Source organism: Nicotiana tabacum, chromosome 7 (genome assembly GCF_000715075.1).
Source record: "Nicotiana tabacum cultivar K326 chromosome 7, ASM71507v2, whole genome shotgun sequence".
Taxonomy (NCBI): domain Eukaryota; kingdom Viridiplantae; phylum Streptophyta; class Magnoliopsida; order Solanales; family Solanaceae; genus Nicotiana; species Nicotiana tabacum.
Genome location: NC_134086.1, coordinates 126,104,914 through 126,165,861, shown reverse-complemented (window position 1 = coordinate 126,165,861; position 60,948 = coordinate 126,104,914). Strand labels below are relative to the sequence as shown.

At 38.0% G+C, this 60,948-nt stretch overlaps 4 protein-coding genes and 1 long non-coding RNA gene across 8 annotated transcripts; 2 read left to right on the top strand and 3 right to left on the bottom strand.

Annotated features, from left to right (window-relative positions):
• Nucleotides 1–18,977: 18,977 nt before the first annotated feature.
• LOC107778983 (pentatricopeptide repeat-containing protein At3g62890-like) lies at nucleotides 18,978–22,822 on the top strand. Of its 4 annotated transcripts, none has more exons than XM_075217593.1 (4): nucleotides 18,978–21,790; nucleotides 21,891–21,988; nucleotides 22,114–22,240; nucleotides 22,550–22,822. In XM_075217593.1, exon 1 carries the CDS (start codon nucleotides 19,193–19,195, stop codon nucleotides 21,578–21,580), a length of 2,388 nt encoding a protein of 795 aa, XP_075073694.1. In that variant the 5' UTR covers nucleotides 18,978–19,192; the 3' UTR covers nucleotides 21,581–21,790; nucleotides 21,891–21,988; nucleotides 22,114–22,240; nucleotides 22,550–22,822. The 4 variants fall into 4 exon arrangements, with proteins under 4 accessions (XP_075073694.1, XP_075073692.1, XP_075073696.1 ...); XM_075217591.1 differs by having other exon boundaries at nucleotides 22,097–22,240; XM_075217595.1 differs by lacking the exon at nucleotides 22,114–22,240.
• A 137-nt stretch (nucleotides 22,823–22,959) lies between these two features.
• Nucleotides 22,960–26,793, bottom strand: LOC107778981 (putative pentatricopeptide repeat-containing protein At1g56570). Its single transcript, XM_016599312.2, has 2 exons — nucleotides 25,864–26,793; nucleotides 22,960–25,477 (listed from the first exon to the last, which is right to left on the bottom strand). The coding sequence occupies exons 1-2, from the start codon at nucleotides 26,476–26,478 to the stop codon at nucleotides 24,266–24,268; spliced, it is 1,827 nt and encodes a 608-aa protein (XP_016454798.1). The 5' UTR covers nucleotides 26,479–26,793; the 3' UTR covers nucleotides 22,960–24,265.
• A 602-nt stretch (nucleotides 26,794–27,395) lies between these two features.
• LOC107778980 (alkaline/neutral invertase A, mitochondrial) lies at nucleotides 27,396–32,890 on the bottom strand. Its single transcript, XM_016599311.2, has 6 exons — nucleotides 31,849–32,890; nucleotides 30,895–31,054; nucleotides 30,088–30,299; nucleotides 29,050–29,543; nucleotides 28,892–28,940; nucleotides 27,396–28,108 (listed from the first exon to the last, which is right to left on the bottom strand). Exons 1-6 carry the CDS (start codon nucleotides 32,602–32,604, stop codon nucleotides 27,782–27,784), a joined length of 1,998 nt encoding a protein of 665 aa, XP_016454797.2. The 5' UTR covers nucleotides 32,605–32,890; the 3' UTR covers nucleotides 27,396–27,781.
• A 3,035-nt stretch (nucleotides 32,891–35,925) lies between these two features.
• LOC107778979 (AP-3 complex subunit mu) lies at nucleotides 35,926–43,465 on the bottom strand. The gene is made up of 8 exons (XM_016599310.2): nucleotides 43,251–43,465; nucleotides 43,008–43,107; nucleotides 41,886–41,996; nucleotides 40,890–40,979; nucleotides 39,626–39,873; nucleotides 37,754–37,963; nucleotides 36,739–36,946; nucleotides 35,926–36,445 (listed from the first exon to the last, which is right to left on the bottom strand). Exons 1-8 carry the CDS (start codon nucleotides 43,283–43,285, stop codon nucleotides 36,200–36,202), a joined length of 1,248 nt encoding a protein of 415 aa, XP_016454796.1. The 5' UTR covers nucleotides 43,286–43,465; the 3' UTR covers nucleotides 35,926–36,199.
• Nucleotides 37,970–39,770, top strand: LOC142161844 (uncharacterized). Its single transcript, XR_012693525.1, has 2 exons — nucleotides 37,970–38,996; nucleotides 39,691–39,770. It is a non-coding gene; the product is annotated as an uncharacterized LOC142161844 (long non-coding RNA).
• Nucleotides 43,466–60,948: the final 17,483 nt, after the last annotated feature.

The window sequence follows — 60,948 nt, the reverse complement described above, 5'->3', positions numbered from 1 at the left end:
GGCTTGCTTACTGGACTCAGCTAGGTGCTCTAGAGTGTAAACCCTACCTATTCTGGTCATACCCTGTGCAGCAATTGCTTCTCCCATCTTGGTCTTTCCTTTCCTCCTTCTTCAGCTGTGTAATCCCATGGTATGGCATTTGAGTGGAATGATGTTATATCTGACATTGCTAGAAGGATGGGTACCCTCGGTGGTAACACAACAACTTCAAAGAGTACAGGTGCCTTTGGAGTCCCAAACTCAACCTCAATTGGCCCGGCCACCTTCGAAGAAGAAGGTGCTTCAAATTCGAGAGGCATAGACATGTTTACTTCATCGCCCCTGGAGGGCTAGTTCTGCACAATAATCGGGTTACGTGTGACTGCTGGTTTCTTTGGCTCATCATCCTCAGCAATCAGTCCTATCGATCCCTCGGGGTCCCAGTCATCTTCGATCTCGATCATGTGAATGTCCCTACCTCTGTGATCAGGCAGAGGGTTGTTGCGGACATTAGGAGCAATCTCCTTTGCTACGATAACCTTATTGTCGATCAAAGTTTGAATCTTGTCTTTCAACGAGCGGCATTCGTCAATGGTGTGACCTTTCATGCCGGAGTGGTATGCACAGGTCTTATTAGGATTGACCTACTGGGAAGGATTTTCGGGAGTTATGGCAGGGATAGGGGAGACGTAACCATCAGCTTTAAGTTTCTCATACAGCTGATCAATTGGCTCAGCGATGGCTGTATATTATATTGGAGGTCTGCGGTCAAAATTTGGTCTGGGTCTAGGGAAATTTTGGCGAGTGGGAGGTGATTGGTAGTGAGGGGGTTGGGCATTATAAGCTTGGTAAACAGGTGCAGGTTGAGAGTATCTGGGTGAAGTGGGTTGATATGTGGGAGGTGGAAATGATTGGTAAACGGGTGGTGGATTTTGGTAAGAGGGTGTGAGTGCTTGGTAATTCGGGATAAGTTGATATGTAAGTGGAGGTGACGGGTAAGTGTGGTATTTTAGTGGTGATTTGGCAAGCTGTGCGACCATCACGACATTGATATTCTTCTTCTTGGACGTGCCACCAGACTGTAAAGCCTTGTTGGTGGCCTGCAATGCGTCAAGGTTAGTAACCATACCATTCTTAATGCCTTTCTCAATTCTTTCTCCCAGCTTGATGATATCGGAGAATTTCTGGCCCTCGATCAGCATCAACCTCCCATAATATTGTGGGTACTGAGCCCGGACGAAGAATCTGTTCATTTGTTCCTCTTCTAAGGCTGGCCTGACCGTAGCAGCCTCTGATCTCCAATGAGTAGCATACTCGCGGATTGTCTCGGTAGGCTTCTTCTTCAGATTCTGGATGTAGAATACATCCGGTGCATTCTCTGTATTGAATCGGAACCTATCCATGAAATCTGATGCCATACATACCCAGCTTGTCCATTTCTTGGGGTCCTGACTGATGTACCAGGTTAAAGCATCCCCCTTCAGGCTTCTCATGAAGAGTTTCATATGAATTTTCTCATTCCTTCCAACTCCGACCAGCTTATCACAATATGTCTTCAAATGGACTCTGGGATCTTCCGTGTCATCAAACATTTCGAACTTGGGAGGTTTGTATCCCTCTGGAAGTTCAACATCTGGATGAATGTAGAGGTCCTCATAATTCAGCCCCTCTATGTCTTTATTTCCTTCCATGCCCTGGACTCGGCTGGTCAATTTCTTGAGTTCTGCTGCCAAGTTTCTGATAAGAGAGTCCTTGTCATCAGACTCAGGTGCACTTGAGATTGGTTGAGTGTAGTGGGGTATGGTATCTACGTAGATGGGAGTGTTGTGGGGGTGGTCGTTTGTGGTGTTCAGTGGTTCAGGAATGAGTAGTGGAGTGTGGCATGTGTTGCAGTGTTGAGCATGAGTGGGTTGCATCTGTGGTTGTGGGGTGTTCTGTGGAGGTGCGGGATTTTGAGCATTTGAAAAGTTGACATCAGGAGCGGTGAGAGTGAATGATAAATTTGCCAAGTTCCGAACTTGATCCAGTTCTTCTTGGAACTTCAACAGTTTCTGCTCAAGTTGGGCAGCAGTTTCCTTAGCAACCGGGGTACCCTGAGGAATCTCAATTCTTTCAATTTCCTTTCTGGCGCTTGAATCTCCCATTCTACCTTTGTTCTTGTTTCGGGTAGGACTTAGAGAATGAGGAGGTGGAGGGCCCTTGGATCTCGTACTATATGATGATGGTGCCAGAATGCACGAACTAACCTTTGGGGAGAGGAATAAAAATAAAGAAAAACAACAAAAAAAGGTAACAAGTTAGTGCGGGTTATGAGAAGAAAATGTTGCAATATTTAAACACATAGTGCAAGAATATAAATCGTGTCCTAATTTGGGTGCCTCGTTGTGCCCGAGGTAGGCCTAGCGACAAGTAAATTTGGAGAACTTATAAAGCTAAATGCCTCATCTTATTGATAAAAATAAGACGAATTCACAACGATGCTAAGAAAATAAAATGTCACTAGTGGTCATTGGCCTTATTACATCATTAAAAGCAAAATAAAAGACTCCTAACTACTTGGTCCCAGAAGGACCTTCCTCAGATTTGGCATCTTTATCCTCCTCGAACAGCTTCACCAGCTCGCGCAGTCTTAGCAACAGATAAGCTTGTGCCAAATGTCCGTCTGCATTCCCTTCAGCGTTCCGACAATCTTCAATCCTCTTGAGGTACTTTCCTTCTAGCTCCACTAGACCCCGCTCCAAGTACCCTAGTCATTTGTTGGCGCTGACAGCCATATCCTTCCATTCCTCGATCAACTTTTGATGGGCTTCTTGTATTTCCCGATGCTCACTTTCACACTCTCGAATTCTCTTGCACAGTTGATTGTACTTAACCCGTGCTTCAGCTTTCTCGTCGATGATTCTGTGTCCGTGAATACACCCGGGATGACCCATACCATTGTGATTATCTTCCAACCAACCCGAATAATGCAGCACGCAACCAATGTGATACCTGTCTGGCTCAATAGATTCTTTCCCCAAAACGAGCTTGCAATGCCACATGTGTTGAGCTTGGCATTTGTGAGGGCTATCATCGTCCTGGAAATCAGCCCTAAAGTGACTCATTTTGTCGACCCTTGGTATAATTTGCTTCCTTCCAGCCTGTCTCATGGCTCGGATGGGAAAGTAGGGATAAGTTCCTCTTAGACCAATGAGTATGAGAAATGGTGCGTCTCGGGATCGAACAATGAATTCTTCCGTAGGGAACCATTCGACCATCCACTGTACCTAGTCTTCTTTTAGATTCTCAAATAGCTCCACCCATCTTCCAGCGTTTTCTGGCTGAGCGAACATGTTAGGCATATAATTCATACGCCTTGGCTGGTGGAAGGCAATGTGATCATCCTAGTCTCTGCGTAAGATCTCTTGTCGGTATTCTCCTATCTGGAGGTGCTCCATGAGCCAGAGCTGAAGTAATAAATTGCATCCCTCAAAATGACTGGCTTTTCGCTGACAGTTGTCCAGAGCCCGGTATATCTCAGCAACAATCATGGTCACTATACTGAAAGGTTGTCCGCCACTTCCTTCCATCAGAATCTTGGTTACCATGGCCAGTCTGGTGTGGATCCTAGCCTTATTCATAGGGAACACTATCATTCCCAAGAAACAAAACATGAATACAAAGACCCTTCTGTGAATATGCCCCAGTGAGGTGAGGGCAAATTCATTTGAGTAGGTGAGGTATGACTTGCTATGGTCGTACCTCTCGTACAGATAGTCGAATGGGATGTAGGAGTCTTTCAAACAGGTCAAGTCTGGGTTCTTTTTCAGTCCCATCATCTTAAGGAAACCCATACCCTTGCGATTTTCTGGCATAAGCAAACCCGGAGTCTCCCAAGGAATACCAACTAAGCCTTATATTTCTTCGAGCAAAGGAGTCATTTCAAGGTCCCCGAAGCGGAACACGGACCTGTCACTATCCCAGAACAGAGTTGCAGCCTCTATGATTTTGTTGTCAGGCTGGATTTCTAGAAGAGAATGTTGATTCCCTAAGTATTTGCGGACGAGTGTCTGATCACGGGAGTGGAGATCTTCCCACCAATTCAGCAGCTTTGGATGAATGTTGGTTACCATGCCAAATCTGGGGACTTCGTGCCTCATTTTCTGCAAAACAGAGTGTTAGACTCTTACCCCGCCAGACTCGACTATTTAAACCAATAATTAGCATAAAAGCATTTAGTTCTCCAAATAAATGCACAGAACATGTAGGTGTCCGTTTGGGTTTCAGGGAAACCCAATGGACTTTGGACAAGGCTATCTTAATGAGTCATTATGTGGACAACATAACTGACTCGGCTAGGTTTGACTATGATGCATGCACAGTTAGAGTAAGGTTTCTATTGGGGTATTAGACAGGTACCCTTGAGCGGACAACTCAAGAGGGAAAGGCACGGAACCGTCGACTGCACCGCTGATCGACTGGTTTTACCGCAAATACGTCTTTGCCAAATTTAAAGGGTGATAATATTGGAATAGCGCAACTACTCATTATAAGCGTTACTATGGTATTTGTTTAGCACGAGTGGAATATGATGTTGAAGATGCAGTTTACAAGAATGAAACAAATTGACATGTATTTCCATGTTCATAAGATAAATGATTACAATAATTCCAGTAATTACAACGGTATTGAAATAAAGCAGTAAAGGAAAGCAATTAAAAGAAAGAAAAGACATGAAGAGCCAAGTCAGTTTCGTAGTGAAGAATAAAAGACAGTAAATAAAGCAATTAATGAGATAGTAAAGTCACAAGAAACATGCAATGGTAAAAGCCTAAAGAATCTCCCCAGCAGAGTCGCCATGTTGTCAACGCCCCCTTTTTCTATGACCGTGGGGTCAGAAATCGGGTATACGACATTGGGAGGACAACTCTATTCCCTTTCGAGAATTGAGTTTAGAAGTTGAAGAGTCGCCCCTAATGATTATAGTGCATTAGGACACTTTTTAAAAGAGTTTGAGATGAAGAGACCAGAGATTAGGGTAAGGTCTAGAAATTATCCCGATGGGAAGGTGTTAGGAACCCCTCAGGATCCACAAGTGTGGTTCCCGGCCATGCTACAATTGTGACTTTACAAGTAAACAATCAAGGCTCAAATAAGGACTTGCATACAACATTGCAATTAGGTTGAAATTTATGAAAGTAAGTAGAAAGAGAGCAAGGATTTGAAAAGTTTAAACAACTCTAAAGGAAGCGAATAAAGAAAGGGGGTCCTAGGTTTGTGATTAATATGGATCACTTCAATGCAATATCCAGTAATCACTCCTCAGAAGAGGGGTCGCACGTGATATTAGCGCACCGGTCATCATATCCATATTCTACCCTTCCCACCCCGTTAAGGTATTAAAGCGCGAATGGTGTCGTTACTTATTGCATGCTAGTACCCGTCCCAGTCATATCAGTCCCGGAGGCATTTAAGACTACTAATCCTAAAGGGAAAGAGATTTGGGGCCTTTTGAGAGTTTCAATGGACAAAATACTAAGGCGTCAATCACAACACGTAATATAAGTGAAAGTGGAGGCAGATAAACAAGTAAGGCTCAAGCAAAACCTCCTTAAATCAGATAGGCCATAGAGTTTAGCATGTCTTGCATGTACTGGTTTGGTCTTAAAAATAAATTAAGGCGATAAGCGGACTGGTTCAACACAGACTTTTAGACAGGAAGTCCGCATTAGGTTCGCTCGAATGCAGTTGCCTAAGACTGATCCAATTGATTAATCAACCTTTTGTCTATGTGTTGAATAGAACTACTGATTTCGAAAATAAACTGCTAAAGAGTTGCCAAATTTTTTTTGGCAAAGTAAAATAAGGTTCAGAAAAAGGTGCAGATTTAATATAGAAAAACGTTTACCAACTTTGAAAAGGTTTATCAGATTTATCAGGAAAGAGATGGGTTTCAAAAATGCGGACTGATTACAGGAAAGGGTTTGCCAATTTTGTCAAGAAGAAGAGAGTTTTCAGAAAAGGTATGCAGAAGACTACCAGTTTTAGCAAACAAGACGCGTTTCAGAAAAAAGGTTTGTGAGTTTCAGAAATCTGATATGGCTTTAAACGAGTGAGACGGTTTATATCCAAGATTTCCTATAGGCATGCTTTCTACAAGTTTTTACTGATTTTAACACCTTTCAAATTTTAATAGGAGTCCTATGAACATGATATCTATGTAAAACTTTATTATTAAGCCTAACCGTTTGCCTAATGGCATTACATAGAAATATAAGAGTCTATAGGCATGATATCTACGTGTGGAGTTGCAGAAATCAGAAGTAACACCCCTATAGGCATGCTTTCTACCCTTGTGCATAAAAGTAAACCCCCCTTCCTTCTTTACTAAATCCCCATAAGTTAATACAAATTATTACAAACCAGTGAATCGGACTGAAATTAAAAGTACATCAGAAACTAACAGCTGCATCCGAGTAACCTAATTCAGACTTAATGTCTAACAATTGGGGATGAACCACTTTCGAGATCAAGGTTTCCAAAGCCTTCTCTTATCTAGGGTGTTTCAGAGATCCAAGGAATTTCAAAAATTCCAGGCAGTGCTTACACCCGAGATATTAATCAAAAAGAGTTATAGTGCAGTGTGGAAGAGCCAGCCCTCAGGTGTCCAAGTTCAGAGGGAGCTCATGGATCCCAAAGCAAGGCTCACAAGAGTGGGGTGGAACTTAATGTTCTAAGAATGAGTGCAAGTGCAATAGAGGGGTTAGGGAGTGCCAAGGCAGGCTGGTGGTCATACCTAGTCATAAGGTAGACTGGCACACCCCTGACCAAGCCTGTTTAGCCAACAAATATGAGTACAGACCTGTTGAAGGTCAGGCTATGGTCCAGACAATGATTAGGACATTGTTAGACCATAGTCTTAAACTCAGAATACATATAAAGGGGAAGGAGAATAGGAATTGGAAAGAATTTAGGACTCAAGGAGTCCAGCCCATACACATGAGCAACAATGTCAAGTGTTGTCATGCTTTCTGGACCATAACTCAAGATACAAAGGGAATTGGGGGTGGGAATTCATGTTAGCACAGAGAAAAGAAGTAAATAAACTTGCAGAAATTACAACATCGAAACAGTGAGATAAACAGAGGAAAGGCTGAAGGATAAACATGTAGTGGAGAGGCAGAAACTAAACAAAGATAGACATACCAGTGGCTGAAAAAGTAAGCAAAGAGAAAAGCAGGATTTCTTTCAGCCAAACCACAAGAAAGCTTCAAGCTTGTGAGATCAGAGAACTCGAATGTTTAAGAAACTCTAAGTATATTTGAGAGAAGTAGTGACTTGTTCTGTTAGAACTTGTTTTTGAAAGAGAAAAAGGTACATGTATTTATAGCTTTGAAAACGAGTAAAAAACAAGGCAACGAATAAGGTTTCAACACAAACATGGAAATAATCACAGTCAAAATCAATTAATACAGCTTTTTCCCTTTAATCAAGGGATTACTGCTCAACGGACACTAACAGGATTAATATAAGGAAAGAAGATCAATTTGTAATCAGAATGATTGTTACCATAAAAGGAGCAGTAAAACCATATAGTAAGGGATTAAGTCTAAATACAGGAGTGTACTTATTTCGGAAAGGATCTGGTAAGGCCAAACAAAGAGAGAGAACCAATTAACCCTTAACGGGCGAGTAAAAATCAGAATTTCACAAGGGAAAGTTTTAAAAAATCAATCACGAGTTTGAAAATCAATCGCAGAAGGGACTCAGTATATAAACGAAGTAACATAAGTAATAGACATGTGAGGCCAAGCTATGGCAAGAAGGAACATCATACAGTAATAACATGATAGTCACTTAGGTCAAACTTCATTAGCTTAGTAATAGAGAAAAGATCAGAAGCATGCAAAAGTTAGGTGAAAACCTTTCTGAAAACATAGTTGAGTTTGACAAATAGCAAGAGCTCAGAACAAAGAAATCACATAAAGAAGTCGAGATGCTGCAGTAAAGGAACCAGACGGAGCGATTTCAAACAGGCGAGTTGCACAAACAAACTCAAGAACTCGAACAGACCCCAAAGAACTAGGGTTTTCGAAATCAGTAGAGTTTAGAGGCGATAAGCAAGTGAAACAAATAAATAGTCTCAGAATCTCTAGTAAAACCCCAAAAATTGGGGTTCTTTAACACTAGTCTGGTGTAAACAAAGTAAATCAAACAGATAGACTCAGAAACACTAGTTTGAAATCAAAAGGTTTTGAAAAGGAAATTTGGGGAAAACGCTTTAAACTTACATATAGCACAGATCAAGCACAGATACAAATAAATAAACGAAAAAGAACCTCGAATAGGCTAGGGTTTCTGAGAACCCTAGAAACGAGAAAGGCTTGGAAGAAACAAGATCAGATCTGGAGTCGATAAGGTCAGAATCAGGCTCAGGAGGCCAAGACACGTTGGACCAAGGCCGGAGATAGTTGAGAACCTCGAATCAACGAAGGTCTGAGCGAAGACCCTTGAAGTCTGGCCTCAAACCTTCAGGTATCAAGCATGTGAGAGTAGTAGGGGTTGAGTATAGGTCGTCCATGGTTAGAACAACCATGGATTCCGGTGGATTTGGGGTTGGAGGTGGCAGAGAGCGATTAGGGTTTCGAGAGAGCTCAAGAGCGTTTGAGAGACGAGAGGTTTCAAAGGCGGCGGACCAAACGAAATGAAGGGATTAGGGTGTAGTTGGGGGATTAAAAAAGGTAAGGGACAATCCTGGCCGTTGATCCAATTGATCAACGGCCTGGATTGAAAGAAAGGTCGGGCGGGTTTTTCAATTGGGTCGGGGGGCGGGTTAAACGAAACTGGGTCAATTGAGGGCCAAAATTTAAATGTAAATAGGCTGTAATTGCAATGAAATGAGGCTAAATGTTAAATAACCAGTTTTTCCTTTTATTTTATAAAAACTAGTAAAAAATATTTTAAAAGCAAATTAAAAGTACTAAGCCAATTAATAATATATAAATATTAGTTTAAAAATGTTGGGCCTAAATTTACAATCAGAAAAGGCTGTTAATCGTAAAGTAGGCTAAAATTGCAATTTTATGCAATTTAGCTTTTAACATACCAAATAATTTTGTAAAAATATACAAAAAAAATTATCTTAACTATATTTTGATATAAATATAGGAATGAAATAGATTATTCACCAAAATTGATGATTTTGGAAATAATTATGGGTTTTGCACTGCTATAATAGACAATAATTGATTTTAAAAATCTTTAAAAATTAGGGGAAAATACCAAAACTCTTGGGCATACTTATGTATGCACATATATGCTATTTTGGAAGTATTTTGGGTACAAAAATACCTAGGAAAAAATTGGGTATCAACAACCTACTAGGATATAAATAAGCAGTATGGAAATGCAATAAGGATAAATGCTGGTGGCACCTCGGTGGCAGCTCACGCGGGTGCTCTAGCTACACCGCGTGCACATCCTCGGCCTCTACCCCAACCCCGACCTCTGACGGATCCAGTAGGGGGTGCGGGTGCCTGATCATCTCTGGTAGCACGTGTCCTCATAATTTGTGAGAGAATAGAAGACAGAAGTTTAGAATTGTGATATCAAAATCTCGCACAATAAGGAAATCAAATGAAGTGAAATTTTCCTAACAGTTACATAGCTTCTCGTAGATAAGTACAGACGTCTCCGTACCGATCCGCGAGACACTAATAAATCGGCTTGTGATTCATGACTCCTATGAAACTAGAGCTCTAATACCAACTTGTCACGACCCCAGTTTGCCCTCCGTGAACTATCGTGACGGTACCTAGTCTCTACGACTAGGTAAGCCTAACAAATGTGAAAAAGAACTATTGCGGAAAGAAAATAATTAAAAATCGAGATACCAAAATAAAATAGTGTTTAAGATGTCGCCTGGCATATAACAGTACAAGAATCTCAACCTAACACTCCCAAAATCCTGAACCCCATGAATCACAAGTTAAGAGATACATAAAAGCTCTAACTCCAGAAGTGCCTATCAAAAGGAAAATACAGAAGGGCTATACTAGAACAGAAAGATAGAAATGGACTCCTCGGTCTGCGAACGCGACAGATATATCTCGAAGTCTCTTCAAAAGCGTCTCGCCTCAAGGATGATACGACTGAGTGGAAGTACCTGGATCTGCATATGAAAAACATGCGCAGAAAGGGCATGAGTACACCACAACGGTACTCAGTAAGTGCCAAACCTAACTTCGGTTGGGTAGTGACGAGGAAGTTCAGGGCCCTACTGAGGCTAAATGAAATACAAGGTATAATAGTGTATAATAAGGCATTATAATAATTGCAACAGTAAGAAGTAACACAGGATGGTAAAAATAACAACAAATATAACAGAGACGAAATAATCACGGAAAGGAATATAGCTCAACACAGAGATAACAATCGGGGATCTCCTAGGATACCATCATGTAGTCCCAAATGTAAATATCCAGTGGATCTCTCGGGATACCGTCCCATAGTCCAACTCATAATGTGCGGGGATCTCCCGAAATACCGATCTGTAGTCCTCAATATAAATACTCAGTACTGAGGGAATCTATCGGGTGCAGTCCCGTAATTCCAATATAAATGTGCAAGGGGATCTCCTGGAATACCGTTCCATAGTCCCAAAGTAAACATACAGGGGGATCTCCTGAGATACCGTCCCATAGTCCCAAAGTAAACACACAACAACAACAACAACAACAACAACAACAACAAGAAGAAGAAGAAGAATACACAGTTCAATTCAAATTCTATACCAAAGTAAAACATGTATTTCTAGTCTAGTATGCTGCACATAATCCAAATAAGGCAGTTTGATCATGTAAGGCAATTAGGTCAATTAGACATGCTTTCCTAAGCTAACAACAGGCTTAAATTGCAAGTAGTATAAACATGAAAAGAAACACAATTATAATTACTTAATGAAAACCTGATTTTCAACAATTAGCACAAGTACGCACTAGTCACTATACGTATAAGGCATTTCAAATATTAATAATACCAAATCCTAAGGGGAGTTCCTCCACACAAGGTTAGACAAGCCACTTACCTCGAACCGGCTCAAAATCAATCCGAAACCACATTCTTGCCACGAGTACTCGATTCTAAATGACCCAAATCTATTCGGTTCAATTGCATAATATAAATAACACTTCAAGTAACTGATTCTACAAAATAAATTCTAAGCTAATACGCGAAATTAGGTAAAATGACCAAAACGCCCTCCGGGCCCACGTCTCGGAATCGGGTAAAATTTACATTTTCAGAAACCTCATACTCTCACGAGTCTAACCATTCCAAAATTATCCAAATCCAATGTTAAATTCCCAATCGAAACTCGAAATTTAGGTCTAAGTACTTTCTCCAATCCCCCCCCCCCAATTTTCATCCCAAATCCGAAATTGAATGACAAAACTAAGATTAGATTATAGGAATACAACTAGAAAGGGATTAGGAATTGTTACCCACTGATTTCCTTTTCAAAATCGCCATTTCCCGAGATCCAAATTAATTTTTTAACTTTTGAAGATAAACCCTCAAAATTCTTATTTTTTTGCCCAGCAAAATTCGCATATGCGATACAATTTCCACATCTGCGAGACCGCTTTTGCGGTCAAGGGAACCGCTTCTGCGGTTTTCACTTAAATCCCCTCTGTCGCACCTGCGACCCAAAATCCGCATTTGCGGTCCTACATGTGCGATACACCATCCGCTTCTACGGTTTTAGTTCCTCTTCCTTGGCCGCTTCTGCGGCTTGATTCCACATCTACAGGAGTCGCACATGCGGCCTCTCAACCGCATATGCTGTTATGACAGCAGCCATAAACTTCAATTGCAACTCCAAATTCCTAACTTTCCGTCAATCATCCAAAATCATCCCGAAGCCCCCGAGATCTCAACCAAAAGCACAAACATGTCATATACCACTATCCAACTTATACCAATCCTTAAACACCTAAAACAATTTCGAAACATCGAATTAACCATGAATTCAAGCCTAGAACTCCAAAAACTCTCAATTTACGCTTTCGATCAAAAAGTCTATCAAACCTCATCCGAATGACCTGAAATTTTGCACACACGTCACATTCAACACTACAGAGCTACTTCAACTTTCGAAATTCCATTCCGACCCCGACATCAAAATCCCACTATCGAACCGGAAACTTCAAAAATTCAACTTTCGGCATTTCAAACCTAAATTAGCTACGGACCTCCAAAACACAATCCGAACACGCCCCTAAGCCCGAAATCACCCAACAGAGCTAACGAAACCGTCAAAATTCCATTCTGAGGTCATCTTCACACTGCTCCGACTACGGTCCAAGTTCTAAAGCTTAAGCTCTCATTTAGGGACTAAGTATCCCAAAACTCTCCGAAACTCCAAATAAATCCTCCCGGTAACTCACAATAGCAGAAACAAACACGGGAAATACACTTAATAGGAGATCGGGACGTTAATTCTTAAAACGACCGACGAGTCGTTACAACTTTAAAAAGGAAAATTAACTTCCAACTGCATAGGTTTTCAACCAGTCACTTCAACTTGAGTAAAACAATTATTTTAAATAGGCAAAATACATAAAATGACATTTGAACTTGTACTCAAATCCCTGTTAAACACCTGTTGACCACAAAAATATTTTCAAACACTCGACATCTCAAAAGTGTATCTAGTAGACACATCTTTGCCTACATGGCACGACCGTCATTTACACACAAACAAGGCGAGTGAACTAAAAAGTTTTGCATCTGAAGCCTCATAAAAACGTCACATATCCAACTTTTTTCCTTTTTTTATTCATCTCCTTCATTTTTCTTCTTCCAATAATGCTCACAGAACCTCTTTCTATTTTATTTTTTTGGGTTACTTTCCAAACTTTTATTTCGTTTTTCAACTAGTAAACAAAGTATTTTCGGATTATCAAGAGATTGGTGTGAAATTGTTGGCTCGAAAAGTGCGATTTCAATTAGACCCAGAAATTTTCGATCCAAAAAGTGCAATTATTGGCCCGAAAAATCAAGAGAACAGTACTAAAATTGTTTATGTGAAATTATTTTTTTACTAAAATTGATATTTGAATATTGAATTAGTTGTTGATTGGAAGCTCCATTTCAAGTTGAAACTCATTTGGAGATGAATTGAGAGTTAGATCGAAACTTGTTGAAGAATGCCAAAGAACAATATTTTAAAGTTAAGTGTTAGATCTTAGACTTGAAGAAGTTTGAGCTTGATTTTAAAAACTTTGGTAGCTGAGATTAAGATGAAGGTGGGCACAACCATGGTGGTTGGTCTTCGGAAGAAGATGAGTTCCGTTTCTTTTTCTTTTTATTTTGCTTGGGTCCTTTTCTTTTTCTTTTTTAAAACTTTGCTGGAGACTTTTTTTTATCTTTTAACTTAATGACATATGTCACGACAATATTGATGCGTGACATACACCTATTTAAAAGGAGTTGTCAAATATCAAAGTGGTGTGTAATAGATACTTTTGAAAGATTGAGTATTTGAAAATATTCCAACAGGTGTATAACAGGGATTTGGGGTACAAGTTCAGATATCATTTTATGTATTCTACCTTTTAAATACTATGATTATTAGCTTATCTTACGTGGCATTGAATTTGACTGGGTCAGAAAAGTAGGTGAGATACTTATCAATAAAAAGAGTGAATATAATGACCTTAATTAAATAGTATAACTAAATACCTTTATGTCAATTGATATGTAACCAATCCCAAGAAATCAGAGTCAGCCTGTAGATGCTTTCTCTTATCTTGTTTAATCATTTTTATCCTCTTGGAAGCAAACCCAAAAATGTATCATGTGGAGAATAGGAGTATGAGCATATATAGGCTTCAATCCTTGGGTTAAGGGGTTTCAAAGAGCTTTTAGAACTCCTAAATCCTATTTATAGCAAATTTTAGGTTTGGACTTGCTTATAATGGTCTATGGGCCTAGAGGCCATTGACACTTACGAATACAATCACATACCTTGATAACAATTATTATTTGTAGATGCGTATTCAGGATTTGAAGAAGATGTGTGCACTGTTACGAAAATGTGGATTCAAAATTTACATTTGACGAGTTTAACTTTAAGTTCTCACCATGAACTTATTATGCATTTGAAATTGTAAGTTCTAACTTATTATTATTATTATTATTATTATTATTATTATTATTATTATTATTATTATTATTATTATTATTTTGCAATTAATTTTATATATATGTATCTATATTTCATATCGAAAATATCGGATCAGTTAAACCCACTAAATACATACATTCAATTTAATTATACAAAATTTAACAATGATGATAGCAAGAATAGATATTTTAGTTTGTCAGAGTTGGGGATTTTGAAAAAATAAAAGAAACAGAGAAAGAAGGATAAAAGAACAAAAATACGTAATTGAAACGCAAGAGGAAATACAAGACATGCCCATTCCCCGCGGTGGATCTAATCCTTAAAAAAAAGGAGAAAATAATAAAACAAACATGAGATTTGAACCTCGGGCTCAATTCTAGAAAAAATAACAGGATAGACGTAGAATTTAAAATTTCGACTTTATTGTAAATATGCACCCAATAATTATTGCACCATAGGTCTTTTTGAGCTTGAGTGCACATATATATATAGTCAAAAAAAGGAATATGACTAATAATAATAATAATAATAATAATAATAATAATAATAATAAATAATAATAATAATAATAATAATAATAATAATAATAATAATAATAATAATAATAATAATAATAACAACAATAATAATAATAATAATAATAACATGTAAGTAAGGCTCGGTACTATGAAAAGTGGAAGAACACTATGGATACAACAATAACCATGTCAACTTTTGTTTAGTTCCCCTTTAATTTTATATGGTCTTTAATATCCCATGAACTTAGAAATTTGATAGCTTCGACCCCCTAGATGTTGGTGTGGCAAAGAGCGTGAATGTACTCTCTTTTAGGCCTCTGGGAGTGAAAACATGAAAAAATCAACCTTTTAAGTGGGGTATTTTCAAGTATTTGCCACATAATCAAATATAATGATTTATTTGTTCGGGTTGTATTTGTTGTTGGTTTTTCTTAATATACATTGCATATTTTATTTCAATTGTATTTTTTTAAATACAATGAATATTTGTTTTAAGGCGTTTCCACTACATAAGAAAAAACTGAAAAAGACTGGAGTAGTAACTTCATTAGCCGGAAGGAATTAGTCTCCACTAGCGTCATTAACTCTATTTTTTTCCGGTACAAATCTACAAACGTTAGTTAAAACTCTATTTCTTTTAGCCAAATGAATAGAAGGTTTAGCCTAATTAATGAAGTTCAAATGGTGTATTTTCCACACAGAAAAAAAGTATTATTTTTTTTCATGCAATGACTATTTATTTAAGCTATGCATTATCCTTTTTCGGGTCAAATTTTTATAATATTTGATTGAAATTTTATTATTTATATCCAAAATATTATGTTAGCCAAAAATGAAGTTCCAACATTGTTTGTTTTTTCTTTAGATGCAATGAGTATATGTTCTAACTATGTATTTCTTCTTTTTTTCTGACTACATATATAAAAAATATTTAATTAAAATATCATTACCTTTATTCAAATAAAAAATTATAGCCAAATAATATTATTCCTTTTTTTTACAGATTTAGCACGAAAAAAATAATTTAAATAATTGTTGGACTTAAAAAGGTAAAATTATATATTGTAAAACAAATACCACATGGACAAAAAAATCTATGTGACAGCGTGTATCACACTCTCATGGGTTATCAACTTCCATGGAGTTGAGGCTATCAAAATGCAAGTTCAAAGGGGTACTAAAGACCACATGAAGTTTAAGGGGGACCAAATAAAAGTTGCAAAATTCAGGGGTACAGAACTATTCTACTAATTTTTATTTACATTTCACTTATCTATGATAACTTTTTACCAATAACATCAACTACTATGATTTAATGGTGCAATCTTTGTAACACTTTTACTTAAATAGTTATGTATTTATTTTTTATAATAATAAAATAGTAATCTATTAATTATATCTTACTAGCCACGTAATTCTAATAAATGTTGTAAGTGTCAATAAGGAAGTTGTACCGTTTGCAAGAATTTCGTTTTCAAATAATTTTAACATATGTGCCTTAGAGTTAAACCTTTATATGTATAACTATTTATAATTTTTTAATATTGTATTAGTTTTTTTAAAATAATTAATAAAATATGAATATCATTTCAAATATTAATTAATATTATAATAAACCCTGACAACAACAAATATTTCGTTCATCATGATCTCATTCAGGACAACTAGAAGATTAATTGTATAGTATAGAGAAAAGAAAAAAAAGGCAAGAGGAAAATTAAAAATACTAGTTTCTGTTTTTACTTATGGAAAATTACATTTTTAACCTTCTCAGAAAAAGTTCATGCTTTTACTTGAAAATACATATTTTCATCCTAAAAGCTTGGCCACCTCAAATTTTGAAATTTTTTTTTAAGTAGAAAAAAAAAATGTTGTCCTTGGAGAAGCTTGACCTTACCCGCCAACCACCTTTACCACTAGTCAGCATCTCCGACCGCCTCCACCTCTAGCCTTCACTACTTACCTTATTCATCACCACCAACCACCTGTAGCTAACTATGTCGTACAACCACCGCCTATACCACTATTAGCCAACAGAATGCATTCAGCTACTACCTTAAAACAACCACCACGGACCACCATTATGCTATCACTATCACCAACCTCCTCTTTACCACCACGATCACCAGCAACCACTACCTTCTAAAATCATCCCCGCTATTACCATGCCCAACAATATAGAGGCGGAGCCAAGATTTCAAGCTTATGAGTTTAGAATTCTAATTGTTTTAAGTTAATGGATTCTAAATTAATAATTTATACATATTTAATGAATTTTTAAGACAAATACAAGGTTCGAACTAAAACTACTCGGTTCGACCGAACCCGCTGGCTACACTCTAGCTCCGCCCTTGCAGCCATATTTGTTAGTAGGGGTGTCAAATGAGCAGGTTGGATCAATTTTAGGCGAGTGAGAATCAGACAGAGTCGATAAATGGGCGAATCATTGACACGCCCAAAGTTACTTGGACTGAGATGAGTTAGGTCAAGATGGACTAAAATTGGGGGAAGTGCACAGTTAGCCACTAATAACACATGTATTTACTTTTAAGCCACTATTTAAAATGTTTTTAGTTTTTAGTCACTACTTTAATAAACTTTAACTGTCCGGACGAAAATATCCTTCTGCTCATGTCCTTAACTTTTGAACTTAACTTCAGGACTACATGTCCTTAACTTTTGAGCTTGTAATTGTAAGTTCAAGACCAAGTGTCCTTAACTTTTGAGCTTGTTAGTCTAAGTTCAGGACCTATTATCCTTAACTTTTGGGTTTCTTAGCCGAAGTTTAAGACCTATTGTCCTTAACTTTTGAGCTTGTTAGTCTAAGTTCAGGACTTCAGGACCTATTGTCCTTAACTTTTGAATTTGTAACTATAAGTTCAGGACCTATTGTCCTTAAATTTTGAGCTTGTTAGTCTAAGTTCAGGACCAAGTGTCCTTAACTTTTGTACTTGTAATTCTAAAATCAGGACCAAGTATCCTTAACTTTTGAACTTGTAACTGTAAGTTAAGGATCCATAACGTAGCAGAAAACCAAACGTTATTTGTATTTTTTCACAAAAAAATAAAATAATAATTACAATTTACATATAAGATTAATATCAAATTACACAACAGAAAGCTAATAACAAAAAGAAACAATTAAAAAAAATAAAAGACTACAGAACCTAACCAACCAAAAGAAAAAGAAAAATAAATAAAACTCAGAAAGTTTATTTTCTAAAGTTTTTTGTTCTAGGATTGCAGAAAAGAACACAAAATGTTCATCTTTATCCAGTTTAGGAATAACAATCCACTTTTGTTGCTTATACCTCAGAATCTTGAATGCTTCTAAATAATCATTCAATTCTTCCTTCAAACAGAAAAAGCTACCAATCCATAAAAGCCCACCAGGCCTCAAAACTCTATCAAAATCATACAACACAAAATTCATCAACACAAAATCAATTCAGCCATCAAGAAACTTCATCGTATGAATCAAATCTAATGTGTTATTTAAATATGGTAGCCTCTGATTTATAGTTAAGTAAAGAGGAATTAGCCCTCGAAGAGCAATCATCTCGTTAAATGGTGCACCAAGAAACACTAAGAAGAAAATCCTTCCGGTACAGTTCTTTTCCCTAACATGAAGGAGATAGAAGAAAGAGTAACACAATCTTTTCATATTAATTTTAATAGACTAGTGACTATTGTTGCTAAGCATTAAAAATGCTAGATAAAAAGTAAATACCACTTTAAAAAGTGGCTACCCCACACAATTTTTACACTAAAATTTGGGTCAAAGCCCCGCCCAACTCTTACCGACTTAAATTAATATGTGTTATTTTTTTTATGAATTGTATAATTACTAAATAAGACTTTTTTTCTTTTGTTATGGTTATATATAACAAATCAAACAAAAAGTATTATTGCAAGGATATTTTAGCAAAGTTATTTATGAATCAATTTAGGCTAAAAGTCAACCAAACTTTAAATGAGTTAAAATAAGTTGAGTCAAGATGAGTTGGGTTCAATAAATAGGCAGGTTAATAACCAGCCCAACGTGGAATAGGTTGGGTAGGTCATTTGGGCTTGAGCCGCTTTTAGAGCGTGCTTTATGAAGAAATAATTTATCTAATTTGTATAATAAACATCTAAATTAATATTACTCTAATATCTTGAAACTAAAATATTTATTAGTAATTTATTTGAATTCTATATTTATTAGGTTTTAAATAAAGATAAATTATATAAGTTAAGATGATGAAAAGGAGGAGGGAAAAAAGGAACAAAAACCTTGAGGTATAAATTTGTTTCAAACATAGGAGAAATTGAGGGGATTGAAATATCACCACCAAAAATTGATGCACCTGAATGCAATTTAAAATACACTATAGCCCCTTTTCCCCATAACAACAAAACAAGAAAGGCGCGAAAACAAACCACAAAAACCCAAACAGAATTCTCGATTATCGGAAGCCAGTGCTCCGGCAACATCTCTTAGCTCCTTCATTACTTTACTCACATTTTCAAACAAGGACATAAGTATATGAATTGGACAAAGGTATGTGCTCTTTCACCCTTCAAGTCAAATCTTGTTCAAAAACCCACCTCAAAAACAACCATAAACCTCTCAATCTTGGAGGGTCTTCTGCTAAAATGCCAAAATTCCAAGCATTTTGGGCAAATTCTTTCTCAGATTATCTCCACTGGGTTCATCAAAGATACATATGCTGCAAGCAGGATTCTCAAATTTTCTACTGACTCCCTTTTCATTCACGTTAATTACTCTCATAAAATCTTTGATTACATCGAAAATCCAAATGGATTTATTTGTAATACCATGATGAGAGCTTATTTACAGCAAAACCAGCCTCAAAATACAATCCTTTTGTATAAATCAATGTTGAAGAATGATGTATGTATTGATAATTATACGTTTCCGCTTCTGGTTCAAGCCAGCACAGTTAGATTGTCGGAAATAGAGGGAAAAGAGTTTCATAATCATGTTATTAAAACGGCATTCACATCGGATGTTTATGTTAAGAACACTTTGATTCACATGTATGCTGTTTGTGAAAACATGGTTGATGCAAGAAAGCTGTTTGATGAAAGTCCTGTGCTGGACTCGGTTTCGTGGAATTCGATACTGGCAGGTTATGTACAGGTTGGAAATGTTGAAGAGGCAAAAGTAATTTTTGATAAGATGCCTATGAAGAATGTTATTGCATCCAATTCTATGATTGTACTCTTGGGTAGATCTGGTAGGATGACTGAGGCTTGTCAATTATTGGATGAAATGAAGGAAAAAGATGTGGTTTCTTGGACTGCTTTGATATCTTGTTATGAGCAACATGGGATGTACAAACAAGCTTTGGATTTATTTATGCAAATGTGTGCTAATGGCACTTCCATAGATGAGGTGGTTGTGATAAGTGTGCTATCTGCGTGTGCACACTTGTTGGTTGTTCAGACAGGAGAATCAGTACATGGATTGGTTATCAGAGTTGGTTTTGAATCTTATGTCAACCTTCAAAATGCTTTAATTCATATGTACTCCACTTGTGGAGATGTAACGGCTGCACAAATATTGTTTGATACGAGTAGTCATTTGGACCAGATATCTTGGAACTCAATGATCTCTGGCTACTTGAAATGTGGCTCTCTGGAGAAGGCTAGAGAATTATTCGATTGCATGCCTGAGAAGGATGTTGTGTCATGGACTACGATGATATCTGGTTATGCGCAACATGATTATTTCTCGGAAACTCTAGCATTGTTTCAGGAGATGCTGCATGAGGACAATAAGCCTGACGAAACTACTTTGGTTAGTGTTCTTTCGGCTTGCACTCACTTGTCTGCCCTTGATCAAGGAAAATGGATCCATGCTTACATAAGAAAGAATGGGCTCAAAGTGAATATCATTCTCGGTACAACTCTTGTTGACATGTACTTGAAATGTGGTTGTGTGGAGAATGCATTGGAAGTCTTCAATGGAATGGAAGAAAAAGGGGTTTCTTCATGGAATGCTTTAATTCTTGGATTGGCCATGAATGGGCAGGTGGAGAAGTCACTAGCAGTGTCTCAGGAAATGAAGGAATGTGGTGTAACCCCTAATGAGGTTACTTTTGTGGCAATTCTTGGTGCCTGTCGACATATGGGCCTGGTAGACGAGGGTCGTTCCTACTTTGATAGTATGACCAGATATTACAATGTTGAACCTAATATCAAGCACTACGGATGCATGGTTGATCTACTTGGACGTGCAGGGTTGCTGAAAGAAGCTGAGACGCTTATTGACAGTATGCCTATGGCTCCTGATGTTGCCACTTGGGGTGCTCTTCTTGGAGCTTGCAGAAAACACGGTAATAGTGAAATAGGGGAGAGGGTTGGAAGGAAGCTCATTGAACTTCAGCCAGATCATGATGGATTTCATGTGTTATTGTCCAACATATTTGCCTCAAAAGGTAATTGGGACAGTGTTCTGGATATTAGAGGAGCAATGTCGCGGCAGGGAGTCGTTAAAGTTCCTGGCTGCAGTATGATTGAATCAAATGGTGCTGTTCAGGAATTCTTGGCAGGAGACAAGTCTCATCCCCAGATAAATGAAATCGAAACAATGTTGGCTGAAATGGAAAAGCGATTGAAAATAATGGGCTATGCACCAGGCACAGATGAGGTTTTACTTGATATTGACGAGGAAGAAAAAGAAAGTACCCTGTTTAGACATAGTGAAAAGCTTGCAATTGCTTATGGGCTCATTTCTATCACTCCTCCAACTCCAATAAGAATTATAAAGAACTTACGAATATGTAGTGATTGTCATACAGCAGCAAAACTAATATCTAAAGCTTTTAATCGCGAGATTGTGATTAGGGATCGCCATCGCTTTCACCATTTTAAGGATGGGTCTTGTTCCTGTATGGAATTTTGGTAACTAATTCTCGGTTGTTGGGCCATAGGGAACTATTATGAAGGTTGTTTAACTTGATTGCCTAAATCTTCCTTGCAACATTAACTGGCTGCCGTTCATGTATGAACTGTGCGTAGGCTCATTAGGCCATCGTCTCCCAAATTGGAATACATGCATTGCATTTCAATCTACATTCTGGGCAAACTGACTTTTACCATGGATATGGACAGTAAGGCAAGCGCTCTGATGCTACTTTTGGATTTAAAGCTTCTTAAGTTTTCACTCTGCTCGAGTTCTCGTCATCTCTTATCAAGATCTCCTTCACATATTTCAGATTGTGCTCCTTGAACATCTTTGCTGACTGGATTTTGATCTATAGCATAAAAGGAGCTCGTAGTCAAAATTGAAAATTTTGGTCACTCAGTCTACCAGGTATTTGTACATTGTTGCTATGTTGTAGTCACAACTGCTTGATATAGTAAGATTGCATTGCAGTAGTTGAATTAAGTCTGAAGTATCTAATTATGCACTCAAATTCAGATTTGGCACCGATTCAGATGTAGGTACCAAAGGCTGCTACCCAGAGTGCATTGGGAGCTTGGCCATTACAGGCTCTAGAAGGAGCTTCTTTATGTATTTAATCAGCATCTACCTCGTTCTTGAAGATCTATTGAAGCTGAACAGGTTAATAAGATTTTGGATGTTACTGCTGTATTGGTTTTAAACCTATACAACATTACTATATACATGTCTATATCAATTTGGATAATCAATGCTAGCTTAATTTACTAGCAATTCGTTCACAGAAGAGATGGATGAGTAGTCTGTTCTATATAACAATGCAAGTTCTTTTGGTTACTCAAGTTCTTGAACTAGGAGTAACTTTTCCGCATTCCACTCGTATAGTTCTTGCGGTGCAATTTTTGTAACAATTTAAGGTTGTCAGTAGCTGAAAAAGAATTGACCCTATTTGTTTTCCTGGTATCTTTACAGTTGATGGACAAATAATGGAATATTTCCTTACACACAATGTGAGAGACAACCAGAGGCAGTTCATTTATTCGGCATACTGAATTAGGGTGACATCTCTGTGCTATTTTTGCAGTACGTTGAAGAATTTTTGTAGTGGTTAATGAATAAGCGAAGAAATTTATGCTATATGGGGGAAGCAAATGGGTTGGGGCTCTTGGTGGAGAAACATGAACCGAATGTACCAGCAATCTTGTAAAACTGCCATGTACCATAATATTCTTAAACTCAGAACCACAACATGTGCTCTAGATAAAGTAGCATCTCATCTGCAAAGCATCACGAAGGTTTCCATGACCGTAAGCTTGTAATTTTGATATTTTGCTCCATTTTTGTAGTGGTATCATGTATTCTATCAATTTGGAGAATCGCGTTCAAACTGGACGTATCTGCCTGCTTAATCAGCCAAATCTCTGTTAACTCCGCTTGAGCACTAGCTATCTAGCATAGAATCATCTGTTCTGCCTCTGATTTCACAGAGATTGTCACTCGTGGGCACCAACCTGGGATCAGCCACATTTCATTACTACGTTCACTGGTGCTTGAAATTATGTCGTGACATACATTTTTTCCTCAAGTCAATGAGCTATTGCAACTGACTAGCTCAAACAGTAGAAATTCGACAATACCCCCCAGAGAAATATTTAACTAGGAGTGGCAAACGTGCGAGTCGGGTCAGGTATGGTTCTGGTCAAAAACAGGTAATGAAAAAATGGATCAATTATTCGACCTGACCCATATTTAATACGGATAAAAAACGGGTTAACCGTAGATAATATGGGTAACCATATTATCCATGAATTCTTGCATATGATCACTTTTGGGAGAATTCTTAATCTCCCTAACTTGAGGAACCCCCAAATTGAAGCTTTACAAATGTAAAAGATAGACCAACTGGTTATCCATTGGTATCTCATTGGTTATCCATTTTCTAAATGGATAATATGATTCTTATCCATATTTGACCCATTTTTAAAAAGTTCATTATCCAACCCATTTTTTAGTGGATAATATGGGTGGTTAACTTTTCCTTTAACCATTTTGCCACCCCTATATTTAACCAATCTTAACCAGTTTGACATGTAAGTAGAATGTGTTTCACCTCCTAAACAATGGTCATTTAGTAAACGAATCTGAGACTTAGCAACCACTTGTGCAATTTTTCCTTCCAGAAATCTCAAAGAGCGCGAAGACAAGTCTCTAAGGATCATATTGTTCTTCCCATAATAACAATGTACTCATCGCTGGATCTTCCAAGAACCTTTTATAAGTCAGAAGATCTACTGGATTTACTTGAGCAATCGAGCTTACTTTCCCACGAAAATGTCTTGTATCATATCCACTCTAGTCATGTTTAGTACTGAGTTATTTTTCCTTCCAGACAAAGTAAAGAGCACATAAATGAATTTCAAGAAGATCACAGGGTTCTTCCCATGATAACAATGTCCCCTCGCTTGTTCCAAGAGCATTTTAGAAGACTGAAAATCCACTAGACTCCAAGTTGGGTATAATCAAGATCGTGTTTAATAAAATCTCTTCTTGCATAGAATGTGATATGCCTTGTGGAAAAAACGAATCTATCTTACTTTGCTTCTAACTGAATTCCGCTGCCCCCCCAAAGAATAAATACATTAACAAATACAACAACGAAGTCCCGTTAAACCTCAGTGCTGTTACTTTTCAAGTTCCATCTTCAGAATCATGTATAAAGAAGTCAAAATCAGGAATATATGGTACGTCACTCATATGTTCGACCAGGATATTTACAACTTCATAAACGCAATCCATATGTGAACCCATCTTATCTCCAGCAACAAAACTATAGTTCTGATTCTTTATCTCTACTGAACTTCTCCCAGCCTCTTTCTTAGTAGCCACCCTTCTCATCAACTTCCTCATTTTCGCAGAGTCACCCCATTTACCGTCAGCTGCATAGATATTTGACAAAATCACATAGGTTCCTGCAATTTTCGGCTTCAAAGCCAACACCTTTCTCATGGCCAGTTTGCCCAAATCTGGAAGATTGTGGGCTTTACATGCTCCTAGGAATGCTCCCCAAACAGATTCATCAGGATCAAATGGCATACTCTCTATCAACTTAAAAGCCTCCTCAACTCTTCCAGCACGTCCTAGCAAATCTACTAAACACCCAAAAATCTCCTGATCTGGAGCTATGTCGTAATCACCAACCATTGAGATAAAATACCTTAAACCTTTATCTACAAGCCCAGCGTGGCTACATGCATTTAAAACTGCCACAAAAGCTATCCTATCTGGCCTGACTCTAAATTTAACCATCTCTTCAAAGAAGTCAACAGCTTCATTTCCATAACCATGGCTTCCATAACCAATCATCATTGAGGTCCACGAAACCAGATTTTTCTTGGGCATTTTATCAAAAATTCTACGTGCACTTGCAATATTTCCAGACTTTGCATACATATCTATTAAGGCATTGTCCAACTCCAAGTTCCCGCCAAGGCCTCTCTTTATGATTCTTCCAAGAATCTGCTCTCCACAACTCAAAACTGCCAAATTGGCCACAGCTGCTACAACGCTGGAAAATGTGAAGCAGTTGGGGCTAAGACCTTCAGACTCCATACTCGAGTATATGCTGATAGACTCGTATGGATCAGACTTCTCGTACCCAGCAATCAAAGTGTTCCACGTGATTGAATCCCTTTGAGTCATTTCACGGAAGCATTGCTTTGCATCATTTAAGCTACTACACCTACAATACATATCTAAAATAGAATTCATTACGGGTAGATTAAAGTCCAAGCCATGCTTGATGATTGCAGCATGAAGTTGCTTCCCGTATGTACATGAATGGACGGAGGCACAAGCTCTAACCGCTATTGAAAAGCTAAATGGGTTTGATACACCCTCTTCCTGTCCATCCAAACACACAAAAAAAGGATGAAAGGTCAGAATTAAAATTTCCTTTTGTATTATGTTAGCAACTTATTTTTATTGAAGCAACTACGTAAGACTTTCACTGATCATGCAACAAAACCTACATACAGACCAAGCAATGATTTACATGTTTTTGAGTTTCACATTTTCAAACTTTAAGAAGTAGCTTTCAAATTAAGCTACATGCAGTACTAGATCCACTACAATTTCGAGTCACAAAGGACTTGCTGCAAGTAGCACTTAATTGAATATGATACAATCTAGCATTTTTCTACAACAGGTGAATTCAAGCGATAACAAAAAAAACACCATTTCGTATGTGCATCAGCTGGCCTTTTGCAAGAAAATATCTAAATACGTACCAGTAACATTCTTCTAAAAACTTTAAGCCCCATATAGCCGTCACCACGATGAGTATATCCCGCGATTAAGGTAGTCCAAGACACATCATTTTTCACTCTAATTTCATGAAAAACCGCAGATGCTTCATCCATATTAACACAACACGTAGCATAGACATCCAAGAGCGCATTCGCAACATAAATACTTACACTCATGCCTTGCTTAAGAACCAAACCATGAATCAAAGCTCCACGAGAGGACGAATTGATCCCTTTACAAGCCTTCAACGTGCTAGAAAAGGTGAACTCATTGGGGCGCACATCCGTATACCTCATCATCTCACAGAAAACCAGCCAAGCACGTGCATGGTGATTACATGAAGTGTACCCAGATATCATAGTCGTCCAAGCAACAACGTCTCTTTCAGGCATTTCATCGAACAGTGTACGTGCTTCTCGAATTAGACCCCTTTCAAAATACGATTTGAGAAGGCCAGTGGCCAAGACAGAAGGAGGCTTTGGTAAAAATGGCGGGTTTGAAGAGGGTGGATTGGTTCCAGCACAAAGAAGAGAGTTTCGGATAGTTTGAGGAATTTGAGTACAATGAGTTTGAAACACTAGTTTTCTTGCATTCATTGCTTAAACATAGTTTATGACTAAACAAATCGGTTTAATGAATGTGCTTAAGATTACAGAAGGAAGGAATCTTTGATTCATTTATGCATAAATGAATAAACTCAACTGGTATTCTCTCCTTCTCCGCGTCCCAAGAACTTTTTTTATTCAAATTAGTGATCAGTAGAAGCTAATTTTTCAAATGGTAGTGACTAGTGAACTTATGACTAGTTACTAAGAAAACAAATTTGACAGATAAATTTTTACCTCGATATTTTAGGTTATTTGGCATGACTACTTGGCTTCCTATGAGAGATAATGGATTTAAGTAATCAATTCTAAGTTCAGCGATTTTAAAATAACAAGAGTTAATTTTGTCGAAAGATAGTGAGGTGGATGCTAATTTGAAAACTAATTTTAATTAGAAAGCTACTTGTTTAACACTCCTCTTTTTTATTTGCAGCATTTCTTTTTACTTCTTCATATTTTCTTGTTTTACCTTCATGGATAATTTGAGATAAAGAATGATTTTATTATTTTGTAAGGAAATAAAGAGATTACAGTGTAAATTATTAAAAATATTAAGATATGATTTCAAATCACAAAAACAAATCAGGGCTGCAAAATGCAAACAGCTTTGCTTTTTCCACCCCATTTACATTAGTCGTCTTTGTTTTTACTCCTTTACAAAGTTTAACTCCTTACATTTTCCTTAGGACTTCCTTATAATACTCATTTCGCTGATCAACTATTCTTTTAAGAATTTCTCCAACATCGAACCACATTATAACCATACATACTAAAGACAAATAATAAGCTAATATTAAGACCAAAGGACCCCTCATATATATACGGCAAAGAAAAAGTGACCAAATATCATTCATAAAGACGAGATAAATCATAAAAATGCGTCCCTATACATCTTTACACAGATTATATGAGACAAATACAAACATGCCAATCATCATAGTATTATATGAGTATATAGTATATATATACAGATTAATTCCGGAAGATGCCTGTTATGAAGGCCTTCAAGGAAATTTAGTTTCATTTCCTAAGTTGATGAACTATTACAATTAACTGGCTTACAAATCAATGGTAATTCCATAATGCTGTGTGAAAAATAAAGTATATAATAGAGAAAAGTTTGAGGTTGAAAAACCCTCTAGACATACCCTTAAAAGGGTAGCCCGGTGCACGAAGCATCCCGCATTCATGCAGGGTCCGGGAAAGGGCTGCACCCCAAGGGGTGTGATACCCTAATCCTAACTATTTCCTGTACATGTAGAATGTGTTAACCTCTGAAAGAATGATGGTTAACTCATACAAGGATCTGAGACTTGGCAGCACCGCGTGAGCACTTTTTCCTTCCAGATTTCTTAAGAGCACAGACACAAATCTCAAGAAGATCATAATCTTCTTCCCAGAATAGCAATGAAGCCATCTCTGGATTTTCCAATAGCATTTTAGATGTCAGAAAACCAGCTATAGTCCATGTTTGGTACAGCCGGGCTTGTTTTCCCGTAAACTTGCCGTACCTTGTATCGTAATATTCAGGCCACTGATCCACCCGAAGCCTTTTCTCAGCTAAATCAACTGCCTTCTTAGCCAGATCAGTCCTATTCATCTTGATACATGCCAGCGTGAACTGAAAGAATAGAAAGAGCAACATCATGAAACAGTAAAGCTGAGAGCAAGTAGCGTCGTTTATTAGGATAACTTTTAGCCAACATTAGTTTATCATCTTAAGCATCAATTCAAGAAAACCAACTGATCAAAACTATGCAACGTACAGTAAGGAGAAAATGTGTAAAGCATTACGGATTTCTGCACTAGTCCCACATGCATTTACGAATAATCGTTATAGATTTCAGTCATTTTAAATTCAGCATTCAGCGGCTACATCATCTTAATTAAATCAAAAGGAGGGATAGAAAGGGCGAGAGAAAACTCTTAATCTGGGTCTTTCTTTTCTTTCAATAAATATAATATGGTTCTTCAGACTGTGTTATGGAAATTTTGGGCTTTCCATATAATTCAGTGGTTCAATTTACTAGAAATACACTAAGATCACTGTTTTACTTACCAATTTATCCAGGACACCGCAATTTTAACTAAAAGATAAAAAACATGTATAACGGTTATTGAAATATTGCTCAGCCTCCAAAGACAAAATAAATACATGCAGAAAGAGATAAACTAATAATGCACTACAGTCACAGTTCCTTCTTTTTTTTGGGGGGGAGGGGTATAATCACAATATTTCAGGGAAAGCAGCCAAGTGACTTCAGTGGAACTTGTATCCAAAGAAACTTGTCAAATTGATTGAATATAACATAAAATCATTTCAAATTCTGATGTCGGGAAGAAAGAAGGATCATTAAGGAAGAGAAAACCATCAATCGACCAAAAGTACAGAATGTGGCCTTACCTGCCAGAGAAGAGTTGGCCAAGAACCCCCGTTATGATATGACCAAGGTCTGCAACAGTCAAACTGGACAGCTTAGTAACCCGTAGATAACACATACACACACAGAGAAACACACACACACACATATATAGATAGAGAGAGATTTATGGAAAACTCACGTGTTCTTAGGGTCACTACCAGTGATTATACGCCACTCTTCATTCTCCAGAGCAGGGTAACATATTTTAAGGGGCATAGAACCCACAATATCGTCCCATTTTGCTTCAATCAGATTCAGGATCGCCTCATTCTGTTTTGGGGTACCCAAAGATGACACAATGGACCACAGATTTCCAAGTGTGAAGAATCTAAAGTCCATGTGGGCAGGCTGTAAATTGCCAATAAGATAACCACCTTCCTCAGGGATCCAATCCATCAACCAGTGAGGGATTTGTTCAGGGTAGATGTTAAATTTGTTAGTGGCGTCAGTGGAATACTCCTCTGTCTTATATCGGTATATTTCATTGATCTTCTTCATATCAACCCAATAATATTCTCTAATGTGAAATGACAATGCACTAAGTCGGTTGTTTATGGCATTCACCAAATTCTTGGATCCTTCATCCAGAGAGAGCATCTCACGGGAACACCTAAGTGCTGAGTAAAATAAAGCCTGCAACATCAAACATGTCAAGCCCAGAAAAGATCAAAGAGAGAATCACAGAAGGAAACAACGATAGCATCTCAGATCACTTCCTTAACATGTGCAACACAAATATATAGAATAAATTATTATCCTTATTATCTGTGATTTGGTAAAGCCACCCCCCTAAACCTCTAACCTCATTGCTGCAGGTGGAGGGTCCTTTGCACTAGTAATCCTACACTTGTCAATACAACAACAACAGCAATAACCCAGTAAAATCCCATAAGTGGGGTCAAATCCTACACTTGTCAATATAAAGTAAAAATATTAAGCTTATGTCATTCTCTCTACAATGTAAATTAAGGACAGATCAAGTTCCAAGTATCCCTCCAAAAGTTCATAGACCTCATCTATAACCAATCTAATTCACTGTAATATCCTAATTCACCAATGTCAGCATACCAGGTTAAGGAAAGACTCACAAGATGAACTTGAAATGTATATTAAAAACTAAAAAGGAACTGACTGCCACTTGTAACATTCAAAGAAGAATTTAGCAAATTCAACTTACTTGAATCTCAAGCGGATGTCCATGAATACCCATACGCCTATCTATCATGCAGGAACCATCAGTGACTAGCAAAGAAGGAAACATATCAAACCCATCAGACAGACACAGGTTCAATATCAGCTTTATGCCAGTCTGTACATCCACTCTTTCTTGTAATCCATAGTCACCGGTGATCTTCCCATAAGCTCTCAACAAGATAATCCACCACAAGCCTGAAAAAGTCGCAGTTTTAGATCTTTCAACGTCCATTTACCGGATGGAAATAAAGTGACAAAACTTCTGAGCTGGTCTCTTTACTGATGTATTTCTTCCCTTACCCTCCTCTCCTGATATTCTTTGAGCATTTAGTTTTTCTAGAGGATGTCTAAAAGGAAATAAAACAATTTACTATAACCGTGAAATACTTCCCCTTAACTACTGATAAACACCTATGGTGAATAGAATCTAGATACTATCTTCTTACATTTTCTTTTAAGGAAGGTAAGAATTAATACTCTCTTCTTACATTCAACGAACAATTTACTATTTTGGTCCAGTCCATATTGGCATCCACTTTCCATTTTTGTAAATATGTACAAACAGTTAACAGTTTATTGGTCTACTTGGAAAAGTTGTGCGTATTTCCTATGGTAAGCGAAAATGTGAGAAAAGATTTCCTCTTGTTAAGGCTACTTTTTCTTCAACTGATCAAAAAGTAAATAACAGTTCCCAAATGTTCGATCACTGGTTAATAAACAATAAGTTTGAATTCTCCCCTGAATAACCAGCCATTAAGGGACTTAGTATTCAACAAAAATAAACACTTACCTGAATCAACAGGTGCTACGCGGCCAATAGCTGACTCCCCAAAATCTGGGTCTAGAACTTCTTCATATTTGTTATCATCAAGGGGCACTGTTCTAACTTTAAAACTTGCAGGCATCAACCCTTGCCCTGGACTGTAACAGTCCACAGTTTTCTCCCAACTCTATATTACAGAAACCGACAGCAGTCAATTATTTTACAGTAAATCAATAACCTAGACCAAGATCTATTAATACACACAGAAAGTAAGAATGAAAAACATGAATGCAACCAAACAAAGTTTCTTCAATCATTTGTTTTTGACTAAATCTATAGATGAAGCATCAACGAAAGATCTCATTATGAAAGTAACAATTTAAGAAACTAATTTCTTTGTAGGCTTAAAAAGGACCTGTCTCTAAGAAGTCAAGAAAAAGGTTATCATCTCATGCTGACGCTACCAAATGAAGGACATATTGTCAAATACAAAATAATCATGAGACTCCTTCCTAAAAGATTAATTCTCCACCAAATAAGGAGTCAAAGAAAAATATCAGAAAAGCAAATCCTATCTGGTCCCTAGCTCACAATTGCATTGAGTATTTGGAAGGAAAAAAAAAGTTCAGCCAGGCTCCCAACCCTCTCTCCAAAAAAAGAGAAAGCATTATCATTTCTAAGTACTAATTAAATACCACTGGTGCAGGTAGACTTTTCTTGTGTTTTATTCTTGGAAGTAGGCAAATGCGTTTTAAGCAATCACAATTATGTGAATCTAAAGCTACCACAACTAGCCTATCCAATAGGCATTCTATTTTTCCAAATGAAACCATTTGCAAAATGTTTCCATCATTAAAAATTTAACATTCCAATTGGTAGAAGCAGCTCATTTTTTCAGACAGACAAAAGGCAATCATAAGACCATAAGCAATAAATTTTCAAAGGAAATGATATCACGAAACACTTAAAATTAAAGATTACCTGCAGTTGCAGGGTGTGAAGTAGGAAATTCTTAACAATGTCTTTATCCCCCTTGAGCAAAAAAGCAAGCGTAGATGGGATAAAATCCCTAATAAAGACTTGATCATAATTCAATGGCAACTTATCATTAGGATCATTAGCAGCAAGAGTCCCTATAGGGCTCCCACAATATGTAACCACAGCATTCTCCAACAACTTCCATGCCTCCTTCACCGCCTCTGACTCCTCCCCGCCCCGAACCTCCACTTGCCCCTCACCCTCTTCTTTCACGCTCTCATCATTTTTCACACGTTCACCATCAACTCCAGCAGCATGTTCATCTAAATCAATCTTTTCCACTACCAATGGCTTCACATTCAAACCTCCTTGCACATAAATCCTCTCAAAGTTCTTGTCATTAACACGAGTTTCAACAGAAGTTGAATAATTCCTAAAGTCCGATGCAACACTAGCAATAGCATGGAACCCTCTCTTTGAGGCCCCAATTGGGCCTGAGAAAACCCTAGATTGACCCCAACATGAATTTGGCACACACAACAACTTCTGCTTCCCATTGATAATCCTTCCAGAGCCCAAAATACGAATTGGGTAGCTGTAAAAATCAGATTTTTGCCTCAAATTCAAACGAAAATTCGACGAATTTGTGCTGAATGAATTATGTGCCTTCTTGAATGGAAGACCCAAAAAGGAATTGCTCTTAGTTGCGATTAGAATTCGACAACAAGGCTTCATAGTTATCAAATTCATTGATTTCATAGCAAAATTATCCAAAATCTGGTAAATAAAAAGTAGGCAAAAAGTTTGTTTATAATGTAATGGAATGTGGAATGAATAGATTCTTGTGATGAATAGTAATATTTGGATCTGCACACATATAGGGAAATGAGAAAATTTTGGGATAAGATAAAACAGAAAAAATAGGGAAATGCAATAATTAGTTTGTGAAGTTTGAAGATCTATGGAAAGTGGGAATGACTATTTCTGATTCTGGTGCACAGCGTTATTTATAGACGGAGGCCTGCCTTGTGATGAAAGATGTTATATTTTCTATTTTTCTTTTTCGTCCACAAGAAAAACGGTTTTAAAAAGCAACAAATAGTAGAACAAATATATTCCTTTTAATCTCGCCGGATGAAAAAAGGAGTTGTTCATTATGAAATGCAATCAATAATATTTTTGACCTTATAAGTGGGATTTTTGTTTTATTTTTTGGAGCATTTGTTGTACGAAAAATAGCAATAATAAGGTGAATATATTCATTTTTTTGTATTAATTCTTGCTAGTTTTGGAGAATAAAGGCCAAAAGATCATCCCTAAGAAAAGATAAGAAACATGGTTAAGTCCAAATATTCATTTATATTCTGATACAATAAGATGTCGTGAAGCACTTGGCTATGTGCCTATGTCATTTTCCAGAATTATAATTTGTACACATAAATGAAAGACAAACTGCCCATGCTCTCCGCCTTTCTACTCAAGGCGTCTGCAACCGGTTCTTGCTAGGTCTACAAGTACTATAAATTTGGCTACAAGGTTCTTTGTTACTTTATTAATTTCTAAGAAATAGTTGTATATAAATATGGAAATTTTATAGTACCTTGCAGCTAACAGATTAACCAACTTTCGACTTTTTTTGCTACTAAAGCATTAATTCATCTTTCAAAAAGAAAGTTAAAACATTCAATTTAGACGAAGACTATGTTTTCAAACGATAAAATTTATTTTCTTGCTTTATACTCACTCCGATTTAAAATAAGTGACAATTTCACCTTTAACATACTCATTAAGAAAATACGAGAAAAAAAGATAGTATTCACTAAATTAACCTTAACTAATTGTTACCTTGATACAGTGGAATATGTAAATAAAGGTAAATTTTGGAAATACAAAAATAATTATTTTTTGATTATGTAAATGAGCACTTATTTTGAACCAAAATAAAAAGGTAAAATAGTCACTTTTTATGTACAAGAGGGAGTATTAATTTTTCTTTTTCAGATAGTTTTATATCAGTTTACCAAAGTTAATTCATCTCTCTTTAATGAAATAATGCAAATGAAATCCACATATATTGGAAAGAAAAAGAAAAAGTGAACCGCATATAGTATTTTTCTATTCCACTTAGAACTCAATTTAGGCCCCCTTTGTCCATAACTTTTTTTTAAAAAAATGTGTTTGTCCAAGAAAGTTTTTCGAAAATGAGTTTTTTTAAAATCAAAAAGTGGGTTTGACCATGGTTTCAAAATTTTCAAAAAAATTTTTTCCTCACTCCACAAACTGCAATATTTTTTCAAATGAAATATATATATCCAAACATAATTTTAAATTTCAAATATTATTTTTCAACTTAAATTCGAAATTTTTTTTAAAAAAAATTACTGCAATTTTTATGTCCAAACGCGTTAGTGGTATGACTTTAAAAAGAAACTGTCAAATTTAAGGAAGGAAAAAGGTAAGGATCTGACTTTAGAATTTTCCACGTTGCAACAAACTGTCAAATCTAAAAGCAAGTTGCAAAATTGTACACTTTCTCACAATTTGCATTACTTGGAGATTTGAGATAAGAATTGGTGACCTGTAAATAAGTAATTTTCGATCGCCTTCTTTTTAAAATGGGAGAAAAAAATCTCCAAGCAAATACAGTCTCGCCACGTATGCAAGAAACGTTCCATCAAAATTACAATGGTGTAAAAAATGTGTGAAAAAAATATAGCCCTTCCAAGACATGACATGTACAACAAAAGCAATGTAGGGAAGAATCAACTTCAACAAAAATAGATTAGTGCCCACCATTAGCATTGTTATCCACAAAGACAATACTATGGCCCATAGTATTGCAACAATTCATGTCCTCTCATAATTTGCAACAATGAGAAAAATGGGTAAAATTGGATGAGTTTTTGCTAAATCGTGCATAGCACTTTTTGAAGTTAATCCATTTGTATTGGCAAATATCTCTCTAGCTTTCATTTTCCAACCATGAGTTGGTGCTTTTTTGTTCTCTTTTTGCACATTTTCTTTCTCATGTCACGCCATAGTAAAATGACAAAGTTTGTATTTTTCCGATGCAACTTGGACAACGCGTTTGGAGTAAATCCATTTGTGAGGCAACTCGCAAGTTGAAGTTTTTTAACAAAACGTGTTCTTTTATCATACTTCGATCTTCCTCTTTTACTTTCTTTCAATATATATAATCTGATTGTAAAACAACATGTCAAAGGTTTGATAGCACCTTGCTTCAGGAGAGAGAGCTGTCCCTTTAAAGGAGTTTCCACAAACAATATCTCTCTCTCTCAATAGGACATACCATTTATTAAAGTGATGGATAAGTCCAGATAAAATCATAAGCAATTGCTCCACAAATTGAAGGGAAGTCTTGGCGTAGCTGGTAAAGTTGATGCCATGTGATTAGGAAGTCACGGGTTCAATCCGTGAAAATAGCCTCTTGCAGAAATGCAAGGTAAGGTTGTGTACAATATAGATCCATATGATCCGATCATTCCCTGAACCCCGCACATAGCGAGATTTTAGTGCACTAGGCTGCCTCCCCCCTTTAATTGCTCCACGAATTGTCCCTCTGAAGCCAAGCTTATGGAAGGAAAAAAAGTGTTTTTGAGGAGAAGCAGAAGCAGAAAAAAATAGCTTCTCTCCAAAAACACTTTAGAAAAATACACTTAGAATCAGTTTTCAAAAGCTTGGCCAAACACTAAATACTGCTCAAAAGTGTTTTTCAAATTAATTAGCCAAACACAAACTGCTTCTCACCAAAAGCACTTTTTTAAAAAGTACTTTTGAAAAAAACACTTCTCAAAATAAGCCGATTTTAGAAGCTTGGCCAAACGGGCTATACTACAACTAAATCTTTCAAATTCTAAAGAAGTGATGTTAATTTTGAATAATGTGTCCTCTGAGATCTAGACAAAGCTTCCAACAATTCCTGCTAGCTCACACATTTATCAGCCCCTTTTAATCAGTAACCACATAACAAAGTTGGGAAATCATCCCCCCTCTGATGAATTATTTGATGCTTGATTGGCACCAAAAAGAAAAAACAGGAGATGGCAAGGGAAATCCAAATGATTAAAAGTTCACTTTTCTCCAGGTACAAATTTTGGCCTAAAATAAGGGGGATATTCAATACAACCAGACAAAAAATCCAAGTGGTAGAATCTAGTTTACAAAAAGAAAGTAATTTACAGACAAATCTCTTTCTGAAATAGCAAGATACTTTTTCCAGATTGGATTAAAAAAATCATGTAAGAGAAATTCTAATACTGGTATCCATCATACAAAAAGAACTGTTCAACACCTACTTCATATTCAGAATTTCATATTCAAGAAACTGTAACAATTATGACCTGACTTCATATTCCCCAGCCTTGGTTAGAGCTCGAAAACCTTTATTAGGTCGTGAAGGTAGATTCTTGAAATCAAGTTTTTCTATTTTCAAACCTGAGAGCGCAACACCCATTATTTTGAATTCCACAAGAAATGTAGGGAATACATGAAGCCGCTCTAAACCGGTTTCCAACACTAACGTTCCAGTCATTGAAGGAGTTTTATCTTTCGGCATCCGGCCGATGGACCAAGTGCAGGTCTGCACTAATAAAGCAATGTGTCAGGATCCAACTAAACAAGATAGATTAGATCCTATCACATAATACAAAAATGGAGTCAGCCTGAAAAAAGAAGAAAAAAGAAGAAAAAAACTAAGTTTACCATCCATTTCCAAGTTTTTTGTCATTTTACAGTACAGTTAGAACTGACTAGTGTAGAAAATATCTTTACTCAGTTATTCTTAATCAACTGCAGGTAATAACATTTATACTTCCATTAAGAAAAGGCACCAAGAATAAGCCAACTCTGAGAATGAGATGAAGTACCAAATACCTTATTGGAAAGGATGTTTACTGTTCCATAATTTGATGTAAGGTCTGCAGATAAAACACGAGGGGGCAGTAGAAATTGCACGCTTATATCATCAATTGCCTTCCCAGGATCATTGCGAATCCCAACTAGCAAGCTAATACGACATGTCCCTGAGTCTGAAGTAATTTGTGGCTTTACATATATAGGGGTACTCTTCAACTTCTTTATTCTGCATTGGATATTTTAGAGGGGAAAACAGAAGATTACCAAGAGAAGGTAAAAACAGCAAACAAGTGAATTCTTTAATGCACTTTGCCTATGGAAAATACAGCAAACAGGTGAATTTTCCTGTTTTTCATGTTTGTGCTATGCACCTCGTAGTTCACGATCTGCCCATAACCTCATCAACAATGGACTAACTGTCACTGTTTATGGATACATCTTATAATAAATACTCCCTCCGTTTGAAAAAAAATGAACCTATTATTATTTGGGAAGTCAAACAAGGTTTTCTTTGACCACATTTTTGCAAATACTTTTTAAATATTTTGAATCGTTAAACTATTGTGACTTATAGTATTTTTTTACGTAATTTCTAAATATGTCAATTTTATTTCAAAATTTTTAAAAAAACCTATGCAAATTCACACCGAAAATTAGTCAATTCGACCCTCGTACTCGGAAAAGGTTCGTTCTTTTTGAAACGGAGGGAGCAGTGGTTGAGAAAAAAGAGACAAGCTTTTCTTTCTGTGCATGGAGTTCATTTATGAACAGTTCAACTTTCATTATGCATTTATTAACAGTTCAACTTTCATTATTTGGAGGGAGCTGCGGGGAGGGGTTCTGGAACATCCTGCCAAAGATGGAGGGGTTAATGTCATGGGTTTCAATATTAGAGGGGATAAAGAGTAGTAACTCTATACATGTGCAAGTACATTCTAAGTGTAAACAGAAGATTAGAACATTCTTTAGGTAAAGCCAAACTATAAAATTTTACTCATGAATGAAGGCAATGCCAATTATTAACAACACAAACCTGTAGCTCATGAGCTTAAACTGTCCATCAGGAGGAACAAAAGACAGAATTTGGTTTGATTCCCACGCTCGCAGCCGAACACAAGGATGGAATCTCACATCATTCAAGATGGAAGGATTTGCAAATGAAAGGGTAAGATCAGGAAGACCAGAAAGATGAGAATTCACTTGAACTTCGCCACAGACCTCACATTTCACCAGAATCCCGTCTCTGAGAAGCATAAAAAAAAATAGAATGAGAAGCCTTGAGTAGTTGACTATTCCTGTAAACCCCGGTTCAAGCATATAAACCCAAATAAGCAAAAGATGTTGCGGACATCCAAGGGTCAACCCTCTTCAAACTTAGTAGCCAAAAGATAGAAAAACAATCCATTATCTGGCAGTCTCATATTCATGAGTGAAAAAGGAAATGGAATCAATTTGTTGCCCATGAGAGGGAACGGAAAGTGCCCGCAAGTTAAGCTTTTTGCAGTTTTTGTGTGCTTGATATGGAGGATGGTTTGTCAAGAAAAAGGTTAGAAACTTCTCAAATGTTCTGCAAAAATCAGAGGACATAAAAGAAAAGGAATTTCCTTTTCCTTTCAAAGAAACACCCAAGGAAATAATACCCTTGTCCTTTATTTTACTTCACTGCAATCTTCTCAAGAAACATAATTTTAGCAACTTTCTCGACTTCCAAACGAAATCTAAGAGTTCATTTTTACGATCTAGCAGCTTGAAAGCTAAGACATTTGGTCATCAATACAGTAAAAGGAATGCCACTTTACATACTTTGGCAAAGTTGCAAACACGTATATATCTGCGTGAGTGTGTATACTATAATGCACTTCAAATCTCAAGTGATGCTGCCAAATTCAATTGAAGAGCCCTTTGCAGTGGTGCACAAAAACATCTTTACTGGATCACGAATGCATACCTTTGTATGTTCCAAAAGCAGATATTAACTCTAAAGTTCCTACTGATTCCACATAAAAATAGTTTCAACTATATGCACAACGCAGATAACTAAGCTTACATGCCAAGAGGAACCTAAAAGTAAGCGCAACATAGTTGGAGCTTTTGATTCTTAAACCATATCTCTAAGATGAAGAAAGCTGGTAATATCCCTTTTTACTACAGTTATACGATTCAAGAGAAGCAGCATCTCTCAGTAGAAGACACAGCTAGTAAGAGTTACCCTCCTTCTGGGATAAGTAATGATTTTAACCTTTTGATGGACCTGAAAGGGAACAAGCGGAAACCAGGTACCTTCTAATAATCTTTTTTAATCTCCATCCTAATTTATGTGGTACCACTTGATTGGGCATGTCTTCAAAACGTTAATTTTACAGACATATCATATTTGTCGTAGTGGAATAAAATATTAAATCGTAGTTGAAAAATTACTTTAATAGAAAAATGACACCAAAGAAAAAATTTGATTGGTTAAGTGATACTTTTTCTCGAAAAAAATGATTGGCTAAATGAATTTGAGATCTTGAAAATTGCATAATATAATAATGTAAAAGTGTGGTACATATTGAGATATCCCAAAATAGAAAGATTATGGTATAAATTGAAATAGAGGAAGTAGTTCAAATGTAACATATAATGCACAAAGTATACTTTCAAAATTAACTCGTAGCAGCTTTCCCACAATTTTTTAAGATCTTAACCTCTAGATGGTTTTATGTGGAATCTTAACCTCTAGGTTACACCCTGTATTGCTTTAAAATAGCATATTACTATCTTTACCTACACTTCTTGTGATGCGATGGGTCACATTATGTCAAACAAGAGAACTTCAATGATAACTTTAAAACTTTGAAGATATTATCACAATAATGAGAAATAAGGAGCAGCAAATGGAGGTTATGTAATAATCAGATATTACCTATTTATAATTGCATCCATTTCTTCAACTAGATCGACATAAACTTCATTGCTTGTATGCTTCAGGTCTGTTTTTCTCCAAGGAACACAAGATCCTGTTGCGCCTGGAAGTGTGTTGCTCATGTTGGAAGTGTTACCAGTTACAACACTCAACACTTTGCTTACGATATTTGGAGGAGCTATCATCTCCCTCAGTATATTAGGTTCTGTAGTAAGAGGGAAACCATTGTCTATCATCTCATCCAAAAGCTGCAAATCAAACAAATGTAGGAAGACCATAGTTAACTTGAAGTCCATCAGAATCTAATCATTGTGTAGAAGGAAATCTTAACGGGACACTTGGGAAGAGAAAAACTTTCTGATTTTGTGTCCATACAAATTTTAGTACTCTCTCCTTTAGTTGAAGTAGCCAGAGGAGCCTAAATCAACCACCTGTTTATATTCCAAATCAGATATCAACTTTAGCTTCTCTCTAGTTAGTCTTCAGTACTGCAAAATCACCATGTTTACAGATGAACTGATCTAGCACCTTAATAAGGATCAAGTCAGGAAACCAAATTCTACAACTGTTTTTGCAGTGTTCTCTAGTGCTGGTATTCAAGCCTCAATAAATGGAATGTCTTGCATCAGGTTTTGGGCATTTGAAATTAGCCAAAGTTTTGCAGTGTTGCATTTCGACTAAAATGAAATGGAAAAGCATTTTAGGTATCTTTACAAGCCAGAATCTGGCAGTGGTTTTGCTCCCGTGGACTTCTCAAAGAGGAGAACTGGCTCTTTTGTGCATCTATAGATGTCATGGTAAAAGCCTCTACAGTTGCAGCGATGGTTGGCATGCTGGTAACCTTGGCCAGGATTTACATCTCATCACAATGTAATTTTTGACCAAAATCCAACAAGTTTTGCGCTGGTTAACAGTAACACAAAACTTGTACATGACTGTTTCAACAGTTTAAGCTAACGGACAATATTTCATTGCAATCTGGAAATAGTGGATAAGCACTTAGTAGGAAAAAAATAAAAATAAAATGAAAGAAAGAACAACAGAGTTCAAATCAGAAGGTACATTTTTTTAAATTGTAATCAGAAAATATATTGTTATGCAACTTTAAAACAGTTTTTTTAACAACTTCTTAGTTTAACGGTTTAAAGAATATTCAACATAACCCGATTAGCATCATAGTAAACTTCTTAAAATAATTGTTTTTCCTTAACAAAAGATATTTTGCAGAAAATATTCCAAAAAAGAGCTTGAAGATGTCAAATACCTCATATACAATTACAAAATTATCCTTTATCAGATCTTCGTTCAACCCTCCAAGATATTCTGTCAGGACATCAGCTACTCTGCACAGGAACTAGAAAGTAAATAGTCAAATGATCAATAAAGTCATTATTTGCAGAGACGATATGGTTAATAAGTAGAATTTAGCCTCCCTGCTTTCACCGAATACAATAATCGGAACTAGAACTTCACCATATCAATTGAATGTATCAGTTGGCAGTAAAAATTTAACTTCCAGGTAAGGACTTCCAATATAGCTTTTTTTCTTTTTTCCGTTTTTAGTCTTACACTTCGAATCATTTTACCTTTAAAAAAGCCCAGAAAATACGGCAGAGGCATGGAAGAAAAAACTTATCAAAAGAAGAACTTAGAAAATAAGATACTCTCTGATGCCAATTTTTTGTCAAACACATAGGGCATACCAACTTTAGTGACAGCAAACATTAATCTTGCAGTAAACTCTGATGCAAAAGCATGTCTGGCATAAAACAAGGGAGAGTACGGGCCTGCCCCGCTATCCTACTTTCACTTAAAAATCAAGCTCCTCGTTAATAGTAGGGTTCAAAATTGTGATGTGCACTCTATCTAGACATCCAATGTTACATCCTTATCACTGAACCAAGGCCCTAGGGCCAGAAGTCTCCTTTTTTAGCTCAAATCCCTTCAATATCCTCAGGACATACTCATCAAACAGGAAATTTTCATATACTCATTGAAAGCAGTAGTTTCCCCTAGGATGTTCAAGTTTCTAACTGAGAATTTACAACGTGTCCGCCCCAGCTGTCCAGCCATCATGCTATCAGGCATTACACCTATGAATGAGACATATTGCTCTAAACGAATTCCAGTCAATTGTTTGATAGTTCGAAAACATTTTCATTAAACCAATCTTGTGTCATAATCTTATTCAAGAAGAGATGCAATCTAGCAGTAACAACATAATAACCAAGCAAGAACTGAAATCAACAAGTGCATTTACCTCGATAGCCATTAAAGGTGGCATTTCCACTTGGGTACAAGCCAAGAATGTAACACCTTCACGATTAACTTGGAAAAGGTAATGGGTTGGTGAAGCAATTACTGGTAAATGCTGTAACAAGCCAAAAGACACAACAAAACCTTCAAACTTGAACAAGCAAATATACAATGTTATGCAAACTCAAAAAGATCAAGCATCTTGATTTTCCCAATACCATGATTATATTTCTTTAAGTTTGACAACAACAACATACCCAGTATTATCCCACACCAGTGGGGTCTGGGGAGGGTAGTGTGTACGCAGACCTTACCCCTACCTTATGAGGATAAAGAGGTTGTTTCCAATAGACCCTCGGCTCAGGAAAGCATAAGCACCACATTAATGAAAATATAGACAAGAAGGGACAACACCAAAAAGTCATATAAAAGCAGAATAAAAACAACAAGATAGTAAGGTGATCAACAATGAAAGAAAATAACGATTAGTCATAAAAACCTACTACCAACAGAAGGCGAGATTGCGTGCCAATACTACTATTATGAACACTCTAGACTACTTACTCTACTACCCTAATCCTCGACCTCCATATCTTCCTATCAAGGGTCATGTCCTCGGTCAGCTGAAGCTGCGCCATGTCTTGCCTAATCACCCCTCCCCACCTCTTCTTTGGCCAACCTCTACCTCTCCGTATGCCCTCTAATGTCAACCTCTCACACCTCCTCACCGGGGTGTCTGTGCTCCTCTTCACATGACCAAACCACATAAGTCGCGCTTCCCGCATCTTGTCCTCAATAGGGGCCACACCCACCTTGTCGTGAATAACCCCATTTCTAATCCTATCTAACCTGGTGTGCCCGCACATCCATCTCAACCTCCTCATCTCTACTACCTTCATCTTCTGGACATGAGTACAACATCGTCGGTCTGACCACCATTATGTAGAACTTACCTTTAAGTTTCGGTGGCACCTTATTGTCACACAAAACACCAGAAGCGAGTCTCCGTTTCATCCATCCCGCCCCAATAAGATGTGTGACATTAAAATCAATCTCCCCATCCCCTAAATAATAGACCCAAGGTACTTAACTTTAACATTTGGAATAATTACTCTAATGTGCCTACCTTGAAAGAGTCGCCTTGAGCAATTAACTGATCCCAAAACCAGGAACAAATTGACCTGTCAACCCGGTGGCCGGTCAGCTGTTTTTCTAGCATCACCTCCCTACATTCACAGTGAATTAAGCAGATCAAACTTTCAGTGATTCGATATCCAAATAAATACAAATTTACTCTTTTTCAAGTCCTATGAATATGAGTTTGATTTCAACGAAATTTATAAAAAGAAAATGATAGAAGAAGGGATACCCAGAATCCGAGAGCAGAAAAATGCATTGCAACATAACTTTCTGAAATAGAGTTGTAACCAATTTGTCCCAGCTGCGTTCTCACTCACACTTTCTCTTCTCAATTCTATTCCCCCTAATTGAGCTCTCTCTCTCTCATACGTTATTTATTTGTTGTTCTTAATAGGAATAAGGAAAAAATAAAAATCGCACCTATGGCTTTCTGAATTTACACACACCTCCCCAATTGGAAGTTAAATCATTTTTCTTTATCTCATTTGACATATAACTACGGGTAAGGGTGTTAAACGGGTCGGATCAGCCCGGTTCCGAACCGGTCCAGATCGGTTAAAATCGGAACCGGACCGGACCGGTAGAAGGGGGCTGAGTTAAGGGTGTAGGAGGGTTTGGTCCGTTCACATTTTGACCACCGGTTAACCGGATCGGTCAAACCCGGTCAACGAACAACATTGTTCATCCGGTTAACCGGCCCGGCCCGGACCGGCCCAGACCGGTTTAAAGGTAGCAATTTTTTCTTTTAAATGTGGGCTCAGACCGTTGGCAACGGTTCATTTCACATTATGGTCATTGCCCAACGACTTAATTGCATTTTTAGCCCATTTTTGGGGTTTTTTTAAAAGAAATTAACCCCTCTTGAAAAACTATAAATACCGCCCCCCCTTCTTCCTCATTTCTTCACTCATCTCTCAATTCTCAAATCTCAATTCAAGTTAAATCATGTCTCGTACTTCTAGAGTGCGCTCATATGTTTGGGAACACTTTGAGGTGGTAGAAGAAAATGAAGAAGTTTAGAAAGTAATGTGCAAGAACTGTGGTCAAGCCTTAAATCTTCGTTCAAAGTCTGGCACAGGCAGTTTAAGAAGGCATATAAAGTATTGTCTTGAGCGTCCTCCGAAAATTCGTATTTAAGTTGATTTGAGACAATATGTATTATTTTAAAATTATTAGACGTATTTATGCTTAATGTTTTAGTTTGTTAAATTAATTTGAAGTATTATTAATTTATTATGCATGAAAATTTAGTTTTACTATTTTTTTGTTAATTTACTTTTTAAATGCAAACTTCAATTTTGTAATTTTGAAATAAATGTAGCACTTGCAATTTATAAGTGCAATTTTTTCTCATCTTCCTTGTATTCTTTATATTTTTACTTTGTATGAATAGAACTTACAATAGTTATACAAAATACAAAAAAAAAATTAAAAAAAATACTAAACCCGGCCCGGCCCCCTCAATCCGTAACCCTTACGGTTCAATTTTTACCCGGATGAATTCGAACCCGTTAAATCCGGTAAGCCCCAACCCGTAACCGGCTCGGACCATAACCCATACGGGTACAAAAAATCCCTACCCAGCCCGGCCCAGCCGTTAAACACCTTACACCCTTAACTACGGGTGCAAAATGCCCTCAACTTATCAGATTTGTTTTATAAGTAGTAATTGCTATCGGTAAATTCGATTGGTTCCTTAAATTTAATATTATTCTGAAGTTATGATTTTGAATTGCAATGAACAAACGTAAATGAAATGAATAAACTAAATAAAACAAAAAGAAGGCAAAAAATACCACTAAACTATCACAATTGTTTTATGATTGCCTTTCGTTAATCTATTAGCTCCCTAAAGTTCAAACCGTTAATTTTTAACTTAATTCTTTTTGACTCTTTTATTCATATTAAATTTTTCTAGTTGAATTTGCTCCTTGTCGTTATTCAACGAGAAGGCCGGAAGGGTAAGAGACTTATAACCCGTTTGGCCAAGTTGCAAAAATCAGCTTATTTTGAGAAGTGTTTTTTTTCAAAAGTGGTTTTCTCCAAAGTACTTTTGGTGAGACGCAATTTATGTTTGGCTAATTAGTTTGAAAAGCACTTCTGAGCAGTAATTAGTGTTTGGCCAAGCTTTAAAAAATTGTTTCTAAGTGTATTTTTCTCAAAAGTGCTTCTCAAAAAATTGCTTTTGGAGAGAAGCTATTTTTTTCTGCTTTTCCAAAATTGCTTCTGCTTCTCCGTAAAAATACTTTTCTTACTTCCAAAAGTTTGGTCAAACACCTCAATTTTTGGCCAAAAGTGCTTTTGGCAACAAAAAAAAAAAAACACTTTTGGCAAAAAAAAAAAAAAATTGTCAAACAGGCTATTATGCGATTGACGCGAGGAATAGATATGGATGGCTATATTTCTTGGAGGAAACTTACAAATTATGCTTTGGAATAAAAGATAACTTCGAATCTAAGGGCGGACAACAGTTGTGACATGCAACTCGAGCGAGCTACATGCGGATCAATGCTCTATAAGATATAGGCGGACATCTTATTTGTATAAGCTGTTTCTTTCCTTTTTTGTCTGAAGCTACTTCTGAAGAACTGTTCGTGTCATCGTTGTTTTTACTATCTTTTTGGGGGTAAATTAAAAAAAAATTATCATCAAATGTAAAGTTATGTACATTATCTTTTTGGTCAATATATAATTGCCTCTAATTATTATGGAGTAGTTGTTTCTAGACTGTTTTCTCCAATTTCATATGTTTATGCTCTTGAAATACAAATTTTTATACCTACATCTGAATTTATTGCAAAAGCAAAAACTATATTTGTTTACCCTAAAACACGAGTAACAATTAAATTTATACGTGGTTTAAAGGATATGTGATTTAATTCAATACGAATGGTTAAGAACAACACGTAATTAAGTTAAAGATAAAATAAATGATCAAACCAACCACAATGTGATGATCAAGCCTGATCTTAGGTTGAACAGTGGGATTCATCTTCGGTCGGACCCTCGATATAAGCTCGGTCGCGAATAAAGAAGAGATCAAATTAAGAACACTTTCAACGGTAGCTAGAAGACAAAAACAAACCTTTATTCCTTTGATTTGCGTGTCACAGTGTGTCAAAATAAAAAAAAATATTTTCCTCCATATAGTAGGGGAATTTTTATCCTAGTACAAGTCTAAATAATGTAAAAAACTATTTTTTCCTGTGAATGTCGATCCGTAGTTGATAATGGACGAGATTCACGCCGTAATATCTGGTTGAGAGCGAATATTACGACTCCCTACTCGTCATGCATCATCGTTCTCCGCATTTCTTGTGGTCCATAAACGTTACTTGGCCTGGGTCTGTTATATCATCGTGCCCGTTCCCAGATGTGTCGTTCACACCTCCCGGGTTCCGATACGAGGAGTCTTTCGGCCTCACTTGTAGTTGTATCGAGCCATGCTTCCCTTTTGTTTCCTCATCGGGGAATTGGAAAAAATTCTGCCTCCGATTACCCATACACATATAGTCTCCTCGCTTCTCGGAGAGTAAATTTATCGAAGCGATGTGAAGCGATGAATTAACCCTGGTTCCTTCTTCCGAACACCACAACCAAGCTGACGGGTCAAGTGAAACGTCCCATCGCGTCGTTCTGACTTCGAACATGTCAGCCACCGGTTGACTCTCCCCGAATATGAAACGTAACGCATTGATTACTATTTCTCCTTAATTAACCCTTGAACCCTTCACTTATTCTTAACCCCTTCATACCTTCTTACAATGTTTCTTAGATCTTTATATTTTCATCTTCCCATCTTCTTACTCCATCTTAAAATCTTCAAATTTGACCTTCATACCTTCATCCATATTTTCAAATCTTCAATCTCCATCATCACCTTCAAATCTTCATATTTTCCAGAATTCGATGGCGAAGACTTTGAAATATGTGCCTCAATAGACCGCCTCTTCAATTACTAAATTTTCCATGGATGCCGAGGTGACCATGCCTAAGGTGGCCCCGGAACATCGCTTGAAGAGCTTCATCCCCGGTGGCTGCTCCATTGAGGACGACTTTAAAGTTGAGAAAGCCTCCAGTCAACAAGACCGAGGCGAGGAGGTATGGAGGTACATATGCTCCGTTACCAATGATACAGTCCCTACAGTTCGGGAGGACAACAACTAGGAGGGCAAAGAAGTGGTTGTCCTTGTTCCCGATGAGGACATTAACATTCACGTGAAAGAGTATCTAAGTGTTTACACTTACCCCTTTTTACTTGCCCCGATGGACCCTATAAGCCTTAGCTTTTGCAAAAGGTGTGAGGTATGCCTTGGGCATATTCACCCGTCTATTTGGAGGATCGTAATCCTCCTCCTCCATTTTGTCAATGACACCGAAGCACCTTGATTTACCATCGACCACCAGCTTTGTCTTTAAAGTACCCGAGTTTTTTGACGGGGTTGACCAAGCTTGTTTGTCAAGCAAGTAAAGCTCCGTTCTCGAGTATCAATAAAGATTGGGATCGAGGCTAGGAGAGGAGATTTTTTCGGGTGAAAACCGAAGATCTCATCCCCTCTCGAATTTTTGTCGTTCCCCGAGAAGTGGAACTCAACCCGTAAGTTCCTTTCCTTCCTGAGTGCTTGGAATTTCTTTTGTTCCTTTTTCTTATTGCCAGCTTCTACCATCGTGCACCAGTCGCCAAAGTTTCCAACGTAGTCTCTCTCTTCAAGTAGTGAATCGAGGGGATCTGCAAATAAATGTTGTATTTTGAGCGCAAATGGCGCAAACTTTCAAATGGCAAGTGGGAGTCCCGTTCACATGATAAGTGCTCCTCCCGAACAAGTCTTCTTTCATACTGAACCTTTATTCCTACTAAGTTCTTTTTCTTTTATAGGTTTGCCCAAGACCACTGAGCTTCGGCCATTGGACGAGGACGAGGCTCTGTTTTCACTTGCTAAACCCTCCGCTTCGGGACATCCTGGATCTACTACACATGAGGAGAAAAAGAGGAAAAAAAAGAAAATCTTATGGCTCCCCAGACGCCGACGCCAAGAAGAAGAGGGTGACTGTCTGGGTATGAAAAAGCAACAAGAAGAGTTCCCAAGCCAAGGTACTGGACCCCGACTCCCTTTACCGGCTCAAGGATTACCCCAAAGATGATGAACTAGAGTTCGTCACTCATAGGTCAACCATTGACGAAAAAAAACATGTGGAAACCGGGGAAGATGGTCTAGAGGCTGATCCCTCTTAAACTCGGGTGCTATAAGGAAAATATGAGGCTACGGCCTCCCAAAAAACTATCCCTGCACCGAAGGAAGTAGTCGATGTTATTGACATAGCGGAGTCACTGTCTCATACAAAGTCCATGTTCGACGAGGCTCAGGCCGACTAGGAGAAGTCAAACGAGATGGTACGGAGTGCAAACAAGGCCCTCAACATATTATTTGATGGTGTGGACATGGGAGCATTATAGGATTATTCCAGGTTTAGTCACCTAGAGATCCCAAAAAAGGACATGTCGTTGGGGGTAGGCGAGTCGATCCCAAGCCCGAAGCTAGTGAGACACTTCCCTGCATCGAGCGCGGATCCCGACTATAAAGGAACAATCATATTTACTATCCCGGTATACACCCGGGTATTGTCTGCTCCGGTGAAGATGAACGAAGTGGGCACATCGAGCCTCTTCAATGAGGCACAACAAGTGTCACGACCCAAACTGATGAGTCGCGATGGGCACCCGGTGCCTTCTTAACCGAGTACCAATGTTACATATCTTTCTTATCGTACTATCATTGGCAAATGGGCCAAATGGCTGACCAGAATAAACATAAAGGAGTACTCAATATAGAACGATCCAACCTAATATAAAAACTTATGCATGTGACATACGGGCCTATAAGGCCAAAATGATCACTCATACACTGAACATAGGCCGACAAGTCCATACAATCTTTCATATACATGACATATGTCTACAAGCCTCTAAGAGTACATAAATATCGTAAAGATCAGGACAGGGCCCGCCATACTAATCAATACATGTTCTAATCATACTGACTACATAAGCAACTCCGGAGCAAATGGAGCGCACCAACATCTTCCGCTGAGCTGATAGCCTACTTGGAAGACTCTCAACCTGTGTATCGGGACCTGCGGGCATGAAACACAGCGTCCCCAAGCAAAAGAGATATCAATGCAAATAATATACCGAGTATGTAAGGAATGAAAATCAGTAAACAATAGACATGAGAGAAACATGGAGTAAAAGACTCAACATGCATATCTGAATATCTCTGTGAATTATTTAATATTATAATGTCATGCATATGCGTATAAATGTCATACCATGCATGGGTATATGTGTTCATAACATCATCAAGCCTTTGAGGGCATCCCATCATATCATCTCGACCACTGTGGGCAAATCATCAACGTATACCAGCTGATCAGGTGGTGGTGCGTATATAACACCATAACCTTTTCCCATATCCCATATACATATGCGTATAAATATCATACCATGCATGGGTATATGCATTCATAACATCATCAAGCCTTTGAGGGCATCCCATCATATCATCTCGGCCACTATGGGCAAATCATCAACGTATACCAGCTGATCAGGTGGTGGTGCGTATATAATGCCATAACCTTTTTCCATATCCTATATAAATATATATATATATATATATATATATATCCATTATGCCTTTGATTAATATCATGAAATAAACTTTATCAGCTTACGTATTTTCTGAGACCCATGGACAGATGATAGAATAATATGCACATGGGGAATCAAGAACATAAGCATTCTAGTATTTCTATGAATAGAGTTATTTATGGAAATTGTGCATTTTCTCGTTTCGTTTGTGTCGTATAAATCATGCCAAAAGAAAGAAGGGATAACCTTAACATACCTGAGCCGATTCTCTTGACAATCTCTTTAACATACGTCAATTGCGACAACACGTAATAGTGGATCGAAATAGGGAAAAATCCGTATAATATTCTCGAGAAAGATTTTACCGTATTCTCTTATAATTACAAAATCTTACATTGCTTTAAATTTTTGAAGATTTTACGTGCTTATGTGATATGCATATATGAATTACTCGCGTTACCTACCATCTTACTTACAAAATCTTAATGTTTGAGATGTCTCTTATATATAGATGTGGATGACTTAGCCAACCATTGTTCTAATTGTGCAACATAGTTTGCAAATCAAAGAGTCATTTATCTCCCAATTTGATTTGCTGCCACATTGAGCCCTTTAGGTTTATCCAACAATTATCCACTTAATTCTTTAATTAATTTGTTAATCCCCCACTAACTAATAATTACTCAATTATCCAAATAATTAGGAACTATCCCAAACTATTTAAAATACTACTTACTTTTAACACACTTTGTACACCTTATTATTATGGTCAAGTGGTACCTTATATGGCACTAGTTCATAAATACCGGGTATTATAGCTCGGACCGTATTTTATCTCAAAATGTCGAACTTTAACGAAACTCATTTTCTTCGATTCGCTTACCCTCTCACCTTCATGAATTCACTTATCAGTTGTTTGAAATAGCATAATACTTATAGCCTCAAAATAATCTCATTCCCAAGCTTACATCGATTAACTTACGACGAAATTTTAACGTACAAAAATTTGGGATGTAACATCTCATTTCCAAGCTTTCATCAATTTACTTATGGCATACTTTCATGTACGAAAATATGGGGTATAACATCATTCCCCCTTTGGAACATTCATCCTCGAATGTTGACCGATGCACTTATCATTATCATAACTTATAGCTCCTGTGAATACTTTAGTACTCTCCTTGCCATCTAGGCAACTGTTCTATGAATAAATTCAAAGGTGAGGGCATTCCCTCATTTAGGCCTCTTTATCGCACCATGACTTATGGTCGTAACTGCTGCTACCTTCTTTCATGCAGCCTGTACGACTCTTACCTGTAAGTGCACCTATGTGACTCTTCTCTCCCTTTTCCTCTGGCTTTTAGCCAATCTCTAGGCATCACTTTGTAAACTTATACATAGCTTGATAAGATGTCCCTCTGGGCATCTATGGGTATGTTGAAGTTCTTCACTCGAGTACTTTGTTGAGTTACGAATATTGTTATACCTTATTTCATAGATCCATTTACCCATCCGTATGACTTTACTGCCATAACTCTTACTTTGATTTATCGTTAATGAGGTCTGCTACCAAACTCCAGGTTACTCTTGTTGTTTATCATATATGCATAAATCTAAGTCCTTTAATGCTTTTTTGTTACTGTTCGTCTTAAGAATGATGGTCTAATCTCATCTCATACTTTATAATTTTTATCCATCCATTATTGATTCACCTTAATACCAATAACTTGACCTCTTATGTAACACTGTTGCTAGGGGTTATTCACCCGGGGGTGATACCATGCTTCTATAACCGCTTTTCATAGCATCCCAATGTGATTCATCCTATGAGGGTTATTCTAATCCCGAACAACTCATGACATCCCCTTTTTCCCTTCAAATCATAACTCAATCGAAGGCCCAAACATCATCTTTTATTTATCAAAATTACACCCTTATTTTATTACCAAGGCAGCATTTTATCTCTTCTAAATGCTATTAGTCTTAGACACCTTTGCATTTATTCAGGCTATACTGAACTTTCTATAACTTAGAGAAACTATTAGTACTCTTATTTTCACGGGCTTAATCCTGAGGACTTATCCATTCTCGTTACCTTCTCACTTGCCTTTCCTTTCCCTTACTCATGTCTTCCTAAAACCTTGTCACTCTACCATACTTTAGCTTACGATTTACACGTATCCATTTATACTACTCGGAACCTTTCTTCAACTTGCTTGCACCATAGATTTCTTTATGTTATTTCTGGAACATCAAGCGAGATATCACATTGGCTCAAACTCTTCTTTACTCTTTTAACTAGACCTCTCAGTACCTAGAAACTATAGGCTGGAAGATATGCCACTGACGACGCGGCTATCATTCCTGAATACTAAATCTCAGTGCTTCTAGCCTTCTATCTGAAGTATGGACTATTCAAAAACTTATGTACTTGAGTATCTCGTACGTTGTTCACCTTTACCTTACTTACCTTAAAATCACACATAACATCTTCTATCTCTTTCATGACCTCTCTTCCATATAGGTATAATTCACATTTACGACTTGAAGCTCCATTATAATACTTGTACCTCTAGTGCATACACAATTTGGTGGGAGTTTCTTATGAGGCTGTTACTTACTGGCTTTATCATAGAGCCGTTATAGAATATGGCTACCGTACTATCTCTCTTATACCTCTGAAATTTAAGAGTGATCCTGCAATGTTCTCAATCACGAGGTCTATAATTTTCTTGGTCCAATAATCAGTCTCATGATTTACTTAGTTGATGTAACTCTTTAGTTCCTCTCCCCTCTGATCAACCTTTATGTAGGCTTAAGCTATCTTTCGTTATGTGGATCATGGTATTAGTTATTACTTTTGCCTTTCATGGAAGCTATGGAATATCCGTGATACCATAATTCAACCCTTTGTCTATGACCTGGACTCAATTCTTTTTTTTAACTTATACCAGAGTGTTCTACGGCTGTATGATTGTCAACATATATGTTGCATGGATAATACTCCGAAATCGTAGGTGCATTCATAATGTAGTTATCTCTGGATCATTGATCGAATAAGTCCTTTCGTTCCTTCTCAACTTTCTTTAAATGCAAGCAATTGCTTTTCCTGGTCGTTTTGCCACTTGTTGCGTGCATACTTAACTTATCTTAGTGTCTGTACATATTGTAATTCCATACAACTCATATGATCTTGAATATCACTTCTGATTTTTACTTCCCGTCCATTAGCCACAGTAGGTGCCACTTTCTTATGGAGTGCATACAATATTGTTGTGAGACTTTTGTTATAAGATCACTTCCTCTTTAGGTCACTGAGCTTAAGTTGAAGCCTTCCTCCTTACTTACTCAGCTAGTCTTTCATTGTAGTACTTAGGGAGGACCCTTTGACTCTTGTAATGTTAGGAGCTTGTTATATTGTATACCCGAAGAAGTTTTTGATCTTCTTACTCACCTATAAATATCTGTAGTTACATACCTCTGTGCACTTGTGCTCATGCGGTTGCTTCTGAACTGAAGTTTTGACTGTTTTCCCAGTAGCATTCTCTTTTATTTCCGTAATACTCATACAATACCTTTAGCTACCCCAACTCCTATCTGAATATTTCTCAAGGGTTCTGATGTCATATTTGCGAGACGTAATTCACTATATTAGGTTTTACTATGTTTATCTTACACGATCTGCTGATTTGTCTGTAACCTCTTATCTAGCCATGACTAGGCTCTTCCGAAATCAACTACTAATTACTCGTTGGCCCATTCTCATATCAATGTTCTGCGTAATCTTTCTTGAGTCATTTTCTTTGTCTTAACTTGCGTCCCGCACTGGCTTCTTATCTATCAATAACATCTCGGGCAAGAACCCTTACTTCCTCTCCTTGACATCGTGTTTGCATAATATTCTAGAGTTGTAGCATATCAGTAGGATTTGAGTAAGTGCAATCTCATCCCTTTTCTCATTTTCATCGCATTCTTCTTTTACCATTCCATAGTTACTAGAACCACTTAATTTTGACTTAATGCCACATCACTCCATATTCCCCCCTTTAGAGGAGTACTAAGATTTAGAGCTACGATGATCTACCTATAGCTATTTTACCTCTTCATCTTTGACATCCTTTCATATTATCTATGACTCTTACTTGCCTTGTGGTAATCCTTCTGTACCAAGGATAACAAAATTCCTTACTCGCGATGATGACACTTAGTGTAACTGCCACATATAGTCCCTTAAGCTTAACTTTGCTCACATTGCTTACTTTAGGGAAGCGTCTTCCTGATGACCATTCTCTGAATTTCTCATGAATCTTCTTTTGTTGTTCATTCTATTATCGCAGGAACGCAATCTAAAATTCTCATGATGATGACTATTATCAAATCACTCAGTCCCTAATTCATGTTTAGTTTATCTTGTTCACCAACCCTTACTGATTTCTATTATTCTAGGGTTTAAGTCTTGTGACGACCCTGCTAGTTGTCTTAAAAATTAATGCCCTGATCCCCTATTAACTGCTTTCCCAAGTTTATTTCTACTATTTTGATTTGCCGGGATGTTCGATTTTAAGTTTCAGAGAGTTTTGGGACACTTAATCCCTAAATGAGAGCTTTAGTTTGGAAATTTGACCATAGTTGGAATAATTTGAAGACGACCTCGGAATGGAATTCTGATGGTTCCATTAGCTCCGTTGGGTGATTTCGGGTTTAGGAGCATTCGGATTGTATTTTGGAGGTCCGTAGCTAATTTAGCCTTGAAATGTCGAAAGTTGAATTTTTGAAGTTTCCGGTTCGATAGTGAGATTTTGATCTGAGGGTCAGAATGGAATTCTGGAAGTTGGAATAGCTCCGTAGTGTTGAATGTGACGTGTTTGCAAAATTTCAGGTCATTCGGCCGAGGTTTGGTAGACTTTTTGATTGAAAGCGTATTTTTAGAGTTCTTTTGGAATTCTTAGGCTTGAATCCGATGAAAAATAGGTATTTTGATATTGTTTTGAGCGTTCTGAAGGTTGGAAAAAGTTTGAATGATATTTTAGGATTGGTTGGCAGGGTTGGTAGATGTCCTGGGGGCCTCGGGTGTATTTCGGATGCTCAACGGGTCATTTTGGAACTTAGAGAAATTGGAGAAAATTGCAGCAACCCAGTTCCGGTTTCCTTCTTCGCGTTCGCGAAGAGGAGCTGGGGTTGGGGGAGGTTTAATGCTTCGCGTTCGCGAAGTTCCTCCCGCGTTCGTGAAGCTGAGAGGTCTTATACCTATGCGTTCGCGATGGTGCTCCCGCGTTCGCGTAGGAGGAGGAGATTGTGCACCACGTTCGCGACTAGTGCATCGTATTCGCGATGAAGGAAAGCTGGACCAAGCAAAGTTTTGCTTCGCGAACACAAGGGTCCTTCCACATTTGCGAAGAAGGAAATACCCGGGCAGAATATAAAATTTCAAAATCGAGGGTTTAGTCATTTTTATCAAAACTTAAGCTTGGGAGCTCGAATTTGAGCGAGATTTTGAGGGATTTTCAAAGATATCAATTGGGTAACGATTCTTAATTCCCTTTTGCATGTAACACATTAATCCAAACATGAATTCATCATTTAATTTCGGATTGGAGATGAAAATTGAGGAAAAGTTGGAAGAGAGTTCTTAGACCTAGAATTCGCCTTTTGATTGGGAATTTGACCTTAGATTTGGATAATTTTGGTATGCATGAACTCGGGAGAGTGTGAGGATTCTGAAAATATAAATTTTACCCGATTCTGAGACGTGGGCCCGAGGGACGTTTTGGTTATTTTACCTAATTTCGCGTATTAGCTTAGAATTTCTTTGTAGATACAGTTACTTGAAGTGTTATTTACATTATACAATTGAATTGAATAGATTTGGGCCATTTGGAGTCGCGTACTCGTGGTAAGAGCGTGGTTTTGGGTTGATTTTGAGCCGGTTCGAGGTAATTGGCTTGTCTAACCTTGTGTGGGAGACCTTCCCCTTAGGATTTGGTATATTTGGTAATTGAAATACCTTGTACGTAAGGTGACGAGTTTATACTTGTGCTAATTGTTGGAAATCCGGTTTTCTTTAAGTAATTACTAGTGTATTTCCTTTCCTGCTTTTATTACTTGCACTATTAATCCTGTTGTTAGCTTAGGAAAGTATGTCTAAGTGACTTAATTGCTTTACTTGCTCAAACTGCCTTACCTGAATTTTGTGCAGCATGCTAGGCTAGGATCACTTATTGCCTTAATATGAAATTTTGCCATTTCTTTATATTTACCTGTTGCTGCTGTACGTTTATTTTGGGACTACGGATGTAGGATTCTGGTAGATCTCCCTGCACAGTTATATGGAACTATGAGAATGCTCTCGGTAGATTCCCCCAGTACTGGGTATTTATATTTAGGACTACGGAACGAGATTCTGGTAGATCCCCGCACACTATGAGTTGGACTACGAGACGGAATCCCGGGAGATCCATTGGATATATACATATGGGACTACAGGACGGTATCCTTGGAGATTCCCGGTTGTTATTTGGTGCTAAGTCGTATTTCTTTCTGTGTTTTGCCTTGTCTCTATAATAGTTGTTGTTGCCCTTATTATACCATGTGTTACTTCTACTGCTGTATTTATTTATATTGTTTTGTTATACACTGTCAAACTTTATACTTTATTTAACCTCAGTAGGGACCTGACCTTCCTCGTCACTACCCGTCTGAGGTTAGGCTTGGCACTTACTGAGTACCGATGTGGTGTACTCATGCCCCTTCTGCACATGTTTTTCATGTGCAAATCCAGGTACTGCGACTCAGTCCTATCACCCTTTAGGCGAGGTGACTGCTCCAACGACTTCAAGATATATCTGCCGCGTCCGCAGACCAAGGAGTCCCTTTCTATTCTAGCTTTTAAACATTTGCCCTTCTGTATTTCTTTCCTTGTTAGATATTCTAGAGTTACTGTGTAGTGATCCTTAGCTTGTGATTCATGGGTTTTCGGGGTTTGGAGATATGTATTGGTTTCTGAGAGTTAAATGTTGTGTATGCCGAGCGACACTTTTAAACACTGTTTTATTATTTTAATTCTGTTTTAAATTGTTTTACTTCCGCAACTTGGTTTATCTTCTGCAATTTAGGCTTACCTAGTCGTAGGACTAGGTGTCGTCAGATGGTTTACGGAGGGCGAACCGGGGTCGTGACAAGTTGGTATCAGAGCTCTAGGTTCATAGGAGTCATGGATCACAAGCCGGTTTATTAGAGTCTCACTGATCAGTATGGAAACGACTGTACTTATATACGAGAGGCTATGTAACTGTTAGGAAAAAAATTCCACTTTATTTGATTTCCTTGTAGTGCGATTTTTTGACATCACAATTCTAAACTTATGTCTTCTATTTTCTCACAGATGGTGAGGACACGTGCTACCCGAGATGATCAGGCACCCGCGCCCCCTACTGCAGTCGTTAGAGGCCAGAGCCGGGATAGAGGCCGAGGACGCGCACGTGGTGCATTCAAAGCACCTGCATGAGCTTCCGCCAAGGTACCACCAGCAGTTCCAGCCGGAGTCCAGGAACCTGACATGCCTACTGCTATTACTACTCCAGCTCTTTAGGAGACTCTGACACAGTTCATGAGCATGTACACCACTCTGGCTCAGGCAGGGTTGCTTCCCCTTGCTACAGCTACATCTCAGGCCGGGAGAGGAGCACAGACTCCCGCCGCCCGCACTCCTGATCAGCGAGTTCATGTTGAGCAGGTCCCTGAGATTATTCCTGTACCGCCTGCAGTGCCAGTTCAGCCCGAGGACAATGCATCGGCTTCCGAGGAGGAGCAGCTGAGGCTTGAGAGGTTCAAGAGGTACAAGCCTCCTGTATTCAGCGGTCTAGCATCGAAAGATGCTCTGGTATTTTTATATGAGAGTTACCGCATTCTCCGTACCATGGGTATATCAGGATTGAGAGGGGTTTCCTTCACTACCTTCCAGCTTTGAGGAGCCGCCTATGAGTGGTGGCGCACCTATGAGTTAGACAGTCCAGATGAGGCTGCTTCACTGACTTAGACTTAGTTTTCAGATTTGTTACTGAGAGAGTATGTTCTTCAGAGCCTCATGGATGCATGGCGCACAGAGTTTGAGCATTTGCGCCAGGGTGCTATGACTGTCTTAGAGTATGATGTCCGTAACACTAGTTTGGCTAGGCATGCACCAACCTTGGTTTCTACTGTTTGCGAGAGGGTTTGCCGGTTTATTGAGGGCCTTATTCCCAGCATCAGGTCTAGCATGGCTTGTGAGTTGGAGATGGATATTTCTTGTCAGCAGGTGGTGAGCATTTCTAGGAGGATTGAGGGTATGCATGCTAGGGAGAGAGAGGAGAGGGAGGCCAAGAGGTCTCTAGAGTCGGGCCATTTCTCTGGTGCCCGTGCCCCAGCAACAGGTCGTCATGGTAGGGTTTATATGAGTCGCCCTGTTCATTCAGCTCTTCTAGCAGCTAGTGGTATTCCAGCTCCTCCTAGACCTCATGAGCCTTATTATGCACCTCCGGTATCTAGAGCGCCTCCTGCACTGGGTGCTTTTAGAGGTCAGTCTAGCAGACCTGGCCTGAGCTAGTCACAGCCACCACGTCCTCCCAGAGCTTGTTTTGAGTATGGTGACACATGTCATATGGTGAGGTATTGCCCCAAACTTGGTAGGGGTGCACCTCCATAGACTTCTCAACCATAACGTGCCCTGCAAGAGTTCCCAGGCTATGGTTACAACTCCAGTTGCTACCCCACCTACTCAGCCAGCTAGAGGTGGAGGTCGATGAGGTAGAGGTCGCCCTAGAGGGGGAGGCCAAGCCAAATACTATGCCCTTCCTTCCCGTACCGAGGTTGTTGCCTCCAATTCTGTCATCATAGGTATTATACTAGTTTGTCACAGAGATGCATCAGTTTTATTCGATTAAGGCTCCACGTATTCTTATGTGTCTTCTTATTTTACTCTGCATTTGGATGTATCTCAGGATTCTTTAAGTTCCCCTGTTTATATTTCTACTCTTGTGGGAGATTCTCTTGTTGTGGATTGCATCTATCGTTCGTGTTTGGTTGCTCTTAGTGGTTTTGAGACCAGAGCCGATTTATTGTTGCTTAGCATGGTAGATTTTGACATTATCTTGGGCATGGACTGGTTGTCGCCCCATTACGCTATTCTTGATTGTCACGCCAAAATTATGACGCTGGTTATGCCAAGTGTACCGCGTGTTGAGTGGAGGGGTACTTTAGATCACACTCCTAGTAGAGTTATTTCTTTTCTTAAAGCTCAGCGTATGGTTGAGAAGGGGTGTGATGCGTATTTAGCTTATTTGAGAGATGTCAGTATTGATACCCCTTCAGTTGATTTAGTCCCAGTAGTGCGTGATTTTCCTGATGTGTTTCCAGCTGATCTTCCAAGCATGCCGCCTGATAGAGATATTGATTTTGACATTAATCTGTTGTCGGGCACTCAACCCATTTCTATTCCTCCGTATCGTATGGCTCCTCATGAGTTGAAGGATCAGTTACAGGAATTGTTTGATAAGGGTTGTATTCGGCCCAGTGTATCTCCTTGGGGTGCTCCTTATCTCCTTGGGGTGCTCCTGCCTTTTTTTGTGAAGAAAAAGAATGGTTCTATGCATATATGTATTGATTATTGCCAGTTAAACAAGGTTACAGTGAAGAACCGTTATCCTTTGCCTCGTATTGATGATCTGTTTGACCAGCTTCAGGGCGCACATATATTTTCTAAGATTGATTTGCGCTTAGGTTACCATCAGTTGAAGATTCGGGAGCCAGATATCCTGAAGACTGCTTTTAGGACTCGGTATAGTCATTACGAGTTCCTTGTTATGTCATTTGGACTGACCAATGCCCCAACAACCTTTATGCATTTGATGCACAGTGTGTTCCGGCCATATCTTGACTCGTTCGTCATTATCTTTATTGATGATATTTTGGTGTACTCCCAGAGTCGGGAAGATCATAAGCAGCTCCTGAGGACTGTGCTTCAGACTCTGAGAGAGAAGAAATTATATGCTAAGTTCTCAAAATGTGAGTTTTGGTTGGATTCCGTGGCATTCTTAGGCCATGTGGTGTCGAGTGAGGGTATTCATGTGGATCCGAAGAGAGTAGAGGCCGTGCAGAGTTGGCCCAAACCATCCTTAGCTATCGAGATCCGTAGTTTCCTTGGCTTAGCGGGCTACTACCGTCATTTTGTGGAGGGGTTTTCATCAATTGCAGCCCCTATGACCAGGTTGACCCAGAAGGGTGCTCCATTTCAGTGGATGTAGGAGTATGAGGCGAGCTTTTAGAAGCTCAAGACAGCTTTGACTACAGTCCCAGTTTTAATATTGTCTACAGGTTCGGGGTCTTAGACGGTCTATTGTGATGCCTCGAGGATTGGCCTCAGAGCGGTGTTAATGTAGGACAGTAGGGTAATTGCCTACATGTCTAGACAGTTGAAGATACATGAGAATAACTACCCTGTTCACGACCTTGAGTTAGCTGCCATTGTTCATGCCTTGAAGATTTGGCGCCATTATTTATACGTGGTTCCCTGTGAGATTTATATTGACCATCAGAGCTTGTAGCACCTGTTCAAGCAAAAAGATCTAAATTTACGCCAGAGGAGGTGGTTAGAGTTGCTGAAGGACTATGGCATCACTATTTTGTATCACTTGGGTAAGGCAAATGTGGTGGCCGATGCTTTGAGTCGCCGGGCAGAGAGTTTGGGGAGTTTGGCTTATTTACCAGCATCGAAAAGGCCTATGGCGATGGATGTTCAGGCCTTAGCTAGCCAGTTTGTGAGATTGAATCTTTCGGAGCCCAGTCGGGTTCTAGCTTGCGTGGTTTCTCGGTATTCCTTATTTGATCATATTATGGAGCGTCAGTACATCATTTGCTTGTCCTCAAGGACAAGGTTCAGCACGGTGATGACAGAGATGTGACTATTGGTGATGATGGAGTATTGAGGATGCAGGGTCGGATTTGTGTACCTAATGTCGATGGGTTTCGAGAGTTGATTCTAGAGGAGGACCATAGTTCGCGGTATTCCATCTATCCGGGTGTCGCGAAGATGTATTAGGATTTAAGGCAGCACTACTGGTGGAGGCGGATGAAGAAGGATATAGTTGGATTTGTAGCTAGGTGCCTCAACTGTCAGCAGGTGAAATATGAGCACCAGAGATCGGGTGGGTTGCTTCAGCAGATAGAGATTCCGGAGTGGAAGTGGGAGCGGATCACCATGGACTTTGTAGTTGGGATCCCACAGACTTTGAGGAAGTTTGATGCTATT

What these genes read in the sequence shown, in the direction of transcription:
- LOC107778983 (XM_075217595.1), top strand. Translation starts at nt 19,193, where the DNA reads ATGAATTGGACAAAGGTATGTGCTCTTTCACCCTTCAAGTCAAATCTT.
- LOC107778981 (XM_016599312.2), bottom strand. Translation starts at nt 26,478, where the DNA reads ATGAATGCAAGAAAACTAGTGTTTCAAACTCATTGTACTCAAATTCCT. An exon ending in TTTTTAGAAGAATGTTACTG is followed by an intron (nt 25,478 to 25,863) that starts GTACGTATTTAG and finishes TTGGATGGACAG; the next exon opens with GAAGAGGGTGTATCAAACCC.
- LOC107778980 (XM_016599311.2), bottom strand. Translation starts at nt 32,604, where the DNA reads ATGAAATCAATGAATTTGATAACTATGAAGCCTTGTTGTCGAATTCTA. An exon ending in TTCACACCCTGCAACTGCAG is followed by an intron (nt 31,055 to 31,848) that starts GTAATCTTTAAT and finishes TCTGTAATATAG; the next exon opens with AGTTGGGAGAAAACTGTGGA. An exon ending in CGTAGCACCTGTTGATTCAG is followed by an intron (nt 30,300 to 30,894) that starts GTAAGTGTTTAT and finishes CGACTTTTTCAG; the next exon opens with GCTTGTGGTGGATTATCTTG.
- LOC107778979 (XM_016599310.2), bottom strand. Translation starts at nt 43,285, where the DNA reads ATGTTGCAATGCATTTTTCTGCTCTCGGATTCTGG. An exon ending in ATGGATGCAATTATAAATAG is followed by an intron (nt 37,964 to 39,625) that starts GTAATATCTGAT and finishes TATGCTTCTCAG; the next exon opens with AGACGGGATTCTGGTGAAAT. An exon ending in TAAACATCCTTTCCAATAAG is followed by an intron (nt 36,446 to 36,738) that starts GTATTTGGTACT and finishes TTATTAGTGCAG; the next exon opens with ACCTGCACTTGGTCCATCGG.